The following is a 67,493-nucleotide window of genomic DNA, read 5'->3' as shown; positions in this document are numbered from 1 at the left end:
GTCGGGTGCGGACGTGTTTTCTCCTGCACGGCCCGGGGCGGTTCGCGATCTTTGCCGGCCGCACGTGGTCCATGAGTGTTGTTTTCGGGGGCGGGCGCTAAGCTGCGTAGGGTCGTCGAACGTAAGCTGCCGCTCGCCAGTACCCGCTAGTCTGCTTGAACTTTCATCCAGCAAGCTCTCCAGACTTTGGACCGCCGTGGACAGCTCTTCACAGCGCAGCCTCGCCTCTACGCTCCACCGTTCCCATCGAGATCCCCCTTCCGGACGCAGCATGACGCCAGGATACTGTGTTTGTGTTGTGGTTCGTGCGCCGTAATCCCGGTTGCAGTGACAATTTTTATTCTTCCTTCGCGGTTGCGGCACTTCTTCTTTTCTTTACCTCCGCATACTTTTCTCTCCCCTATCCTATTCTTCCCTTCTACGTTCTCATCCCCCCGGACTGGGTTAAATTAGAGTTCCTGTATATAGCTCTCGCAGGGAGCTATATACAGGAACTCTAGGTTGAATGCATGTGAGTACCCAGATGGGCTCAATAATATCCCCAGCCCACTTTTCTTTTTTCTCAAACGGAATCACTCCCCCCCCCCCCCCCCCCCCCCCGACCTCTCCCGCGCGCAAAAGCAACAAAGCGGTGGCGGTGGCGGCGGCGGAAGAGGAGGAAACCAGAAGTGAACCAGAGAACGGTAGGACGTTTGGTCTTAGGCGCGCATGGAAAAACAACTAACGAAGCAGTGCAGGGAGATATGGGCTGGGCGTCGTTTGAAGTTAGAGAAGCACAAATATGTTTTGAGATGAGGTTGAGAGCAATAGATCAACGAAGGTGGGCAGCTAATGTTTTTAGGTACCTATACTTGAAAAGCGTGGACACGCAGTGGTTAAGAAAGACTAGAAGGCTAACGATAAAATACGGAAAGAACAGTGGAGATTCCAAAACAGCCAAGGTAACCAAAAAAGAGGCAAGGCAGATTAATGAAACGAATAAATGGAGAGAAAAAATGGAAGCTAAAACGTCGTTAGAGATGTACTACCGGCGTCAAATGAAACGCGAACACAAAAATATGAACCAGAACGTGCAAAATTAAAAAATATTGTTCATTATAATGGCACGATATTGGTATGTTTGGAATTTCACTTTTCCCAACTTTGTTTTTGTAACTAGGCCACGCGTGATTTTGGCTGGCATGGAAAGAAATCGCGCTATGTGTGCGTTCCGGTTCATATTTTCGTGTTCGCGTTTCATCTGACGCCGATAGTACAGGGCTGAGAAATTGAACATCAGAAAGGAAAATTTCTATGATAATTCCCAGGGCAGTGCTTTGCTTTTTGAGGCTAGAGCAGGTTGCTTGCGAACTAAGAGCTTTGTGGGGAAGTATTCACAAAATGATAGGGTATGCGTTGTCTGCGGAAAAGAAACAGAAACTATGCGCCACATTGTGTTCGAATGTGAGGGTATCCATTCAAATCTACATGAAGGAAATATTCGGCTTCCAGAAGCCCTACGATTTAAGGGTAGCACAGAAGAAGTTAACTTCAAGGCTGTCGAGGGGACGAAAAGAAGATTAGAATGTTGGTGGACGAAAAGCAGAGAGGGGAATATCGCCTAGGACAGTTACCACCTGTAACAGGAAAAAAAAATATATTGTGTCTAATAAGCTTTTTGTGCCTGCCCTAAGCAGCGCTAGTATTAAACCAAGAGTACAAAACATAGGTATAGTAGTCCTTTTCGGTAAGATGGCATGTCATCACCCTGCTACAAGGGGAAACCAATAGCAATCAGCATCATCATCACCATTCCTCGCCTTCGACGCGACAGCACAGGAGGGTTCCCGCGTTTTTCCGTCGCTCTTCCTGCTCGCCTGCTGTGACCACAACTGTCTCTCGTACTGAACTGCTCGAAGGACTTCGCGTCTCACGGGAAAGCGACGCTGTGGTGGTTGTCGGTTTCTGTCTTCGGCCTCACCACACGGTCCCCAGATCACCGATTGGCTTGCAGTTCGAGAACCCGACTGTCCCTGCACGTTGACAATTAGTAAATAATATTAATTACCATCATCGTATAATGTGGAACCCTTCGTAACCAGAGTTGCTCAATATAACTCTGTTCGTAACTACCTCTGTTCGAGGTATTTTTTCTCCGAGATTGTGATGCTACTGCCGAGTTTAAAAATTACTGCTTGGCATTTTCTTCTTGCCAGTGAATACCTCAGAAAAACTTCATCCAGCCCGTCAACATCTCAAGCAGCAGGTAAGAAGCAATATTATTGTCAGCAATAAGCTGAAGCTAACCAAGATATACGACATTTTCTTGCAGGACACCAAGCGTTTTCTCCAGATTCTGCCATTTCAAGAAAGGTACCAAGCATTCCTTTTCCCATTTATTATAGCACGTATTCCGCTGCCGCTGCTACGAATTTTGCTGCCGCTCTTTCTGCTGAAGGAACAAGCTTTATGGATGAAACACAATATTTAAACTAGTGGCCCAACCTCTCAGAAACAACTTTACAGAGCACGTGATCCAAGCACGTGCCTTCCTTTGCGTAATATATTTTAGCATGCAGTACTGTTTTTAGAGACTAAATTTGTCTTTGCTTTTCCGGCCTGTTTCTTAGGTATTCTGCCAGCAACCTAGCGTTATTACAATGCTGAGGACTCAGCATGAACGTAACGTAAACATACAAACATTATAATAATATTAGGGCACAACATAGTGTAAAAAATATAAACGTTATTGTAATGTTAAGACATAACCCCAAAGCAACGTTATAGGTAACATCTTTATTGCAACATTATTACAATATTCAAGGCATAACGTTAAAGTAAGAAACAACTTTAATCGACCAGATTTAGCGTAAATCCCCAAGGTGGAGTAAGTTTCTGCGAAGGAAAAGTTTGACATCCACCTAAATGCAGCCGTACGGCTACAAAAGAAAGCTATATAGCTTTCTCAGAAACTTTTCAGTTGAAGAAAAATTCGTCACAAATTTTTCTTCGAATTTTTCTTCAACTGCAGAGTTTCTGAGAAAGCTGTATAGCTTTCCTTTGCTCAAAGTAAGTGTCTGCGCAACAAATGTGAACATAAGTATAACATATAAGTTACAACTGCAGAGTAACGTTACGCTTCAAACATTAACATACTGTTAAAACTTACGATACGACAACTGGGTTTTATCAGAGTCCTCCGTTGGAGGGTTCTGGTTTTACACAGTGGCGTGGCCAGGGAGGAGGGGGTTCAGGGGGCCAAACCACCCACCGAATATTATCAGGGAGGCGTGGGGCGCGTAGAGTCATCTAGGAATGGCAGATTCACTCGAACATAAGGCCGATGTTTTCAGGGAGCGTACGTGAATCTCACACGTACGGGAATCGCACGCGCCAGGTAACGCTTCTAGGCTCCAGCCCGTACCGGTCGGTAATTCTGGCTCCATCTTCACCATTTCGACACACTAAAAGAGAGGAGGATATTTAGCGTCGTTTCCTTATTTCAGGTATAGAAATTTGCATCTTATGCCGCCGGGGTGCCGTCATTGATTCTGCTATTTCCGGCGTGTCTTCCACGGCCAACTTGCAGCTCGTTTGAGCAACTCTGGCGGCTCGGGCCAACAGTTCTCAATAGTATAATACCAGCCTTAATCCAGTAGAAGCTACGTGCTCGTTCAACCACTCATCGTATATCTTTTTTTTTTTGTAACAAGGATACACGAAGCAGCCTTTAGTACTAAAGTTTGCTTCTCCGCAAGAAGACCCTGTGTGCAGGGGTGCACCCTTTACAGGCCGCTTGTTTCGTTGTACTGGCGTTGTACTTCCGTGACGGCTATGACGTCAGCGAAACCTTCGTGTATCCAGGAATAAAACACTTCGTGTTAAAAACCGTTTTTCTCAACTCAACCCTCCCTCGTCAGGTCAGTGTAAACGCGGGGCTTATGTGAGTGCCCAGGCGTCGGACAGACATTCACTTTCGGAGGATATTTGCCTTTATTTACACGCGTCGTGCACTGCGCATAACGGCCGGGGAGCACGGCACCGACCCGGAAAATGTCAAGGCCAGCCTCCCCCCTCTGGCTACGCCACTGGGCTGCCTACCTCCTTTCTCCCTGTGGAAGTATGGGCGCGGCTAGACACTTGTAAAGCAATGCCGCGGCTTCGCGAATACGTTTGATGTTTCCGGTTAGCGCAAAGCGGCGTTTTTCTTTTATTTTGTTATTAACTTGCCGGTGAGCTGGCGGGTGGGCTGCACCGGCGTCCTAATCATGAGTCATAGACGCGCGGAACCAGAAAGTTCCATAGGCCCCTCGGGTGAGGGGGGGGGGGGGGAAGGAAACAGCAAGCGACTGTACTACGATAATAAAGCATTAGACACTGTACGTGGGAGTTTGGGACACATTCGTCTCGCGAAGGTTGGGAAGCGTGAAGTTTGGGAAGTTTAGGAAGCACTACACATGGCCCGCCCAAGTCCACTTCTTTTTCTTTATTTGAACTATCATATGGTCAACCCTAGCTTGTTGTCGGATCCAGGTAGCTCGTTTCTTGTCGTTGGGTGTGATTCCTAACATAATTCGTTCAACGGCCTGTTGAGCCGACCTAAGTTTGCTATATATAGGTGTTTAGTAGGGCGCCCAGTTTCAGCTACGTATGACATCAGCGGCACTATGCACTGGTTGGAGATTTTTCTTTTGAGTGACCAAGGTAACTATGCTTTTCATTATTTGGGAGTGCTTGCGGAGTACACGTGCTCCCCAATAACCCATACCTGTTCTGCGCCAAATTTCTCTTTCGTGGTTGGGGTCAGCGCTAACCATCCGTCCGAGGTAGTTATATTATTTTACTTCTTTTAGCGTTTCGTGTCCTAAGCGGAAGAAGACTCCTCACTAATTACTTTATATTTATTCACATTTATTTTTAGCCTTACGGTTGTTAATTCTTTCTGATTGTAGTTCCTCAAGCATCGTTTGCATGTGTTCTGGAGAATCACTCAGCAGGACTATGTCCTCCGCAAACTTCAAATGGCTCAAGTATTCCCCGTTTATCCTTAATCCCATGTTTCCCCATCCAATCTTTCTAAATGTCCCCTCCAGACATGCTCTGAATAGTTTTGGAGAGATGGTATCGCCCTGTCTTACTCCCTTTCAGATCGGAAATTTATCGCTTGGGGGATATCGTGGGGTTCTTGGGGCGACCTATCCAGTACTCCTGCGTCGGCCACCACGCTAGCTCCCGCCGTGTCAACCACGCGGACTCGCGACCCTACGGTAGCCCAGCGAGGTTCGCCGATACGAGAACACAGTAGACAGTGGCGCAGAAGCACAACCGTTTATTTGGGGACTACCAAAGCATGCGAGCACAAGGCTCGACGGCGTTCACGAATCACGTCGGCCGGGGCGTGATCGCGAACGCGAGGCAGGCACGCAACAAACAACAGTTCCCACCTGAGATACATGTCCGCCTGGTATCACCACGCTGTTTCGCCGATCTTGCCCCGACCTGACCCGACCGGGCTCTGGCGAGGTGCACGTCTTCCGCACGCACACGTTCACGCCGCCCGCCCGCCTATGCCTCGCACGGACCGGTGGTGCCATCTCTCGGCGGCCCGACGAACCAGTGGATCGCCGGACCGGTTTCCGCGCAACGCGTCTCTCCCGAAGCGCGCGCCGGCTCGGGATCACGGGCCGCGGTTCTCTACGATTCCCACACGCTTTGCTTGCGGAAGGTTATCCTGCCCGTGTATTTCTTATATATTTCTTCTAGAAGTCTTACAGGCTTCCTCTTTTCCCTGGTCTTTTAGTGTTTCTAAAACGGCTGCGGTGAGTACGGAATCAAACGCTTCCTCCTAATCTATAAAAGCGATGTAAATGGGTTTAGTGTACTCTGCGAATTTTTCTATCACTTGATTGACAACATGAATATGTGATCCATGGTTGAGTACCCATTCCTAAACCAAGCCTGCTCTCTGGGTTGATAAGAATCCAGGCTGTCACCTATGCGGCTAACTATGGTTTTGGTAGACAGCTTGTTAACAACTGAGAGTAGGCTGATGGGTCTGTAATTCTTGAGGTCCTTGGGATCCCCCTTCTTATAAATCAGAATAATGTTGGCACTTTTAATTGGAGCCTTCAAGAATTCTGAAAAATATATTACAGCAAGCTTTTCCAGTACAATGTCTCCTCCATCCTTCAAAATATCTACGGTTATGCCATGGTTATGCCATCGTCACCTGCAGCTTTTCCTATTTTCATGCTTTTGAGAGCCTTTCCAACTTCCTCTTTAGTTACTAGTGGGACATCGAATCGCAAGTTGAGCTTGTACTTCCAGTAGTTACCCCTGGTCTGACGTCGCTGGCACACAGCCTGGTGTAGTAGCTATAGATTTCGTCGCCTCCCTAGGAGTAAACGAGATCTCCCTAGAACGTGGGAATGTATGAAGGCCTGATGAAAAATCTGAAGGACTGACGTCCTATTGAGGTTGCTTTTATGCTTGCATGTAGCGGATATGAGGCGCGCGCAGGGGGGCTAGCGTGGGAGGTGTCGCTTCTGTCGAAACCAGTGGAGGCGGGGGCTGCTGGAGCGTGTGCAGTGGGCGGTTGTACTTTTTTGTCGGAGGTGAGGATTGGTTGAGGAAGATTTTCTGAGCTCTCGGATGATCTAAAAGGTAATTAGCTCATGCAGATGAGGGCGCATATGGCGGCATTTAATTCGGATTCTAAAGGGGTACACTGTTCGGAAATTACAGATACTGTTGGAGATAGCTATAGGTACGGTAAGTATATTTAGTACAGTGCCAGGCTAGTCCAATAGTATTTATAGTTCGACAGAATTGTGGGACTCTTTCATGTACAGTCTCGGCCACACCGCGGATAGTACGCGGGTATTATAGTCCGACTGCTTCTCGGGTTCTCGACGAGACCGCGGTGAGTCCGAAACAAGAACCCCAGTGTCAATGCCTTCGGAGGTGTACGTCGCGGAATGAGTTTAACTTCGGTGCCAGTTATTATTCCCTGGAAATTGGTTCTAAACATTAAACAAATCGTATTTTTAGCGAGGTAGCTTTTAGTGTTAACTACTTTTGGGTTGTAATCTTTTTTTTTTTTACTTTCGAAAGTCGCATCACGATGGCATCAACAATGGCGGCGCCCAGCCGTTTATTTTGATTGTAAAATATGGTGTTAACGGTTTTTGTCAAATCGTACAGTTTCACACTAATATAGAGTGAAGATTGGCTCTCAATTTATTTTTTTGCGTTCGGAGTTTGCAGGTGAAGTACCCCGGGGAACAAAAATCGCGCGCACGCGCAGTTTAGCAGTGGAGAAGCGTGCACTTCGCGAGAATTGTGGTGTCACACCCGGCCGCAGATGGTATTTCATTGCATGCTTCGTTGGCTCACCTTGAACGAGAAAACAGCAAGGATAATGAAGGGCGATTTGATCGAGTTCCGGACACGTACGAGCTAGTTTTCTTTCCAGACGGTGTATGTGCTGACCGTTCGGGTAGTCTAGTTCGGGTCATGCTATAGCGCTCAGGTGGCAGGCATAGTGTACTGTTCAGGGCATTTTACATTTTACATATGTTGGCCAATGCGTCGGTGAAGTCGACAATTTATTAGCGCACGTTTCGTGTCCGTTATTTTTCACGTCGCTGGTGCTCACGCTGGTACAGTGATTCTGGCACCCGCCATTGTGATCCATTTATGTTGTTTTTGGCGCAATCGTTTTTACCTCGCGCCTAACAACGAGCCTTATTTAGGAAAGTTAGAACACATTTTTAACGCCTGGGTTGCGAAATACGCACTTGTAGCCCCGACTGCGCAAACGAAACTGTCGGCAACAAGCTCTCCAGCGTCATATCCGAGATAGAAGCAGGAACAAAGCGACTGTTCTCGCCGAAACAGTGTGGGGCCTCATCAGGTGTCGCGACGATTTGACAGTCAAGCTCCGAGCGATGAAAGCACACACAACGCGAAACCCGTATCGAGCTGATTGTTGCAATTTCAAATTGGAGGCGTCGTGAATGGACGCTTGGCTCGCAGAGCGGATTGTAGAATAAGGTTTGTGACTTCGTAAGACTGCAGCGGGTTGGTATATGTCATTCTTCAGACATGCAGGCATCAGTCTCGTATGCGAGTCCATGGGCAGCTGCGATGACAAGATCGTGCTGGAGAGACCACTGCCTACATTTTGACGTGGCCATGATCTTCAAGTTCATTTGCACGACCAAGCAGTCGAATCGTGTCCTCCCCAAGTTCTACCGAGTGCCTGGGCCTAGACGACCATTTGCGAAGAAGGAACGTGCCAGCTGCCCAACCCAGCAAGAAGGCCGTGCTTCAAACTTTGTTTTTGAGTTACAAGTGACGGTGCCAGCAACATTCGGTTACGAGCTTGCGGCGCCCCATGTGTCATTGTTGCTGTCCTTATTAGCTCCGCTCATTTGCTACAGACCGTTACAGACCGCTGTGTTTTTTTTTTTTTTTTGCGAGAGTTTGCCTTACGGCATAGCAGTTATATATACAACCTCACATTTGTTTCATGCAGAAACGTCAGCAGAGACAGGTACTGAGGGCCCCATATCCACCGCTGTAGATCAGGGGGTCTGCCAGGATGGAGCCCGGTGCCTCGGAGGTGTTACAGGCGAGAGGTTTGCGGGGTCTTGCTCCCCTCTAATCTCAGGAGCACCGTCCCCAGCACCGTTTGCGGACAAATGCGTTTAAAGCTGTGTTGTTTCCCAATGATAGTCGTCCTTGGCCAGTGGCCATTTGCCACCTGATGCTGCAGTGGTGGCCAACTTGTTCATGACTCATGGGCTCAGTTGTTGCTTAAATGAAGTGCCTGGGAGGTGTCTAAAGAATGGCATGTGTCAACGGGAAAGTTTTTTTCTCGATGTGATGCTTAATCGTCAAGTGTGGCGGCAGTCTTGGCTGTATTTGCCATTCCTATAATTCATCTGCTGGTCTGGCTAACATCTTACAGCATAAAGGGCACATAAGCGAGTTGTAAACATTGCCTGTTTTAAATTTGTCATGGTGCCAAAATAATGGATTGGCAGCGTGCTTAACATGCAGCAAACAATTGTAAAATTACACAGACACCTTATGATGTAGTAAACATCAGCACATTAAGTAGTGTTGCCACCTGCCCGGTTTTTGACAGCCCGACCAGTTTTTAAAAGCGGGCTGGTTGCCAGGCCGTACTTAAAACTGGCCGTCGTTGGCTGGTTTTTTGGCCAACGTGTAGCGATTGTTTACTGTTTTGCGTTTTATAAGCGTCAATTCAGCAACTATGACGATAAATATGTGTCGAACAAGCTGCGCAAAAACGCGTGCAGACAAAATATGCAGGCAGGCGCACTGTGGTACCAAGGAGAGAACAGAGTTTAACGGATGAACTATGTTCGGTTACCTTTCAGTGCAGCACATTCAGAGAAATAACCAAAATCTCAAGTCACTTTCAGTATGCATGTTGTGTTGAATTCTCTTAGGAAAACACTACAGTAATTAGAATTGCATGCCCAGAAAGGTGGCATCTTCTTGTAAATGAAAATTCAGCCTTCTATATAGTAGAGGAACAGACGGGCAGACCAAAATCTTCGCGTTTGAGTAGCCCGAAAAAGACTCGTCTGTAAGCCTTCGTTGCTGGCTTACTGCTGCCGTGTTTTCCAGTGGAAGGGCTCTCAGTTTTTCCCCCGTCTCCTTGTTGCAGGTTCCTCTGCCTCTTCACCCTGTCCGAACGACCACGGAATGCAGCATCAGCCCCCGCAGGGTGGTCGGCTGCTGCGGAAGGTCTTCAAGCGAAAGGGCGACCTGGCTGACCACCAGGGGATCCACCCGGGTGAGTGCTCCTTCCAGTGTCACCTGTGCCCCAGGGCATTCACGCATACATGTGCAGCCACACAGGACAGAGGCCCGTCCGCTGCCTCTCCTGCTCTGTGGTCTGCACACGCAGTCTCCAGCATAGGGCGCACTAAAAGAAGGAGCTCAGCCGCAGTCAGTAGTGCAAGGGGAGAGGAGGAAAAGGGCTTAGTTGTGCACGTGCAGATGATTGGAGGGGACATGCTAACTGAAAGCGCAGAAAAACGCCGGACAAAGAGAAGAACTACACGGGACAAGCGCTTACTAGCAGCTGAGTTTAGTGAAACCGAATGCGGAAAATCTCGACACAGCACACCCTTGTGGCGCATCATATACACAAAAACTCGCGCAATTCAACAACAATCGGGAAGGAATCAGCAATCACATGCGCCGCAACAATTGGCCGATGATGCGCGCAAATGTTGGCAGATCGATAACATCAGCACCAAACATTGCGAAGGGAAGAAAAAAATTTAGCACCTTTTCGCTGAAAGCTATCTTCAAGATAGGTGAATTCCTCATTAAACAAGTTCCATTCTTATTGCACAAAAAGATAAAGTAAACTTGCGCACTTGTCGGTGCTCCTAAGATTGGAGGAGAGCAAGACCCTTTGCGGGGATCACTAGGGAGGAGGGTTGTGGGCCATAGATGGTGGCTGAGAGAATGAGAGCGAGAGAGAGAGAGAGAGAGAGAGAGAGATTTCATCCTACAAGTATCCTACAAAGAGCGACCGCCACAGAGTGTCCATTTCAACACGTGCTGTAGCTTTGCAGATTGGCATGCGCAAGAAGACACGCCTGTTTTGGAAACGGGCTAGAATTTGTCAAGCTCCTGCTTTTTGCTTGCACTGCATAGACTGGCTCAAATGAACACACTTTTCATTGTACAGTCTAATCCTGCTACAACGAAGTCCGCTTCAAAGAAATTTCCGCTGCAACGAAATATTTCCAATTTCCCGTCAGCTAGCCATAGAAGTCAATCCAACAAAGTCCTCGCCACAACGAACAATGTGTTTGGCTTGCTTTCGCTTCAACGAAATTTTCACTTATTGAGGCTGGGTTTGAACATTTGTTTCACAATAAAATAAGCATAACGCTAGCTATCTGCAACTTTTTATACATTTAAGGCGCTTAGTTTCTCCGAAAACGTGCGCCGCGCGCCCACACCACCACCCAAAACAAAAACAAACTCATAGGCGGAAGCCATTGTTTGCTGGTGATAACGATGTGGCTGGCCGTCTTTACACGAGGCGCAGGCCCAGCGGGCCTGGTTCGCCAGGCTGGAGCCACAGCCAATCCGTATCCAGTCGAAATCGCGCGACTGTGCTCTGCTGCTGGCGTGGCGCCGTCATGTATGCGTTGTGAGCAGCTGTCATTGCAGTTTTCCTTCTACAATTCTTCAAAGTCAAATGCAAAAATAATGTTTTCTTGTTTAGTCTTGAACCCGCGTCAGCCTATCTTATACCCCTGTCACACGGGCACTTTCAATCGCGATTGAAGTGAATCGCGATCGAGTTTTCGAGCGCGCTCGAAGCACTGCCGCTGCTACACGGCCCGTTTCAATCGCGATCGAAAAGTTGCACGGGTTGCATTCGTGTACGCCAGATGGCGCTAACAATGTACTTGTGGCCGGCGTCTGGTAACTTCGCGCGGTCGTAGGTATACGTAACTATGTAGATATTACCTCACGCTTATTTGGGTCAAGTTATTTGACACAATTTGTGGCGTTAGTTGAAGTTGTCACATTCTGTGCAATTACTGAGCGGGGACGAGAGTATCGCCGCTTTCGTTCGATCGCGCTTGGAAGCCTCGATCGCGCTTGAGAAACCAGGATTGAGTTCGAGCGGGATCGAGCTCGATCGCGATTGAAACTGCCGTGTAGCAGAGGCCCGATCCGGATTGAGCTCGATCCGGATCGACTCAATCGCGATTGAAAGTGCCCGTGTGACAGGGGTATTAGACACGAGCGTGCGCTGGTGATAAAATGCAAGTGCAGGTGGCTTGCCTGCCAAGGTCAGTTGCCGCCGTGCTTAGTGGGAGGATAACTGCATGGAGGATGAGATAACGGCGCCTCTCCTGCCTGCCATAAGCGAGAGGGGGGGCTTCCGACGGCCGAGCAGTGCTAGTAATAAGCTCGGTAGATATGCCTTGTTGTGCAGTAATATGCTTTGAGACTGCATTTCTTCAACCCCCCCTCTCCTGTAACGCGCTCTTTACGTACAGGCAAAAACAGATAACCATTCGTACGTTTCTTATCCAAATAAGAACGGCGCAACTGCGCATCAATCCTTTTTCTAAACATTGCATTATGCTGTCAATCATGCGGATAATATACGGGGCTATTTTTCTGGCTTTTCCGTTGAGGCAGATTTCGCCTCAACGAATTTCCACTTCAACGAAATTTTTCGTGCGTCCCGTCAATTTCGTTGTAGCGGGATTCGACTGTATATCCGCATGATAAGGCTTCATTTTTTTGTTGTATAGCACTCGAGCAGTAAGCGTACCCTGCAAATTTCCGCAGTATCTCACGTCTAGCAATTGCATTACTTGAACGGAATAGTGTTCGCAGATGTGTGGTCGTGCTGCTGACCACTATGCTAGCTCACCCTGCGCAAATGGTGCTTCCTGCACCCTGGTTTTACGCTGTACGGTAAAAGTTTCGGTTGATTTTATTTCCTTAGTACCTACATTAACTCTGCTGACTCTTCTCCCGCCTTCAATTAGCTTTTAGCTTTACATTTTTCTACTAGTGTACTAGTCAACAAAGCAGGGCACGTGTGCTTGTGTGGAGCTACTTGGACTTAGAGCTTGATACAGTGTAGAAACTAGCAAACTAAGAGCACATTCCTCGTGGTGGAAATCGTGTTGTGGCTTAGTTTCAACTGAGCGAATGAATTGCGACGACCCGCTGGCGGCTGGCCGACTGAATGCTGGGCCGACTGATTCTGTCGGAAGGTCGGCGAGGCGGGCAGTAATGTAGTCCAGCCAAGCCGTCTTTTTCTGACGTCATGTGAAACGTAATAGAAATCGACGAGAAAAAGGCAGAGAGGAGGACAGCATTTTTTAATTTATTTTTCTAGTGACTAAAGCCGTGTAAATGCAGCAAGAGGGGTCGAAACATGGCCTAGAGACTCTGGACCACAATTTTCGCTAGGTATAGTACCGCAGTGTTTACTAGTTCCTTCAGTGTCCCTTTAAAGGGACACTGAAGTGATATGTAAACATTGCGGGATTACTTGCGCAAATTGTAGTCCGGGGTCCCCAGGCTATGTTACGACCACTCTGGGCGCGTTTACGCGCTTTTATTTAGTAGAAAACTTAATTCGAAAATGCTGTCCTCCTCTCTTTACGCTCGCCCATTTTCTGCGGCGTTTTCGTGTGACGTCGAGAGGGGCCGAGCTCGCAATTGGCTGAGCTATCTGCACGGCTCCCCGGCCTTCAGACAGAGTCAGTCGGCCCAGCGTTTCGTCCGCCGGACGCCGACGGGTCGTCGCAATTCGTTCGCTCAGTTGAAACGAAGCCAGGCCCAGGACACGTTTGTGAATGGAAGAATGGGCCTTTCTTTACTTGGTTAGTTTGTACACTGTATCTAGCTCCAAGTCAAGGTCGCTTCACACAAGCGCTGTGCAAACGCACATGCGACGCTTCGCTGACTGGTACGCCCGTAGGAAAATATAAGGCCTCTTGAAGGCGGGAGAAGAGTCAGCGAAGTCAATATAGGTACTAAGGAAATAAAATCAACTGATATTTTTACCGTACAGCGTAAAAATAGGGTGCGGGGAGCACTTTTTTGCGCTGGGCGAACAAGCACAGCGGTCAGCAGCACGACTACGCATCTGCGAACGCTTTTCCGTCTACGAAATGCAATTGCTAGACGTGAGCTATTGCGGAAACTCGGGGGACGCTTACTGCACGAGCACAATACAACAAATAGTCACCTAAGCTGCTTGAAATGCCAAAACTAAATAAAAATGTAAACTTGTTGTACAATATATACCTTATATTACCATAATCGGCGCAGCCTGTCTCGTAGCCGAGTTGTCTAAGGCTGCAGGTATGTCGCCGCCGAGTGTTTTGCAAGTCACGAGTTCGAGTCCCCGCGGGCACGTGCTTTTGTTTTTTTTTTTTGTAAGTTAACTTTTTTGTTTTCTGCCGATGTTTTCTACATTCAGTTCACCTTTGTTTGGGCCGCAACGTTCATGGCTCCACGAACTAGTTCCCAGAACGCGCGCAGGCTGGCACTGGCGCGCTAGCGAGTTCTCGTTGGCGTGCTGTCCATAAGCACCGACTGCTTGCGGGCAGTGGGCTCAGGCCAGAATGAACAGACCCTTGGCCTGGTGGCCTGGTGCGAACACGCATTTTACGGTACAGGCATGAGTGAGGCAAGCTCCAAATAGGGGGGGGGGGAGGGGGAAGCGCATGACATTTGTGCGTCTGCGGGCACGCGGAGGGCGTCCATGCACTGCGTAGGCCTCGGCTAGTGAATGCTACGATTCCAAGCCGTCCTGGGAGGCTTATCTTTATGCATTTTTACAGCTGACAACATGGCAGAAGCGCGGTACGATGATTACTGAGTTATTGAGAATGCCCATCCAACAACGCACAGGTTGTGTTTTACAGAACCGAAACCGAAACCGAAACTTGTTTGGTTGCTCACCTTGGGCATCGTCCAATCACGGTGCGGCTCCTCCTAACGTCACAGCTTTAGTTGGTGCGGCCGCCGCAAACCGCGCATGGTAGTTTTTCTTCTTTGGCGCTTTGTAAAATAATTACCGATTTGTCAACCGGATAAACGATGAAAAGTGGGCTAATTTGAGCCAGTCTACGCAGTGCAAGCAAAAACGGGAGCTTGACAAATTCACTTCAGTGTCCCTTTAATATACATGCATGCAATCACACACCTACCGTGTGTGTGTCATTCGTGTAATTTCCCGCCGTGATGCTGCGTGATCAGTCATTGATGTCCAGTACTTGTTCTGTGCCTGCTTGTACAGATAGCTTTAGGAAGCAGCTAGAAGCATTCAGAGTGAGCAGATGTGAGCGACATAAACTTACACCAGCTACCCAGTGAACTTTGTTTCCACGGTCTGACTAGTGGATTGAACAAACCAGCTCAAACCATAATGCGAAAAGGGAAAGAAGGGGTGGGCTTGTGATCTCTAAATAACTGGTACTCTACACTGGTTTTATATGCCACTAAAACAATACATGATGTGCTCCCCCCAATTTGTCGTTATGCTTTGTTTGCATTTCACCCGAAAAATTCCTCGGAGCACTTCCCCTATAAGTCAAAGTACAGATTGAGCCAGAATATAGGTCTACCCTCTTACCTTGCAGCCGAGAAATGGGAAAAAAAAAATTAGATACACAACATCGTTGTTTTGAGGCTATAAGCACTTGTTTTTTCTAAGGTTACTCATAAGAACCGCCTAAAATTTTGTCGGTCGACTGTTTCTGTCTGGCTGTCTTCTACACGGCAAGTCATTCTCAGTGCAGTCCGGGGGTGTGCTAATGGAGCACTACTTAAACACTCACAGAACCATGTCATCAGGAAGTGAGCACCGAACATGGGACACCCACGCGCAGACCATCGCGAGAGACGGTCTTGCAGGCGGCGAGCAGGCGTCGTGGGGTTGTCAGCGGCCATCCATTCGTAGCGGCACCGCACGACGCTCATGCACAAAAGTCAACGCCTTGTCCTTCAGTTCTAGGTGCAGCTGAGAAACGGGGTCCTCGAAGCATTCCATAATGAGAGCTGCCCTTTCAGCTGACACCAGTAGCGCGACACTGACCTAGTGCTAGTCAGACATCTTGCCGTCGGTTTGGGCATACAGTTAAAGCTGGATGTAACCAACCTCTATGCAAAAAATTCCCGGATTTAACGAAGTTCTTCTATTCCCCATTTCCACCCTCATTGAAGCCGGTGTATGTGTGACCTTTATGTAACGAAACTGTGTGGAGTCGCTAAGCTGATAAGTCATTGTTTTTATCACTTTTACTGAAAAATCGGCCAGAGAATTGGCGAACGCTAGCACTACTGTATGGAGCCAGCGACTACGAAAACGTCTAGAATCGGCTAAAAACATTTGTCGTCGTCATGATGATGATGATGATGATGATGTTGATGGCGATGGTTGCGTCACAATGTCCTCTTTCCCAAGACCGCTTTGTTGCCGTCTTTGCAGACAGCCCGCCATGTTAATTAAGCATCGTTCCAATTCGAACGAAGTAGTCAACGAAGACTGCTTCGAGGAGACAGCATCAAAGTCAGCAACGATGCAGGCTACCTTCCTGTCAAAACTGATAAGTGATGCCAGTGCCACCTTTGTGCGTATTAACGTTGAAACAAAAGCACTTGTTATTTTATTAAAATATTCAGTATAGTTTACTAGCGGTGAAGGTGATTTTGTTTAATTTTTAATCACGTAATGTTTGTAATAATGACGGTAATATTATTTACGAAACCTGCGGCTTGCGTTTCTCAACATATCTGCTACGAGGCTTTCGTCTGCGTTGGTGTTGCATTTGGGACCGTGGCGCCGTTCCAATTTTATTCCTTTAGACGTCTAGTTACACTGCTTCATAAGCTGTCTACCAAGCTGTCTGCGAATTGGAACGCAGCCGATGATGACGACGACGATAATGATGAATGGAGCGGCTAGTGCCACCCAGTGGTTAATGTAGCGGCCACTTCTGGTTTTCATTGTGCCCACCAGGTAGCAAGAATAACTCTCCACCTTTTTTCTTTCACCCGCACCACAAACTACAGTGAAACCTCGATATATCGAACAGCGCAGTGCCCGCGAAATAGTTCGATATAACCATAATTCGATATATAAAATCACGTAAAAAACGAGTCATAAACTGGTACAAATTAATAATTGAACAAATTGTGCAGTAAATACTCACTTGGTGCTTCAAAGTATTTATTCTTTTGGCTTAAAGTACTACAGCAGGGTAGCCTGGCGTGTTATACACGACTTCCTCAACGTAGTCCAAACGTTCCACTAGCGACAGGCCGGTGCCTTCTATAGCGCTGCAGTAGCGGTGCGGTAGGGCCAAAACCGCCGAAGCCTCGGTCGAAGTCGGGAGCGGGGCACTAGCAGCGCTTGCGGGTACAACCTCGGCTGCGTCTTCGTTTGTGCGCTCAGTAGTAACCTCCGCTAGGATCTCCACATCCGTGAACTCCGCCGTCGTTCTGGTGCTGTCGTGACCGCCAAGCGCCAACAAAGTCATCAATGCACATGCTTCGTGGCTCAGCCCCAACAAAGCGCTCCAGCTGGCCCCAGGTTTCTTCAAGCTCGCATTCTTCTTTTGCACCGTCCAATTCTGCTTTGGTGCAACTGATGCGCAGCAGTCGGGAACGCCCATCGCGCCACCGCTATCCTCGAGGGTACTGCGGGATAGCTCGCCGCCTGTCAACAGAGCGCGAGCGGTCTGGGCAGTCTGGGGTGGCGGAGTTCAATATACCCATTTCATGTCCGTCCCAGTTCGAAATAAAAAATTAAAAATGCATGTGATTTTCCGCGTGATATAGAAAGTGTTCGATACAGGCACTAGTTCGATATACCCGTGTTCGATATATCGAGGTTTGACTGTACCCTGCATTTCCATGTGCGAGTGCGGTGTAGTAAGTTCGAGACTTAAGTTCTAAGGTGTTAGGCCTGCCTGTCAGCGTCTAGTCGCGCGTCTCAGTGATAAACACTGCTGTCAGAAAACGAAAATTTTTGTCTTTTCAAGACAAGCTCACAGTTATAAATGCCGTCTCCGCTGGCGAGAAAGACGAACGTCGCCACAAAGCGCAAGTGCAAGCTGTTAAGTTTTGAGCCCGCCAAGCCTCCATGTTCGACATCCACGGACACGTGCTCTATGCCAGAAAAGTATGCGCATCGAAGTTTACTACTTGAACAGCTTGCTTTAAAAATGACACCAGGCACCTGCATTCTCTTCGGAGTATGACGAGGATTATATCGTGTGTTGTTCTCACGGCAACTTTACGATACGTTTACTTCTCCGGGAAAATTGTGCTCTGTCGAAAGTTATAATTTCTCAAGAAAATTACACCTGCACGCTGCCACATGGTCATGCATGAAAGACAGCAAATGCCATAGTTAACAGCCTGTCACTTGAACAATATATTCGTATGTTTATTCGAATACACATTGGCCCCAAATTGGCTCCTCCTCATTGCTAGAAGCCTCACGAGAGCAAGAAATGCTAACTGAACATGCCACGTTGTGCGTGGCGACAACTTCGTGCGAGAACGCTTGAATGTGGTGATGGGTTCAAAAAAAAAAGCAGCGAACATGTAAGTAAAATAATACAGTACCTTTTATCAGGTTCTGAAGTTCTTGGTCAAGAAGGAAACCGCAATAGTCATTATGGTCCAAAAGTGTTTCTTTGCCTGTTCGTACGTGTTGCTCATTCGTACCTGTTCTTTTTTCTTTTTGGTGTTGCTGCTGTAGCATTTGTTGCCCGTGGCAAGGAGGAAGCTTGAGTGGTAGTCGATGCAGAACCGTGACGGGTTTAATTTAATCCTACTGAATGCTTTGCGGTTCAGGAGTAGTCGACGAGGGGGCGACAGTTCCTTTTGAGTGCCGAGCACTTTAGGGGCCCGGCGTGTCGTTGTAGCTCATCCGCTTTCATGGTGTCATGCGGCGTCATGCACCCAAACAAAGGCTTCGAAAAGATGCCTGCTTGTTCCTTGATTCAGCGTTCTGGCCAATAGTTAAGAGGGTATTTGAGTAAGAGGTTGTAGGAAGCAGGCGTGAAGCGGAGGCGGCTTCCCACATTTATTTAGGTCGCGTAGGCCCGGCCAGAACGAGGGGCTGCCCAGCTGCTGAGTTGCGTTCCGACTGTGTCGCGTCGAACCGCTCACGTGGCCAGGTACCGCTGATGGTGATAGTGGCGCTCATGATGACGATGGCGATGGTGTTGCTACAGGGCTCCCCTCCCTAGCACGTAGCGCGTTATGCGAAATAAAGGACGGATGTTGGGCGGAACAAGAAAAACTATGTACAGGCCTGTACAACACTGGTGATCAGTAAGATTTGTCCGCGGTCAATGTCCTTATACTTTCCTAGTCGGTCCATGGAGGGCGTCCGGTGAGTGCATTTCCATCGAGGGGCCTTGCCTGGGAGTGGCGCAATGGTCGCAGGCGGAAACTAGCATCGTGCGGGGCGGAAGCTGCTAGCAGCGCCCGGAGGCAAGAGTGATGTCCCCTAAAGTTCGAGTGCACTGTCCGAGCCACAAAAGCTGCGAAGGAACCGGGATCACACGACGTACGAGAGTTGGGCGGTTCCGTTATGTTGACAGCTTTGTCGTTGCGCGGAGCTCGACCACTTGTGCGGCGTAAGTGGCGCCGTCACCGCCGCGTTCGTGTAGGGATGAGCGACTGATGGGCCATTGACCATCGTGGTGGCTTGAAGTGACGCTGCTTATGTTGTGTGCAGGCACGCAAGTCACGTAGAAGAGTGTTGAATGACCTCCGAACTCGACCGAATTGTTGTCGATGGGGACGGTCGAAAAGTCGCCTCCGCGGCGCTTGTGACGGCCGCACTGTCGTGGAACGGTTGGGTTGATGTGGAACGACGAAGCGGGCGCAAGGTGAACGGCGTTTGTGCGTTTGTTGTGTAGCTGTCCTGACTCGGACCACAAATTACGGCGAGCTTTGTTGAAGGCCCATACCACAAAACACGGCGAGCTTTGTCGAAGGCCCAGAAGAAAGTGCATGAGGTGTATGGGGAGGAGGAGGAGGATAACGAATGGCATCTTCCTGGTTCGTAATTACCGTTCCCGTCGAAATCGCTGGCGCAAGTAGTTCAGGAATGTCCATCTCAGCTCGTTCAGAGGCTGCCACCACGCATGTGTCCTGGTTGTCAAGCAGGTAGCTCCAAGGCACGGCAGTTGCGTCCACAATGTTGTTGCAGCTGAGGCCGTCTTGCTCGGAAGACTGCTGCTCGTTTGCTTTCACTGAGACGGTACACGCAGTATCATGACGACAGATGGGGGGTGGGTCGATGCATGGTGGACCACAGTGCCTGCCGGGCAGGCTGGCATTGAGGGGCCAGTGTTGCGGTGGACAGGTCGTGGGGTGGTGTAGGGGAATGGCTTGCCGTGAGTGTAGGTAGAGGTGGTGCAGTCGCCTCCATATTGTTTGGCTCACCAATGCCTATGCGTGGCGTGGCAGAAGCAGGCGAGGCGGGTGGTGGTCGGTAAGTGCGCGCAATGTCGTCGGGTTCAGGTCCTGTCGGCGAAGGTGTGGCTGCCACGCTGGAGATGGTGTCTAGAGGGCCGACACTGGTGGCCGCGGACAAAGGTGATGGTAGAAAGGGTACAGTGTGCGGCTGTGAAGCGTGCGCGGAGCGTGCGTGTACTTCTCCTGATGCAGGTCGAAACAGGTCGTCCATGAGGCCGTAGTGCGCGAGCACGGTAGCGCGAAGGTCGACGTAGGGGGTTTTGCTGGACGGTGATAGGGCGCTCATGATGGCGATGGCGATGGTGTCACCACAAGATTTATACAGGCAGAACCGTTCGAAACTCGTGGAGCTGCTGGCACTGGTCATACGTGGCCTCATTATTTAGCACCAAAGAGGAAAAGAAAAGAGTAAAAAAATTGCAGGTACATTTAAGGCAAAATGTATGTACTTAACCCGCAGTCCCCGCGTTCATTCAGTTAAAAATGCTCGTTCGGTTCGATTTTATTAAGTGAAAAAAGTGGCCGCAGAAGAGGAAATTGGCGCTTTTAAAATGTATACATTTTGTATACACGTGCAAGACGAAAACAAGCGCAAAAAGAACAGAACTCCCACTCATGCTGTTCCAGGCAGAACAAGAAACCAAAGATAAAGAAAATGATCCTAGCTGTCCCAGGAGGAGGCACATGAGCACTGCAAAGGCGGGAAAATTGAATTACATTGAACAAACCTCTGTTCAATTCATCAAGGGAGGAGTGATACAGAGAGGGGGGGGTGAGAGCGTCAGGGGTGGTGGCAGTGAGTGGAAAATGGCGCTACAGCCCCTCTGGCGAATCGCTGCTCCGCACTTTGGACAGCTTTCACGTTGAGTGGGACTGCTTGAACTTTTTCTTCCCTGCTTCATATCAGGCTGTTCGGCTAGCCTGATAGCTGTGCACGTTGTCTGCACCGAACTTGGCGAACACTGCCGAGATCCTCTGTCTAGTGCAACTAGTAGAGAAGGCATGGTTGTCTCACGTGTCAGTTACACCACATACTGTATCGATGATCATCTCATGAGACGCACACGAGCCAGTCTCAAGCTGGGAAAGAACGAGTTGTTTTACTCAGATGCAGCGTTTAAACATGGGAAGGGAAAGGGCAAACGGGCAGAATGTTCACAGAGCATGCACGATGATAAGTTCAAACATTGGATGTGTCATGATCTGTTTAATCAGTCGGCCAATACGTCTTCCTTTTGTTAGAGGAAGTGAAAAAACAAAACAAAACAATTTAGCATTGTAACACGACACCCTGAACAAAGTTGTCGCTGTAGGTGAGCCGCTCCGGGATTCTTCCGTTACAGGTCGACCTCCTCACCCTCAGGTTGGAGGGGGTCATGCTACGTGTCGGTAGTTGACATTGGACTTCTGCCTCATTGTGAGGTTCTTTCTCTTCAGAGCGGTTGAAGGATTCTGTGGTGGCAAGCAGATGTGGGCAGTTATGCTGTACAACGTTGTCCTTTTCTTTGGTAACCACATAAGATGTGGGTCACACCTTGTTGACTACCTTTGCCTTCGTTGTCCATATATCCCCTTGAACACGGATGATTTGTCCTTCATGCAAGGGTGGAAGGCGTTATGGAAGGGCAGAAGCCGGCAAGGTCGCGTGGTGCTTGTTGGCAAACTGGCGTGTCGTTTCGTTGAAGTCTACTATGGGCGTTCGCAGTCCTCAACCTTGGAGCAGCTCTCCTGGTCACTGGCCATCTTCCACGGGACTAGCCCTGTAATGAAGCAAACCGAGCCAAAAACCATGCTTCCCTTCTGCCATTTCTTTGAGAATGCTTTCGACGACTTGTACACCTTTTTCTGCCGATTCGTGTGAGTGGGGAAGTCTAGGGCTGGAAATCGTGTGCTTGAACTCGTGATTTTTTGTGAAGTTCGCGAATTCTCACTTGCTGAATTGGGGCCTCTTTATGTGTCCTCACTGAGAATACCATACCTCGTGAACGTCGTGCTTCAAGGGGCCCTGAAAGAGGTTTTGGCGATACATGGGTGTTCGCATTTTCAGGTAAACCAGCGTACTAGTAATCACCTCCATCAAAAATTTTGTAAAACGATGAGTATTACTGGAGTTATTGCAAATCAAACCGTCACGTTTTCGCCCGCACCACAATTCCCCCTCGTTTCGTCCACCTCTTCTCACTGCACGAGCGTGATTGCCCATGATGCCTCACTTCTCAGTGATGCCTGCAAGAACATCAGGTTGCGGGCATCGTCTACTGCTGCGATATTCTGTGCCGCAGGATTGCCCTCGGACAAGGCCGTCGGACATTCTGCGTTCCATTTGCTCCATTTTTTTTTGTGATTTTGCTTATGAATCCTGCACTCCGCTCACGGCTGGAAGAGCTGATGGAAGGAATGGGGCGGGGCTTTAACGTTTCCACACCATGCCGAGAGATCACGCGCAAAGAGAACGACCCTGACACTGCGCATTTGCGGCGACGACGTGTCTTCGTACATATGGGAGTCTAAAATATGTGAGCGAATAACCAAAGGATCGCCTCAAAATTTAGTTGAGTGTTCATGTACATGTGCTCTAATCTGACGTAGCTTTATATATTGCTTCTAATTGGCTGCCTGTTCACGCCAATGTCGAGCTTGGTTGGGTTGTTGTGATGCCATGCCTGCGCCGCGTACACAGGTGACTGCAGTATTCCATTCCGTTATTCCAATCGCTTCGACACGTTTATAACCGTAGCAGAAGCAGCAGGAGGGTTGCACGGTACGACACAGGGACTTTTAGAGTGCGTCGTCCCCACCCCCTTACTTTCCGGGAAACTTCTACACGACCCTGTGTTTATCAACTACTAGGCAAGTACACCGTAACAGATATTACGAGCGGTCTTGGGAAAGTAGTGTGAGTTGCGGGGTGTGATGCAGATTGTTTTTCTGGATGAGGAGGATAAAGTTTACCAGGCGGAAGGGAAGCGAGGCAGGTTCAGCAACGGACAAAACACACAGTATATTAACGGGACAATTAAAGATAAACTGCACACATGAAAGTTAGGCTAATATAATAAGAAGCGTCTAACAGAACAATAAGTCCCATGAGAAAAGCCCCACTCCCAATAGTTCTCGCTCATGTGTGGGTTCCTGTCGATGAGCTGGCTCGGTGCGGAGGGTTCGGTGCGATGGTCGTTGGTGCTGTTGTAGCCGAGAAATGCCGTGTCGTGAGAAGTGCCGTGCGATGACGCGACGCTGCTGCCTCCACGCTCGCTGGTCACGGAAGTAGGCTGCTGTGAGGACATGGCAGAGACGGCGCTGCCAGTCCACAAGGCCAGGAGGGAAATGTGGCTTGGCTCTGAGTCTCCTGGGCATTCGCGTCCAGCAGAGAACTCGCTGAGAGCTGCTTTCCTCCTGCCTTCAGCTTGTCACCTCCGTTCCGCCTCTTCTTCCTCTTCCTTGTTCCGCACGTGATCCTTGTCGGCCACGCCCGAGCGCTTCTTCTTCATCACTTCCAAGCGCTGCGACAAGCACCTCCTCACATGGGTCCATGCGTGCCTGCCTCTTTGTTCGACTGTGCATATGATTGCAAAAAACAATCATTCCACCCTCGTTTTTTTCTCCTGATGGCCAGGAGCCCCTTTCCTCTCTATAAAGGCTGTTCGTCCCTTGTTTTACCTGCTCAGTGCTGTCAGTTGCGATAAGTAGAGGGCTTGGTTGCCGTCCGTGGCCCAATATCCCTACCATCCGGCCCCCGAGCCTACCTTGTGTCTTGTTTAAGTGGATTTCTACGATTGTAGGGTTTCAACGTGCTGACGCAACGCAGGCGATGAGGCGAACTGTAGTGGAGGGCTCCGGATTAATTTTGACCACCTGTGGATTTTTAATGTGCGCTGAAATCTGGTACACACGGGCGTTTTTTCTTTTCACCTCCATCAGAAAAGTGGCCGCCGCGGCCAGGAATCGAACCCGCAACCTCGTGCTCAGCAGCGCAACACCTTAGCCACTTGTTTAAAAGTGGATGGTAGGAAACTGTCTACTCTATATACAGACATACCAATTTTGCAAAATGCACACATCAGTATTTTGTCCTCTGAAAGATACAAAGCACGAGTTTAAAACTGAACAAGTCGTGCCTATGACCTAAACGATGCATTGACATTGGGTGTGGTAGTTCCAAAGTCGAACCAAAAAGTTTTGTTTTGGATTTGCAAATACAATTCGAAAACCATGCCACTTAAAAGCCAGGAAAAAAAAGAACAAGCAACAGCCTGCCGGGATTTGAACCTGCGACCTTGACTGATTGGGCGCGAGGCTTCGGTCCACTGCATCATAAAAGAACTGGAGATTGTGCAGAAATGAGCTGTATACTACATTGAGGCCTACCCTTTGTGCCGCATCAATAGACAGTTTTAGCACTCCATATGCTCCGTCTGTTTCATAATTACTGTGTTGACTGGTACCAAACTGTGCCTGTGCTTGCAGACACGGCGAGGAGGGCGCACCCCATTGTAACGATTGTGCGGGCACGGCGAGGGCCGGCTGCAAAACTAAGCCCCCCTACCGAAACAAATGGGCAAGTGCATGCCCACATGGGTCCCGGTTAACACAATAACCATGCAACAGACAGAGCATACGAAGTGCTAGAACGCTCTGATGTCTTCTATCTGGTTTCAAGGATTCCTGACTGGTTAACTGAACATTTCTTGGACAACACTTGCGCAGTAAGGTTCCATAGAGCCCCCACCACAGCTGATCTCCAGCAACAGGACTGTTTCGGCTGAGACTGGGCTTTTGTTCTGCGGGAATAGTGCTAGTGGTGCTTTTGTTTTACACTTTACGCTAATAACTTCGGTCGATATTGATTCCTTATTACCTAATAAGCATTCCGCAACTCCTCTTCTGGTCTTAATTGAGCTTATATTTTCTACAAGCGTTGCTGGTTTCACACAAATATGCAGTTTGCAACTCCGGGAAATGAGTTGTCGCCAAAGCGAACGGCCGAAGCGTCGTAAGCTGAAATTGGCCGCGAGGCCCACCACTGGAGAGGCCGGCGCTGCGATCGTTTTGACGTCACTTGTAGGATCACCGTTCCTATCTTGCTGCGTAGTTGGCTTGCAGCGCGTGACACTTCGCTTAGAAAGCGCGTTCTAAAAGTATTTTCGTGTTAATTTCCTTCGTTTGAAATTAATTCTCAGTGCGTCAAGCGCAGTTCGACCTAATGGTGTCTGTATAACCGTATCAACTGTGGTAGATTATCCGCAAACACCACGAGCGTGGTGGTGTATTACGCATGCGACCGAAGCGTAAGCAGCGGCTTGTTACCCCGATCAAGAATGTGGAGTACGACGATCGCCGAGTGAAGTTTCTAGATTTCCCTTGTTTGCAAGAAATGTATAAAGCACGAAATCGTGAAGTGTTAACTGCTCGCAGAAGCACACGCACCCGCCCTGACTGCCCGCACAGCCGACGGTGCAGCTCAAACCGACGCAGGTCACGGCAGCAACAACTTGTCGCCGCTTTTTAAAATCACACAAGTCGTGGAAAAGAAGTTCCAGATTGGTGAAAGTGGATGTTAGTTTGATGAAAAATTCCGATATCGTAGTGTCATCAGCTGTGGTTTTCAAAGCGATGCTCAAATATCTGCCGCGATTTACGCCGATCGGCCGCGTAGGTCGGTCCCGGCAGCGCCGGCCCGTTCACGCACGGTGCGGCGAGCAGCCGAAGGATGGCCATGCTTGATCGTCGATCGCTTCAACGGAAATCACCGCGCTTGCAGAGTTCCCAGCGCGGTGAAACGTTCTGTTAGGGTCTGTCACTCACAACTCTAACGGCGATGAAATATATGCTGCGACGCCAAGCCTAAAGTTCCCTACATCCGATTACGTGCATCCGAAGCCGGCTGCGAGCTGTTGGCGAAGGCCCTCCCGTCGCGCACGCGCGTGTTGCGTTTGGGTTCCTCTAACTTCTTGGGGGCCCCCAACGCTCGGTTCTCCTATTCTAAATATCCCCATTACCTGAAATCATGAACGACGTGCACCATGTTTCGCCTCGTACGCAGCCTCGCCTTCTGTGAGCAGTCGTGAGTTTCGAAATTGATGCTTGAGAAATGCCGGCTTACTGTAAACATACAAAACACGCGGCAATTATAAATTACCGCGCCGAGCACATAATGAAAACTAAATATAGCCTTGTCCAAACCCGCTCGAGGGCGTTAAAAACTCGCGTTCATACCGTTCATGCATTGCGGACAAGTCGCGAAAAGTAAACATCAGCCGTGCAGAGTACAGGCTACGGCAGTGATTGTTAATCAAATCCGGGCATGACTATAAAAACATCGTAGGGGAAATAGGCACTGATTAAGCCAAACTGCAGACCATAACAATACTTTTAAGCATGTGCGGCGAAGCAATCTGATCACCGTTCTCGCGTCATTCATTTACCAGGCAATACGAGCTGTTCGCGCGGTGAGATCATAAGTGAGCGACGCGTTTTAATCGCTGTTACAAGGTGTTTGCTTGCACACACATGTCCCGTCAAAAGTATTTCATACTGAATTTACAGCGTACTTTTCTCGGCGTCAGTTGCATCGTTCTTGGCGTTAGCTGGCTGCGTACGTACGAGCTGTGGGTCGCGATGGTAGCAACTACCTAAACGCGGCGGTGTCGCCGGGAACAAGCGAGTCGCTGATTGCTTGCCCGAATTATTTGGTTTACAAACAACTTTTTTGGTAATTTGCATCAAATCCACAAGGAGCGGACGATACGGTGGCTACAACAAAAAAACACGCTTCCGCATACGCACGGGAAATGTGTTGTAGCAGACGACAACACGATTCGGCGTCCTACGAGTGACGTCACTCGTAGGTGGCGCCACGGTATGTCCTCGAGGCCAATACGGATTGCATGAGTTGAGCTATATGAACTTCATGAACCTTACTATGTATATTGCACTCTAGGAACAAACAGAACAGAACCGCATTCATTACAGCGTGAATGTTGTCAGGGAATAGTTTTTATTTCTCGATCGATTCCCGAGTCCTGACGATCGTTCGGCCGATCGTCGGGAATTGCCTGAACGACCGTGGTGTGACTGGCTCGCTGACCAAAGACACCATTGGTCAGTGAGCCAGCATTCTGCTGGCTGGGACTGGCACGAGCACTGGCTCGCTGACCGAAAACACCGTTGGTCAGCGAGCCAGTCACACCACACGGACTTTTGGTCGGCCAAAGTGTTGGTGTCGCCGTCGGCGTCGTGTGACAAACGGTGGTCTGCCAACTCGAAAGTCGTCATCGTGTCGGCCTAGCCAACACGCTTTGAAGAGAAGCGTGTTAATAGAGTAAGAAATATAAATATGGACGAACACGATAGCATTAAGCATGCTACAGGAAGCGATAATTAACCAAAGGTGCTGTCGTGACCCGTTGATGCTCAGCATATGACGCTTCTCTTCACTGGAAGTGAGAGAAAAGGCCGTCCAATTGCAAGATTTCTGCTGCGTGGCGTGCGTGGGATAATCGATGACGTACATGCCGGAAGATGGTGGAGCCCAAAAACACGCAGGAAAGGGTGGAAAAGCAGCAACAAACTTTGCCATAGAATTGTGAGCTGTTTGCTGCACATAAAATGTTATACTTGGCACGGATGACGCTGACCACCCAACCTAACAATTGCGATAGTTTATATAGTGTACTCAAAATGCTTTTCAGGACCCCTATAACTTTGCAACGATTGTGGCAGAGGATGTGTTTGGCAACAGTTATACTTCCGGGACATTGGGAAACGTGTCGTATGCGCAAAGTTACGAGCTTCCGTCATACAGTCTAATCCCGCTACAACGAAGTCCGCTTCAACGAAATTTCCGCTTCAACGAAATATTTCAAAGTCCCCGTCAGCTAGCCATAGAAGTCAATGCAACGAAGTCCTCGCCACTACGAACGATTTGTCTGGCTTGCTTTCGCTTCAACGAAATTTTTGATGATTTGGGCTGGGTGTGAACAATTATTTTACAATAAAATAAGCATAGCGCCAGCTATCTGTAACTTTTTATCCATTCAGGACACTTAGTTTCACCGAAAACATGTGCGGTGCGCCCACACTGCCACCCAAAACAAAAAAATCTCATAGGTGGACGCCATTGTGTGATGGTGATAACGATGCGGCGGGCCATCTTCACACGAGGCGCAAGCCAGGTTCGCCAAGCTGGAGCTATGGCCAATCCGTATCCAGTTGAAATCGCGCGAATGTGCTCTGCTGCTGGCATGGCTGCTTGCGCAGCGTCGTCATGTATGTGTTGTAAGCAGCTGCCCTTGCACTTTTCCTGCTACAATTCTTCAAAGTCAAGAGCAAAAATAATGTTTGTGTTTAGTCTTAAACCCGCGTCATCCTATCTTAGTTGCGAGCTGGCGATCGCAATAAATGCAAGCGCGCGCGGCTTGCCTGCCAAGGTCAGTTGCTGCCGTGCCCAGTCGGAGGATAATTAAGATAACGGCGCCGTTCCTGCCACAAGCGAGAGGGGGGCTTCCAACCGCGTAGCAGCTATTTGCAAGTAATCAGCTCGGTGGAAGCGCCTTGTTGCACAGCAATACGCTTTGCGCCTGCATTTCTTCACCTCTCCCCTTCTCCTCAGTATCGCGCTCTTCGGGTGCTGGTAAAAAAACATATAACCATCGGTATGTTTGTTATCTGACTAAACACGACGTTACTGCGCGTCACTCTTTTTTCTAAACATTGTATTATGCCGCCAATGATGCGGAAATATACCGTGCTATTTTTCTTGCCCTTCCGAGCTGAGTTGGGGCAGATTTCGCTTCAACGAATTTTCGCTTCAACGAAATTTTTTGCACGTCCCGTCAGTTTCGTTGTAGCGGGATTCGACTGTACTCAAATATGTCTACACCGACTCTGTACCACGTGTGCGCTTGAGAACAGGTTGCATCATGACGCTTCGTTGTTTATAGGCATACTTTCTGCAAACTGTGCACTTGTTCATGGGAGCATTATTCGTCTGCATTAATACCTGGCCAAAAGATGACCAGTCGGGCTCGTGATTTGCACTTGTTGAACCCCATGTGCCTGTCATGTATCTCCCGCCGCATATATGTGGGAATGACGACCTTGCAACCTTTGAACAACGCACCATTTATCTCGGTCAGTTCATCAGAGAAGGACTTAAGCTGTCTGTCCGTCGGCTTGTTAGTTCCTAAGGATACAATGACGCACGCGAGATAACCAGTGTTGTTTGTTTCCTGCGTCGACTGTGCTAGATTTGCCTTGCTGACAAACGATGCAGCGTTTAGACACGGACTTCCACGTACTCGTAGTCTTTGTCGTTGTGAGGTCTGCTGACTGGAGCCCGTCACAGCATATTTCAACCAGTACCAGCTGGCTTCCTGGAATAAAGTGTCATATTTCAACAGGTAAAGGGAAAAAACGCTGCAGTTGTGGCGGCATTTTGCCAATGGCTTTTGGTGATATTGCCGTCGGTGTGCGGTGATTGGTTTTGAGGATAACCTTCCATCCGTATGCGAAATGATGGAACTTTTCGCTTCCAAACACTACTGCCATGGTTTATTTTTCAATTTGGGAGTATCTTTTTGGGAATCCGCCTGAACTCGCAGAGCATAAGCTACCGTTTTTTATGTTTCCCCGTACCGCTGCACAAGAGCTGACCCTATGTCGCTTTGCGAAGCATGCTGGTCTCTCTTCTTGAATCGAGAATGGCTAATGCAGGCTGCCTGCTTGGGCACTGGTGCAGCGCATTTTATTCCCTGGCATGATTTTCACCCCCCTGCAACAATGTGTCCTTTTTGATCAGCGGCCAGATCGGTTGCATTTTCTCAGCCAGTGCAGGCAAATACTTTCCAAAGCAATGAGCAACGCCTAACATTCGATGTTTCCCTAGTTTGTTGGCGGGTGCTAGCATACCAAGCGTGGAGCTCGCAACAGCGGGACGTAGCTGTTCGCCCTCGTCCGAGATCATGTGACCTAAAAGGCAGTCTTCGTCGCCCCTATTTCACCATGTTCAATGTGTGGCCTGCATTGCATGCTGCTTTCAGTACAGCCCTCAGCCTGTCATCGTGTTCTGCTCGTGTGGGCGCCCATATAAAAGTATCTAGTGTACATAAGCACGTACTCCCAATCGTGTGAAAGACTTCCAAGGCAGATGCGATCCAAAACAGTTGTCTGCAAAACCAATACTGCCTGAAAGGAGTTTTGAATGTGCATATTCTGGTGCATGTGTCTTCAAGTGGTATTTGGTGAAAGCCTGATTTAGCATCAAGGCACGAAAAAAAATTCACTCTCGCGATTTCTGCCTCGATGTCTACTTGTCATGGCCCCTTGTAGTGTTCACGCTTTGATCACTCATTGCAAGTCCACGCATATTTTTAGCTTGCCGTTGTTTTTCCTGACTCACCCACTCTGTTGGCTCTTCTGTGCACTGCCTTCGTCATTAAGTGGAGTTCCCATTGAGAGGCACATGCCAGGCCGTCTGAACAACAGGTATGGCGCCATCTTTGAGTACCGCCCTATGTGGGCGTTGAAGGCACCCCGTGCCAGCAAAAGCTTGAGGGAACTGTCTCACTGGCATGAGGTCCTGGAATGGCTTGGCGTCCCTTCTTTGCCGCAAAAAAAGGCGATCTCAGCTGACTTGTCACCTATGGTGGCCATTGTTGTTACAAGCCAGAGATGCTTGATGATCCTTCCGTCGCGCGAATGTAGCATACAGCTACTAGCTCTCAGTGGCATGCTTTGTTGCAGGCACTCATACATGCAGTTTGGCAGAAGAGTTGCTCGAGCGTCTGTGTCCATTTTGAGTTTGAACACTTTGTTTGCAACGCGAGCTTTGACCACTCAGTCACATTCGTGCATGACCCACTCGACACAGATGTTGAGGATGCTGAAGTCTTCCTCGCTGTCTTTGGTTTCTACAACTTGCTTGTTGTGCTTGCAGCTAATTGCGAAATGATTTCTGCCTCCACATCGCCAATAGGTGCCACCAAATGCTGGGCAACTCCATACCGCATGTCTCCGCACACACCTCGGCACTTAAACCTTGCACTTGTCTCGGAGTTACTTGGTATATTCGCGGAGTCGACGGGACTTTTTTGCGTTTCGTCGTCGTTGTGTGCCACATGAGGCTCGGGAACGAGCATTGTCTTCACTGTCCCCCGTGAAAATGGAAAGAGCATTCCAGCAAGAAATCATAATTTCCAGCTTCATTTCTGACTAGATTATTACATTCTAGCCGGAATCAACAGCTTCTAGCTAGAAAAATTCTTAGTCTAGCTAGAGACGATTAGTTCCAGCTTGCGGGTTTTTTTTCTTCTAGCTGGAATGACAAATGCTAGGTGGAAGTAAATCTCAATTCAGCTAGAAATGAACTACAGTAAAGCCCGCTTATATCGAACATGGATATATCGAATTATTGCCTATATCGAACCCTTGTATAATTCTGGTAAAAATTACATGTATGTAAAACTTTTTATATCGAACGCGATTTTGCTTCCAATGGATATATCGAACTCTCCCGCGCGGGATTTTTCGCTCTCCTTAGGCATACGGCAGGCTTCCCCGCTAACATCGGCGCGCAGCGGTGGCGCGGGTGTCGCTTGTGACTCCAGCGTGAGCTCGGGCGCATCCAAACCGGCCGTGGCAGAGTGGACCAGCTCCACGCATGCATGCTGTTGGAGCCGAAAGCGCCACATTGGGCGCTGCGGGCTGCGGTGTCACCGAACTTCAAGTTCGCGCCACTCGCTGCCCGCACTTGCTCGGTTCGCTGGGTTCACCGTTATTCGCTTGTATCGATGGTTGTCTCCGCTCTGTCGAAGATGGCGAGGACTCCATACCGCTTCTGAGCACAAGGGAAGCCGTCGCTGCCGTGGCCCTGCTACGGCGATACTCCAGTGCCATTGAGGGCATCGGTCTAGTGCTTGTCGACTGTTTTGGTACCGTGGAGCAAGCATTCACCAGCAACGCGTTGTGCTCCAAGAAGCAGGCTACACTCACGCAGTTCTTCCGCCCGAATAAATTAATGTTTTCTTTCCGAGAAAGTGTCGTATCAATAGTGAACTGCGGGGTGGTAAGAGCTCAGCGTTAGCTCGTGACTCCATCGGCAAGATTGCTCTCATATAAGTTTTTTTTGCTTCACTTTCTATATCGAATTATTGATATATCGAACTATTTTACAATCCTCGCGCTGTTCGATATAAGCGGGCTTTACTGTAGAAACTGAATTTTTAGCTAGAAATTCTGCTATTTCTAGCTAGAATATTTCTAGCTAGAGGAAATTTCTGGTTCAATAATCCAGCTGGAAAAAAACATACATTTTCACCTGGGGTGCTGACTTGAAGTTCTCATTCCCAGAGCTCGTTTTGACTGGCTGTCAGCTCCACTGCCTTGCACACATGTTCCGTTTTCACCAGCGTGTGGTTATCACGTAGTCTTTTCCCGCAATTTTCATCTGTTCGTTCTGGAAACAGTTTTGTCGCGTATCATCGAATACACCAATGTGCCAAAGTTACATGAATTTGTGAACACCTGGCTCACCTGGCGCATGCACTCATTGGCGAAAGAGTCAGTGCTTGTGCACCTCGTTCAGTGGCAATGCGTGTGCAGTACTCGTTGAAGTTTTTGATGACGATGTCATAATCCTGCTGGACAGTTGGCCTGCATTGAAGACAAAATTAGTGTACACTTCTAACCTGGTGTCATTGGCCATGCTGTGGAATATGTGGGGTTCTTGGGGCGACCTATCCAGTACTCCTGCGTCGGCCACCACGCTAACTCCTGGCGTGTCAACCACGCGGGCTCCCGAGCCTACGGTAGCCCAACGAGGTTCGCTGCTACGAGAACACAGTAGACAGTAGTGCCGAAGCACAGCCGTTTATTTGGGAATCCCAAAGCATGCGAGCACAAGGCTCGATGGCGTTCACGAATGACGCCTTCCTGGTCGTGATCGCAAACGGGAGGCAGGCACTCCCGGCGCGCGACAACAACAGTCCCCACCTGAGATGCATGTTACGGCACAGCCGCACTGTTTCGTGGACCTCTCACAGACTGGCTCTCCAATCTGACCCTCTCTGTCTTCCGCGTGCACACGTTCACACAGCCAGTGCACCTGGAACCACAAACCGGTGGTGCCGTCTCTCAGGGCGCCAACGAACAAGCAGAGCGCCGGACCGGTTTCAGTGCAACGCGTCTCTTCCTGAGACACGCACTGGCTTGGGATTGTGTGTGGCAGTTCTCCACGATTCCCACACTCCTCCCCCCTAAAGACTGGACACCCCTTCAACTCGAGTGACGCCACGTCACACAGCACTTGTCGCAACGGTGAAAGCCAACAAAAACCACTGCCAAACATCACTCCTATTCCAGTCCACACCTGACACCAAGTTTTAATGATGATCTTGTGAGACACAAGCGAGCCAGTTCAAGGAGGAAAAGAACTAGTTGGTTTATTCAGACACAGTGTTTAAAGATGTGAAGGAAAAAAGGCAAACAGGTGGAATGTTCATAGAGCATGCGCGAAGTTCAAACGTCGTGTGTGGTGTGGTCTGTTTAGATCAGTCTGCCAATACAGACAATGCTGTTTTTAAGTCTCAACCTGTTTTTTTATCGTTCTTTGATCGGGTGTGTGTGGACGAGGAAGTTGGGCATATAGGCTGATGCAGGAACAGTCACAACGAGGTGACGTGAACTTGCTTAGGAAGGGCTGGTTGAATTGGTTGGCCATTTCTGGGTGATGCCTTTTTGGGACACCAGCAGTGTGGCTAGAAAAAACCCAGATTTTTGAAACTTTCGGGTTGGCATGAACTTAGCAGCTTTCAACACAATGCACGCTATGATTGGGGATTTTCTCAGCCTGAGAGCACTGCATAGGTTATTCCTCAACAAGCTGTGGTTCCAGTAAGGCCTCCTGAGGGACCAGCTGCCTAGCCAGCAAGAAAGAGGAGGGCTCATCAGCATTTGTAGGCAGTGGCCGAGTATGTTGGGCTTGTGCAGTGCGGCTCGCCCGGCACCTACGGAGACGCTAGCTCCTCTTTTGTGTTTGTTATTTCGTTTTCTTCCTCGCTGCAGACGCATTGATGTACTGCCACTGTGTTGATCGGGGGAAGGAATCTCCGTTTTTTTTCCTTTCTCCCAGTTGCAGGCTGTTTCCCCTCCGTGGGTGGCCACAGCCAGCAGCCCGGTCCCCTGCCGGGTGGTCGGCTGCTGGGCTGCCTGCTGTGCAGCTTCACGGCACTGTGAGCGCCCGCACCAGTGCAGCCGCTGCGGCAAGGCCTTCAGGTGGAAGGCCCACCTGCGCATCCACACGGGCGAGCGTCCATACCAGTGCCACCTGTGCCCGATGGCATTTGCCCAGAAAGGTGGCCTGGTCAAGCGTGTGCACGCCCACACGGCCAGGCGTGCACACGCTCGATGACTTTTGTGGCGCTGGGTATTTGCGGGCCGTCTCCAGCAGAGGACGCACAAAGAAGTGCACGGCTACAGCCAGTAGTGCAGCAGGAGGAGAGGAGGAGGACGGTGGGCGCGCACTCACTCTCGTCATGGCAGAGGGGAGAACAAGGCCCCTCTTGTGGATAGTTGTGAAGCCGTGTTGTGCAGCACGCCGCTTGACTTGACTCCAAGCGAAAATTTCCACGTTGGTCTTTGCATTGCCGCTTCACCAGCCGGGTGGCAGGTGCTCTACGCTGGTGCGGGAAGGTTGATTGTAAGTGGGAAATCTGGCAGACAGTGGCATCTTGTGCTAATCACTGGCATCTCGTGACAAGTGCCCACTTAACACAGGCAACAGCTTTGCAGACCGACTGAACGAAAAGACGTGCCCCTTTCGAAATGGAGGAGTTGTAATGTGTTACCATTGTTATGCGTGCAAATGTCTACACTGTGTTTATGTCTGTCATGTAACCTCCCACTTTGATGGTGCCTTCTGTTGGTCAGCAGCAGTTGATGTCCGCTGCATGTCTCACGTTCTTCTTGTGGAGGTAATTTTAAGGTGTACGCATGAACATTCAGAGATTGAAGAAACATGACAGGCATGAACCGATGCCAACTACCATCCAAATTTGTTTTCACCGTTTAGCAAATGTATTGAAGGAACGAGCACAGGCCATAATGTGAAAAAAGAGAAAAGAAGAAAAGGGTCAATATTGTTTATTGTTTTTAACCGGTGATGCATAACACTAGTATTATATATAGAGATAGTTATGTCCCCGACCCCTTTCTTGGCACTGTTTGGTTACATTTCGCTGATGTACCCATGAGATGGTAAGTGTAAACTTCAATAGGCAGCTGGCATCAGTGTACATAGGCTGGTGACAAGCCACGTATGCGCCATACAAACAAGTTGCATGAGTTCGTCCCCAACCTTGGTATGGAAAGTCTTACGTTCGCCGTGTGAGCATTTTAGTTTGTCTTCCCGCCATGTTTGGCGTCCGCGTCTAACTTCATTGCTGCGCCGAGTGAAAACGGTGCACACAACCATATTCTTTTTATTTTAGTTTTGTGCCCAGCGCACAAAAGATGATGGAATGGCGATGGTCTTTCATACCAAGGTTGGTCCCGAACACTCATTTCTACTGTGCATACGCGGCTCATTGCGAGGATGCACGGCATGTACTAAAAGCCACACACTCCGTTGTTCGTACATCAGTGTACATATCATGATGTGTTTCTTCACTCCCTGAATGCTGAATGTTTTTATCCGAACCTTAAAAATTCTTCGCAAAATTAATTATCCAACAACCTGAGTGCCTGCATGTTTTACTCTTCAGCGATGAAAGACCTGGGGGATCCCTTCAGTGGAGGTGGGAGGAACAGCGCTGTACAGCAACAATGCCTCCCAAGCACATTGTCTTGGAGGCAGCTACTAGGCTTTCATGGTTGAAAAAATCTACCGACAAAGTGCCTCTTTGTAGCTGCCTGCCAGACTCAGTGTCATCGTGACAGAAAACCTTTATTCCCCCTCCAACTTGAAAGATCCCTTGAGTCTGCTGTTTCCACCTTCATATCTGCATGTTATGTGACCCGGGCATCACCAACACAATGATTTAAATGCATTGAACTCTAGCCAGCACTCTTCTCCAAAAGTAGTCCGAGCTGCAACATTGCATCAGGTACAGCGTGCAACACACTGGTCCATAACAGCGAGTCAACTTCAACTAGTTATCTCTCAAACTGTAGACGCAAACGTTTCCTGCATATTCAAGGACAGAAGTGGTTGGCTCAGACGTCGGGATGCCGCAGTAGTTTCGTTCAAATTTATTTCTAGAAGGGAGTGTAAGGCTGGAAGTAGGCAAGCTTTGTTATAGACAAGTGTGTACAGCGCTTGCAGTGAGCTCTTTGCTAGAACTAAATTTTTCGGTTCATACAGCTTCTTCTAGTATTGAAACAGTTTTTCGCATTTTTTTAGTGAACTTCAGGTCACATGCTGAGCTGGGTTATGGAAGTACAAGCTTATCATGCTGGGAGCCAGCCAACTCTCCATGTCTGACATGCATGGACATGCACTCAACAGCAGGAAAATATGCACATTGAAGTTGACTGTTGAAAAGGCTGGTTTAAACATCAAAGCCCCTTTCTTAAGTGAAAGATGATTAAAATGCAAAGCTTCCTCCCATGCATCCTGAGTCAAAGTCCAAAATGCAAACCGGTTCGATCATATCAAAATGGCGCAGTCGGATAGATGTTGGCTTCATGAAGCAAGGGACCCACGGGCGATATTCTCGTGTTTGTCCGTTTTGAAAACGTCCGTTTTGTACCTGTTTTATTGTGACGTAATTCCAGCGGTAGGTGAACTTTGGGTTGACTTTTGCGCAACTGTTCTTGTAAACATATTTTAAACAACTAAACCTATGTTAAACTATCTTTTATGCGTTTATTGTTCCACCAGCGAACCAACAACAAGGCTACGGAAAATTGTCTGCTCCGAATCGTCTTGTCCAAGAAGCTGCCACTCATAGCTCCACCGTGCTTTCATGGCGTCACATCCGGGTGTTCGCTTTTAGCCAATCAGGGCTTGCTCAAAACGGACACTTTTGAAACGGACACAATACGGACAAGACATGAGAGTACCGTCCCCGGTTCGATTCTGACCACAGAAGCATTTTTTTTTTCTTGGGGTTCTTGAAGTGCCTTCACTTATCATCACTATTGTTCTGTGAAACCCATTGTGTAAAGTTTACCTTTGTGTGGTGCGTTTTATGCCATAGGTGCGGCATAGAAAGCTTCGCTTTAAAATGATGCTGGGCACCTGCATTCCCCTTTGAGATTCCCGTGAGACTTATTGTGTGTTGTTCCCGTGTCCACTGTATAGACTTACTTTGCCGGGAAATTTTGCGAATTATTTCTTGCCCACCCGAAGGCAAGAAGTGCGATCTGGATATGCCAGGCTGCATGTGGTGACGATTTCATGTGGACGTTCTCTAGTTCTTACACTGGGTTGGCTATCTTTGGTAATGACAGCAGGCTGACTTCCCGGATACTGCCTGTGGTATTTTCGAAAAAGCGGTCGACCTGTAACCAAATGAATACGGCATCTTTTTTAGCTTGTAAACTGTTCGGTCATCAATCAGGCCACAATTGTGCTCATAATGCAAAGATGTTTCTGTGCTTGCTTTAACTGTTTTTTTTTTTTTTTCACGCATGTTGCTTTTGAAACATTTATTACCTCTTGTAAGAGGCTACTCTGAGTGGCAGCGGACAGAATTGTTAGTTTTAACTAACACGCTTTGCTGTTCGGAACCTGTGCAGAATAAGGCAGTATTTTTTTTCTCTTCTACTGCGTATCAGGCTGTCGGATAGCCCAATTTCTGTGCATATTACCTACAGTGCTGAACTCTGTGACCACTGCCAAGATTTTCAACATAGTGGAACTAGTAGTAGAAAAGGCATGCTTCTCTCAACTGTGCAACACACTGTTCTTTTTAACTCTTGCGACCTGTGTTTTTGTTGTTTGATCGTGTACGTGTGTATGAAAGTCGGGTATGCAGGCTGAGGCAGACGCAGCCGCATTGAGGTGACGCGAACGTACTTAGAAAGTCTCCGACGAATTGAGTGTCCACTTGGTGGGGGGGGATACATTTTGGGATACTAGTGTTGTGACCAGCTTATATCATTTTCAAGTACAGTCGAACCTGGTTATAGCGAACACTGATATAGCGAATTATCGGATATAGCGAACTAAGTACAAAGTTTATTTGGTCATGCTTCATTTCAGTGACACCTATTCTTTTTATATCGAAACCGAATCCTTGAGAGCCGCGCAATATCGGCTATAATGAAAAAATGTTTGGCTCCCGCGAGGCTACAAACTCGACAGCTAGCATACTCAAAGCAAAATTAAAAAAAAAAAGAGTGAGACAAAACAACCGTTTTTTAGTAGCTTAAGGCTCATTATTGCGTGGACACCGTGAAAACTTCATTCTGCTCAGACTGCGAAAAGCCACCAGGCGAAGGCCAAATCCTCCTCCAAGTAAATAAGAACACAGGCCTGTTTTACCGAAGGAACTTTGTTCTGTTGTAATTTAACGTTCCCACATTCCAGTCTGTTTAGTTTGAAATGCCACAAGGAGACAGATAAGGACTACCTCGTTTATAGTGGGTTTGAAACCTAGAACAATGCGTTTTTTATGTAGGATTGTTGCATGAGCCAGATTGCCGATTTATTTTTAGAGCCAATTTTTATTTCTACAGTTACTATAATGAATACAGTTAAACCTTGATGTAACAAACTTCAATATAACGAAACCCTTGATGTAACGAACCACGAATTTTTTTGTTACTTCAAGTGTATGCACACCATGTATTTCCACCCTCTGTGTAACGAAGTCCCATTTGCCGAAATTTCAATGTAACGAAATTTTATGGAGAACTAGGCACAAAATTTTAATTTTAGAAGTGATTTTGGGAGACGCAAGCACCGGAACGGGGTCTAATAAAACGCGAACAGCGACATGGGCCGCCCAATGCCGCGAGCCACAGAATCCGCTAGCGAGCTCCTTGCCTACAAACTGCGTGGCGTGCATACACGGCTGGTGCACTGTTTCTGTCGGAGCTTAATCGTCTACACGGGCATCAGCGTGAACCGCATAGAGCATTTTCTTCACGCAAGAACACGCCCCGCAAGCCACAGGCACGCTGACGGAGCCGCGCAGACAACCTTCGCGATGCGGGTAGCTCAAGCAACCGCTTCTATTCACTCGCCGAAACGAAACTTGAGGGCAAACGAGAGGGGCATGCGAGGAAAAAATGTATATATATATATATATATAACGGATAACGTGGGCGAAATTTTCGATGTAAAACGTCATACGCACCGCTACGAAAGCGTCCATCAAATACCCTCCACGGTGGTAAGCCTAATCATCTCTGGCAGGGCCGCCGCCGCCGCCGCCGTATGCCGTCGCTTTGCCCTTTGTTCAAGTTCGCTCATGCTTGTTGGGTTCCATCGTTCCAGCAAGCATTGAAATGTGAATCTTTATGAGCCTTGAGCGTGCCTTTTTTTCACAACAGCGTCCGCGATTGCGCGCCGGCGGCGGCTGCTGCCATTACCAGAAATCGACTCGCACTGCGCGCGGCAGTAGGAGGAGCCTGACCAGTTTCGCCAATGAGGAGGCGCGCACCCTAAGGCGGGATCTTCGAAGCGCTCGGGGATGCTGGCTGGCCCCACCAGAGACGATTAGGCTTATCACGGCAGAAGATATTTGATAAGCGCTTTCGTAAGCGGCACGTATGACGTTTTACAGTGAAAATTTCGCCCACGTTATCCGCTTTTTTTCTCGCAGGGCCCTTTCGTTTGCCCCTCGGGTTGCACTTCAGCGAGCGATTAGAAGCGGTCGCTGGAGCTACCCGCATCGTGCGAGTGGTCTCCGCGGCTGCGTCAGCGCGCCTTTGGCTTGCGGGGGGCGTTTTTTTGGAATGAAAACGCTCCATGCGGTTCACACTGATGCCCGCGTAGATGATTAAGCTCCGGCAGAAACAGAAACAGAGCGCCAGCCATGTATGCACGCCACGTTTTCGTCTGCAGGAAACGCTTCACGCGATGAACACTTCATTATAACCGCGAATTTCAATATAGCGAAATTTCAATGTAATGAAGTAAAATACGAATTTTACGACCGTCGTTACATCGAGGTTTAACTGTATCAGATATAATGAACTAATTTACTGCCCCGATAGTACTTCGTTAAAACGAGGTTCGACTGTGCACATGAACTTAGCAGCCTTCAATGCAAGTGGTGTTGTCACAAGCGAAAATTTTGTGTGAGACCACTAGAACGCGCCATGCTTGAACAAACTGCGATTCAGAAATTTTCCAAGCCTCCCGAGCAAAAGGCCGCTCAGCTGGCAAGAATGCGAGGGCGCGTGCATTGCTGAGCAACGCGAGACCTGCAGAGAGTGGCTTGCCTTGTACCAATAGAAGCTGTCCCGTCCTCTTTCATGCTTGCTGGTTCTTTCCCCTTGTGCCTCCGTGCTGACACACTGCCTGGGCATGTTTTGGTGGAAGGGCTCTCAATTTTTTCTTCTCTGTCTTTGTCGCAGTCCCTTCCCCCGCTCCGGATGGCCATAGCGTGCAGCATGCGCGCCCTCGGAGTCGTCGGCTGCTTTACTGCCAGCAGTGCAGCTACGTGACGCTGCGCAAGAGCCACCTGGTGAGGCACCAGCGGCAGCACACGGGCGAGCGCCCCCACCCCTGCAGCCACTGCGGCAAGGCCTTCACGCAGAAGACCCACCTCAACGCCCACCTGCGCATCCACACGGGCGAGTGCCCCTTCCGCTGCCATCTGTGCCCCAGGGCCTTCACCCAGGGTTCCAGCCTTGCTTCCCACCTGCGAAGCCACGCGGCCGGCACTTCCGCCCGCTGACTCTTCGGGCCCAGCGGTCTTCGCACACCATCTCCGGCACAAGGAGGAGGCCCACGGCCACCGCAAGTCGTGCACCAGGTGGAGAGGAGGGCAGTGTGCGCTCCAACGAGATCGGAGGGGAGCAACCCCGTTGTCGGATCGCTACAACGCAGTGGTATGCAGTGCGCCAGGAACTGGGCGGACGCCTCCGAGCGGAAATTGCGTCCTTTGTCGTCAAGTTGGCACTTCCTCAGCTGGGTGACGATTGTTCCGCGCTACTGCTGGATGTCTGGTTGTGGGTGCGACCTGTGGCAGACAGTGGCATTGTGTGTCAGTCACTTCATCTCGGGAGAAGTGCCCACTTGAACATGTGCAACTGCTTTACAGACTGACGCATGCAAGAAGACACGCAACTTTTGGGGGAAGTGGGAATCAGGATGTGTCACCGTGCATACGCATGCAAGCGTTCACAAGTTTTGCGTATGTCACTCATGTAGTGTCCCGCTGTAGTGGTGCCTTCTGTTGGTAAACAGCAGTTGATGTCCAGTGCTTGTCACGTGTTCTTTTTCCGGAGATAGTCGTAAGGGTCAACTGGAAATATTTAGAGAGTAAGGGAGCACAACTGACATAAACTTACACCAGCTACCCAATGAAGTTTGTTTCCACTGTTTAGAAAAGGCACTGAACAAACTAGTGCAAACCGTAATGAAAAATACAGTGGAGGGGAGGTTTCATTACTTTTTAATAATGAATACCAAACATTGGTTTTGTATGTGAGGGAAAGTCGTCTCGCACTCCACCACTTTTGCGGCATGGTTTGTTTACGTTTTTTGATATACACTAGATTCTTGTTAAGAAGAATTCAAAAGGGCCGTGAAAGTTTGTTTGTATTATCAGAAATTTGTCTTTATCAGAGGTTTTTTGCGTTGTGAACGTTGCAAGAGAGCAAAAGTGTTATTTGTCTTTACCGTTAAGTTTGTCTTAACAGAGTTCGTCTTAACTGGAGTCTGCCGTATTTGCTAAGCAGCAGTAGTAAATTTCCGTAGTAAGTTGGCTTCAGTGAATGTTCAGTTTTTCAATTCCTGAGGGTTCTAGTTGAACCTCAAAATTGAATGTGTCATGAATTATTCAGCAACCTCAGTGGCCATAAATTGTACTCTTTTCAAGCATGAGAGGGGGAGGAGGTGTGAACTTTCCCCCCCTACTTACTCCTGCACTCTTTTCAGGCAGGAAATGCCTTAAAAAAGTAAAGTAGACAACGAACACAAAGCGGTTCTTGGTAGCTGCCTAACCGCCACAGTGCTGTCATTGCTATAAACAGTCATTCCCTCATTTAAATGATCCCTCCAATCTTCCATTTCCATAGTATCTGCTATTATGTGACCTCTGTGTTCCAAGTGTGATAACCTAAATGTATTCGACTCCAGCTGGCTTGTTACCTGAGCTGAACATAGCATCACATGGTGCTGAAATGTATACTTCCCATGAAATTGCGGGTTGATACAGCTTCTTCTAGTATTGAAACAATGTGTTAGATTCTTTTTCAGTATTAAACCTCAGGTGACACACTTTTTTGGTTCACGGAAGTGCGAGCTGTTATGCTTGGAGCCCACCAAGTCTCTGCGTCTAAAGTGCCCTGACGTGTACACAACAATGGAAAAATGCAGACATGGACATTTAGTCCCCCCTCCCCCAAATTAAATTTTTAACGCATAGGCGATGTTATAAGTTTTTTGGGTGAATTTACGTGCGTATTTTTAAATCAGAAAATCACGTTCAAAGGCACTGTTTTCCTCGTACCACCCTCCCCATCGAATTGCTGACTTTGTCCGTGACGACAGAGTGGCAAGTTGTGAGGGCTAAATTTAGCGGGTTGCCTGCGTGTTTAGCACGTGTTCATCATGTACTGCCTTTTGTGTGAAGAAACACGAAAGTTTGAAGGACATGTTACGATGTTTTGAATGTGAAAGCATTATTGTGCGATGGCTGTTGGGTATTGGGCAAAGCAGACATTACAGTTTAAACGTGGATATAACAAAGTTGACAAGAATTCGCAATTTTTCGTTACAAGCAGGTTTCTGGTTAGGGCTTGCGGGAATGAAGCAGAAACGAAGCCAGAATGCTTGACATCAATGAGGGTGAACTCACCCTTTAAACGAATTACTTCACGGTGAAAAACTGTGTGATATGCTCCTGCTGCTTTCCCATGAACTTACCCACCGCGGTGGCTCAGTGGCTAAGGCGTTGCGCTGCTGAGCACGAGGTCGCGGGTTCGATTCCCGGCCGCAGCGGCCGCTTTTCTGATGGAGGCGAAAAGCAAAAACGCCCGTGTGTTCGAGATTTCGGCGCACGTTAAAGATCCCCTGCAGGTGGTCAAAATTAATCCGGAGCCCTCCGCTACGGCGCGCCTCATCGCCTTCGTTGCGTCAGCGCGTTAAACCCTACAATCAATCAATCATTTTCCATGAACTTAGTCACTACAGGGAAGTCCAAAGCGGCGAGGTCACTTACCACCGTATTCACAAACGTAACATGAGTATCGCTTTGTTTTGACATTTTCGGTGCCTTAAACCCGTTCCAAGGACCGAGCTTATGCTTAAAGGGTGCCTTTTTCGCTAACTCGATGCTCTTTGCATTCAAAATCATTGCGAGGGTGCTGGCTGGGATACCGTACCGGGCGGCAACATTCTTCTTTCTTCCCAGCTGAGACGGCATTTGAAATTGCGAGCTTGTCTTGAAAAGACAAAACTTTTCCTTTTTCTGGCACCAGAACTCATAACACCGACGAACCGACACCACACATGGCACTGGAGACGCGCGACTACATGCCGACAAACAGACCTAACTGACACCGCGCTCTTACAGGAAACGCATGGTAGTTTGCATTGCGGGTGGAGTTCGCTAAATTGGCGCATTTTTCCAGCCGATTTTTTAGAAAAAGTGCAAAAAACGATTGCTCATCAGAGCAGCGAATTCGTTACATCAAAGTTAACCGTCGCAACGACTTCGTTACATGGAGCTCGTAAACACACGGGCTCCTATGGGGGTGGCAACGGGGAAATGAAAAAAATCGTTAAATCCAGGAATTCATTGCACAGAGGTTCGTTACATCCAGGTTTAACTGTATACAGAAATGCACTTTTTTTTTGCTCGATCGCTACTTGTATAATTAGCATGTGCAGTTTACTCACGTAGGCCTCGGTACATGTCTCTGACACATTTTTAAGTTGACGTCCACAGTGCATTCGCTGGATTTACCTTCTGTTAGCTGCAGCCATCGAGCCGACGTCGTGGTGAGGACATGTACGTGCTTGTCTCGTGTTCCGAAGGCCTCGGGGTGCATTGCCACCCAGGCTCAAATTATCCGAATTTTCTTTTCAACTCCATTCGTCTACTTCGTTTACAAAAGGTTTTTGAGAGCTTTGGCGCCATTCTTTCTCCGGTTGTTTGTTCCTTGATAGGTCAGCTGTTTGTGGCAGGGGGTGGGGCATCCGTCACTGATGTTCTGTGCCCTTTGTTTGCCTCCATGACGGCGGATTTGTGATGCACTGTGTTAAGTGATGATTTCGCACCAAAATGTCAATGCTTACAAACAAGAAAAATGTCAAAATTTTGAAGGTGGGAATAGCAGGAAAACACGCTGCAAGCTAGTATGATGTCATTGCCGTGTTTGATGGGGTTGCCGTGATCATGCGTGTTGTTTTATCACCTGTTGCCTGTGACATACAAACACTGTAGGTGTTAGGCAAGCAGTTGAACAATTACATGGGCAGAACTTAAGAACACAGCCACAAGAAAGCACTTCTAACAGTGTTCCTGAAAAGTTTATTGGGCAGACAGCAGGTCTTTTGCTATACCCTCGCATGGCATTATCTGGTTCATTTGTGAAAAGTGAATCGAGTACGTGATTTTCTCTGGTAGGCTCCGAAAAAGTGTGTTTAAGTGCAAATAAGTTAATAGCATCCACCGTGGCAGCGTGTAGCCTTCCAGTTATTCCCTGGAAGGAAGGTTTCTGGTCCCAGTAACGACCAACAGGGGCGTAATTGCTCCTCATTGATTCCCGAGGTACAAAATGTGCGTCGGGAACGATGTGGCTGTGTGGTGGGGACGGTGAAAATTGCATCAGTAATGTTTTGCCATTCTTAAAGTTCACTTGACACCGTACAAGTAAGACTGTAATGTTTTGCCATTCCAAAATTTCACTTGACACCATGCCCATTTGTATTGTGTCCAGTAAGACTTTGACACAAGTTGGCTGAGATGCTTGGAGGCAGTTTGTGTCGTAGAAACCTTCACAACCGAGTTGAGGGTGTGACTGATGTATGAAATTCATTTTGGATGTTGCTCGCACGTATTCACGAGCGCCTGAGAAAAATGCGCAGCTTCTTTATTGTTTAAATCTTCAATTTTGGTTAGTTTCACGTCGCTGCACATTATCTAGTTTAGGTGAACTTGCAAGTTTCGGGGCAAGTACGTGAGCCCTGCATATCTCAGTTTCCAGTGAAGTAATTGTTCAGTATATTTGATGGTAACTCTGGTTACCAGAGAGTACTCGTTTTATCAGCTGTTTTACCAAACCCTGATCGATTCCCCTGCATTGCTATTTGCCACCGTACGCTTGCACGTATGTATTACGCGCGCAGCTCAGGGCACATCCAACGGGATCAACTTAATGCACCTTTGCACTGTAAACAGGTGCTAGTGCAGCCACCCTGGCACTGCCGAGCCGGTGAATGTGAATGTTCTGTGGATAGCACAGTACCTCCAGGGATTAACACTTCCTTGGCTCCCTTGTGAGTCACGAGCTTAGTAGCTTCTAGCAAAAGCATAGTGTCAGGGAAGGCGCTCTTTAGTGTGGGAGCACCGGACGCGCCGTTCCTGGACAAACCATGATTCAGAAGTTTTCAAAACCTTTTGAGCGAAAGACTGCTGAGGTGGCAAGAAAGAATAGGGCTCGGTGGCAGAGCTGGCAAGTTCCCAGTTGGGTTTGGCTTGTGCAGAGCAGCTTACCCGGCACCAACGAAGATGCTATAGCTTGTCGCTCTGTTTGTTGTTTTAAGCGCTCTCAGTTTTTCTCTTTCCTTCTTTTGCAGGCCGTTCCCCCTCACTGGGTGGCAACTGCCAGCAGCCCGCTTCCATGCCGGATCCTCAACTGCTGCGGTGCCAGCAGTGCAGCTATATGACGCGGCACCCATGTGACCTGAGGAGGCACCGGCGCATCCACACGGGCGAGCGCCCCCACCAGTGCGGCCACTGCGGCAAGGCCTTCACGCAAAAGGCCCACCTGGACGTCCACCGGCGCACCCACACGGGCGAGCGTCCGTACCAGTGCCACCTGTGCCCTGGGACCTTTGCCCTGAAGACCACGCTCGACAGGCACCTACGCACCCACACAGGCGAGAGGCCCTACCGCTGCCACCTCTGCGTCAGTGCCTTCACCCAGAAGAGCACGCTCAACTGCCACCTGCGCAGGCACTTGGGCGAGAGGCCCTTCCACTGCCGCTTCTGCCCCATGGCCTTCACTCATCGCCTGCAGCAGAAGGCACACGAGGCGACAGCGCACGGCCACCACCAGTAGGCAGCATCAGGGGAGGAGGGCACAGCCGCGCATGTGTGCAGACACTCACTCCTCTGACATCAGGAGGAAGCGACGCCCGTTTTTGCAGGTCGTTACGAAGCAGCGTTGTGCAGCACGCCATGATGTCGGGGCTCAGAGAGAGTCCATTTGATCCTACAAGAAGACCTGGCTCTGTACGAAAATTTGCACGTTCTTCGCACATCATAACCTTGTAAGCCTGGGCCCAGCATCTGTGATTATGGATGAGACCGGTGGCAGATGGTGGCATCCACTTTTTGGTCATGTGGCATGTGCCGAAAGCTGGCCCACTATCTTGGAGGGCTAATTTTGAACACATGCTGTAGCTATTCAGACGGACACAAGCAAAGCGATGCACATCATCTCTTTGAAGAGGAGGAATCCCAGTGCATTACCATGGTTACACTTGCAAACATGTCTACTGTGTGGACACCTCTCATGTAATTCTGCGCTGTCATGAATCTTTGTGTCGGTGAAGAGCAGCTGATGCACAGTGCTTGTCCCATGTTCCTTGTACAGGTAGTTTTAAAGTTCAGCTATGAATTCAGAAAAAGAGAAAGTAATCACTTTATTTACAAAGCAAGTTGGCTTAGGGTCACGTGGTGACCGGCAGCTGCGGCAATGGAGACAGCTCAGTCAAGCAGAGATAGTTGAGACTCCCGATTGCAAATTGCCCAGTGCGCCATAAGTCCGAGGGCTCAATGCTGGAGGGATATGGGTTGGGAGGACAGGCCCACATGGCGTAAGTGTGTAAAGGCAGTCCCAGTGGAGACAATTGGGTAAGGGAACTGAGGGATGGATCTTGTGGTGGAGGGGACAACTCGTGAGGGAATCGGTCTGGAGGAGTTGCCACAAGCGCCCCTGAGCATTGGTGAAGGATGTGTAGGCAGAGGGATGGCAGCGCCACGAGAGGCGGTAATGCTCTTTGCTCCATGACGTGGTAGTACAGCTGCAGTTGATCATGGGCCAATCGAGCAGCACGGCGGGTAATGGGAGCGAGACCAGAACGGCTGGAAAGTTCTCGTGCTGGTTTATAAGCCACCTCGGTGCCTCCCAGCCCAGAGTGGGCCGGAATGCAGACGATGTTAACTGATTGGGTAGGGGGATTTCCTCCGAATTGCACTGTAAGAGATGCATAAGGAGAGGGAAGAGACTGGGGGAGAGTTGGGGGAGTTACCATTGCCAGTGCGAAGCCATCTGCATGTCGGTCTCGCAGGCATGTGCAGATTGGTCTGTAGATATACACTCCCGGGTGTATACCTACATTCTGGTAGGGGGGATGGAGGGGTATTTACCTCTGAGGGCATGTGCACGCTGGCACCTAGGTGCTGAACAGTGTACTGGGTGCATGTTGCGTAGGGGGAGGTATGTGGAGGGGAGCCAGTCACAGATGTCCTGAGCAAAGGAAGCTTCGCTCTCTACCACTGACAGCATGCCGTTTCACAAGTGGTGACGATTGTACCGTCCTGTGTAAGTGGTGGAGAGGCGAGATTGCTGAACATGCAGATGGGTGGAAACATGGGAAATATACAACTGATGACACCTGCCCATCAACTTTGTTTCCGCCATTTGGTAAATGTATTGAATGTACTAGCACTAACCATAGTATGGGGAAAGGAGGGAAGTGTCGGTATTTTTAACCTGTTTTAGCAGCTGTCACCTTACGCTGGTATTATATATTGAGATATTCATGTTCCCTCCCACTTTATTGGTATGATGTGCTTTCATTTCTTTCATATATCTACTAAATGGCAAGAATTAAACTTCGGTAGACAGTTAGTGTGCGTCTCTGCTACTTCAATCTCTGAATACTTCTATTCGAATCTGAAAATACAATAAATTAGCCAACAACCTCAGTTCCCGCCCATTTTACTCTTCAGCGATGAAAGACCCAAGAGATCTCTCAAATTGGTGCTAGGGAGGAACATCTGTATACATCAACGATGACAATGTGTCCAGGAGGAAACTGCTGTTATTTCATGCCTGAAAAATATTTACATTGGTGGAATTTCAAAATACAGCCAAAAGAAACCTGTCCTAGCACTGTTCCTTAAAGGGACAAACCACCGATTTTTGTCGCGTGTATGTTCTATAGCTTTATGAAAGCCAGCGTTTTATATAGCCCGGTAACCACAAGCAATATATAAACAAATTGACGGAAATAATTTTAATTTGGCACCAAACTTTGTGAAATCGGAAGGGTGGCGGTTCGTAGTGTAGAAACTTGACACTACAATGTGTTCTGGTCACGTGACCTGCAAACCTAGCAGCTGCTGTAGCTGCTGAAATGTTGGTTCACTTATTGAAAACCTTTTAACACAACCATCTGTATAAGTTTAAATTGTATATATGTATTTTTAAACATTATTTTGAAAATTTTTAAGACACGCCGCCCGCCGCCGCTGGGTTTCTCTCAGTGTGGCTAACTGAGCCTCCATGCCCAGAATCGCCTGCAGCGTTCAGTAAACAGACCCAATGAAGGAGCTTTGACGATTATGCCTGAGTCAGGGGTGTTTCTTCTGCCGAAATATTCGATTTCAGGTTCCGAATACGCCAACAGCAGCTTAAAAAAAAAGAAGTTCGCGCCGGGTGAGAATCAAAATGCTGACCTCCACAATGTGAAGCCAGATAAGAAACCCTGTGACTCACACTTTTTTTTAGCTGGGGATAACTGTTTAAATATCGCTTTTCATCTAGCATACAGACAAAAGTATGTTGCCGTTCTACTGTATGTCATGGTTGCCAGCATTATTTTTGGGAGGACACATACAGCTCCTAGATCTAAAAATTTCGATTTTTAAAAATCGAAATTCTAGGGCTTTATTAGAGAAACCGTTTCTCGTTAAGGTGCTTTAAGAGATGCCCTTTCATTTGGGATAGAGAACATATACTCGACAAAAATCTATTGTCTGTCCCCTTAAAATATATTTGGCAGGCAGCAGATATTGTGCTATTTCCTGGTGTGACATTATCTGGTTCATTTGTGAAAAGTGAATCGAGTATGTGGTTTTCTCTGATTTGCTCCAGAAAAGTGTCCTTCAGTGCAAATAAGTTAGCAACGTCCACCGTGGCAGCGTGTAGCCTTCCAGTTGCCAGTAAACATCAATAGGGGTGGAGTTTGCAGCCGTAGCAATATAGTTTATTTCAATTACTCCTCATTCATTCCGAAGCTACAGAGTGGCCTTCACAGTGGCAGTGTGTGGGACGGTAATAAGTGTCTTGATAATGTCTTGCCATTCTGAAATTCTTGGAGGCAGTTTTTGTCATAGAAACCTTCGCAACTGAGTTTAGGAAGTGACAGATATTTGAAAATCATTTTGCATGTCACTTTAACATATTGATGAGCGCCTGAGAAAAATGTGCAGCTTCTTTATTAAGTCCCCAATTTTCTGACGTAACAACTTTGGTTTGCTTCGCCTCGCTGCACATTATCTAGTTCAGGTGAAGTAGCACGTTTTCGGGCAAGTATACGAGCCCTGCAAATCTCAGTTTCAGGTGAAGTTATTGTTGATTATATTTGATGGTAACTCTGGTTACCAGAGAGTATTCATTTTATCAGCCGTTTTACCAACCCCTGGTTAATTCCCCTGCATTGCTCAGTGCCACTGTACGCTTGCATGTATGTATTACGTGTCCAGCTCGGGGCGCACCCAACGGCATCACCTTAATGTGCCTGTGCAAGCTGTACTTGTGTGCTGGTGCAACCACCCTGGCAATGCTGACACAGTGGATGCGAATGTTCTGCGGATAGCAAAGCGCTGTCAGTGATTAACACTTCCTTGGCTCCCATGTGAGCCACAAGCTTAGCAGCTTCTAGCAAAAGAATGGTATCAGGGAAGGCATTCTTTAGAGTGGGGGCACTAGATGCACCGTTCCTGGACAAATCATGATGCAGAAATTTCTGAAGCCTTCTGAGCAAAAGACTGCTGAGCTGGCAAGAAAGAATAGGGCTCGTTGGCAGTGGCCCAGGCATGTTCGCTTGCACAGAGTGGTTTGCTGGGCACCAGTGGAGACGATAAGTCATCTTTTGTGTTTGTTGGTGGAAGGGCTGCAAATTTTTCTCTTTCTTTCCATTGCAGGTCGTTCCCCCTCCCTGGGCGGCCACAGCCAGCAGCAGCACAGTCCCCCGGTAGGTGGTTGGCTGCTGCGCTGTCACCAGTGCAGCTTCATGACACGGCACCCGAGTGATCTCAAGATGCACCGGTGCACCCACACTGGCGAGCGCCCCCACCAGTGCAGCAAGTGCGGCAAGTTCTTCACGCAGAAGGTCCACCTGGACGTCCACCAGCGCACCCACACGGGCGAACGCCCGCACCAGTGCAGCTACTGCGGCAAGGCCTTCGCCATGAAGAACACGCTGGACAGGCACGTGCGCATCCACACGGGTGAGCGCCCCTACCGGTGCCAGCTGTGCCCCGCAGCCTTCAGCCAGAAGAGCACGCTGGACAGCCACATGCGCAGGCACACGGGCGAGAGGCCCTTCCACTGCCACTTCTGCCCCATGGCCTTCACGTATCGCCTCCAGCAGAAGGCACACGAGGAGAAGGAGCACGGCCACCTACAGTAGTGCGGGGAAAGGGGGAGGGTTTGTGCACAGACACTTCAATGAGTTCGGAAGGAAGCAACGCCTGTTTTTGCAGATTGTTACGAGGCAGTGTAGTGCAGCATGTCATGAGCTGTGGGCTTAGAGAGAGAGTCCATTTTACCCCACAACAAGACCCGGCTCCAAACAAAAGTTTCCACGTTCGTCGCCATATGATAACCTCGTAAGCCCGGGGACACTCGCTCGACGCTTGCCCAGGAGGCGTGATTGTGGACGGGACCTGTGGCAGACAGTGGCATGTGCTGGGAGCTGGCCCACTACCTTGAAGGGCCAATTTTGACCACAAGATGTAGCTTTTTAGGTGGACACAAGCAGAAAGACGCACACGGCTTTAAAGAGGGCAAATCACCACGCATCACCTTGGATATGCATGCAAACACACCTACTGTGTGTACACCTGTCATGTAATGTCACACTGTAATTGGGGTTTGTGTCGGTGAACAGTAGCTGATGTACAGGGGGGTTAAAAGAAATGCGAACAACGGAGCACACAGCCTCCGACGCATGCCGCACCGTCTGGCTGCCAAGTCAGTAAACTGCGCTCATGCACACTTCTTTGAGAGCGTTTAAGAGTGTGGCCTACATTTATGGTAAATTCTTGATCAAGAAGCGACGCCAGTTGTTTATTTTGAGGCGCCTTTTCACGCTGTGTCGCCACTGAGCAGGGTGATCGTTGAAGGGCATCATGCTAGCTGCAATCAGCCTGCTGCGCTTGGCTCCCGAATGTAGTAGCTAACAGGATGCTCAGTGGCGACAGAGCATAAGAACATGCCTCAAAATAAATGACCGGCGTCGCTTCTCTATCAAGCATTTCCCCTAACAGTAGGCCACACTCTCAAACGCTCTGAAATAACTACGCATGCGTGCAGTTTACTGACAGTGCAGCCAGACGGTGCGGTATGCGTCGGAGGCTGTGTGCTCCGTTTTTCGTATTTCTTTTAATCCCCCCTGTACAGTGTTCATCCCGTGTTCCTTGTGCAGGTAGTTTTAAGGTTCTGCTATGAACATGCAGAGAGAAACAGAGAAAGTAATCACTTTATTTACAAAGCAAGTTGGCTTAGGGTCACGTGGTGACTGGCAGCTGCGGCGATAGTGGCAGCTCGGTCAACCCAAAATGGTTGAACCTCCCCGGTTGCGAGCTTCCCAGTTCCTCCTCCCACAGCTTGATGCTGGAGAAGGGGCAGTGGGTTGAGAGGACAGGCCCACGTGGCATGAAGAAGCCTGTTAAGGGACTCACAGAGGAGACAATTGGGGGAAGAGAATTGAGGGATGGATCTTTCGGAGGTGGGAAGAACTTGCGAGGGAATTGGTCTGGGGGAGTTACCGTAAGCGCTCATAAGCATTGGTGAGGGATGTGTGGGCAGAAGGATGGCGGCAGCGGGAGATATGGTAATGCTCATTGCTTCGTGACTTTCATAGTACTGCTGCAGTTGATCATGGGCCGATAGGACACCACGGTGGGCAGTGGGAGTTAGACCAGCACGGCAGGTAAGTTCTCGTGCTGGTCTGTGGGTCACCTGAATGCCTCCTACCGCGGAGTAGGCTAGAATCCAGACAATGTTAACTGATTGGGTAGGGGGGATTTTGAAGAATTGCACTCCAAGAGATGCATAAAGAGAGGGAAGCGACTGGGGGAGAGTTCGGGCAGGAGTAATTGCGGCCAGAGCAAAAGCGTCTGCGAGTTGATACTCCCAGGCGCATTCCTACGTGCTGGTGCGGGAAGTGGATCGGTATTTACCTTTAAGGGCACACTCGCACTGGCACTGGAGTAGTGTGCTGGGTACATGTTGCGTTGTGGAGGAGCTACCACTGCCAGCATGCAATTACACAAATGGTGAAGAATGTACCATCCTGTGTAAGTGGTGGGGAGGCAACATTGCTGAACTCGCAGATGGTGAGGAAACATGGGAGGCAGAAACTGGTGAGAGCTACCCACACAATTCTGTTTCCGCCATTTGGCGGAAACAGAATTGAGTGCGCGCGTTACTAATCCCTTTACTATAATTAGTGCTAGAATATTGAATATGCTAGCACTAATTATAGTAAAGGTATAAAAGGAAAGTGTCATTATTTCTAATCTGTTTTAGCAGCTGTCACCAACATTGGTATCATATATCGGGATATTCATGTTTCCCTCACACTTTGTTGGTATGGCGAGGCTCCATTTCTTTCATATATCTGCTAAATGGCAAGAATTAAACTTCAGTAGACAGTGTGTGTACGTGCTGCTTCAACCCCTGAATGCTTCTATTTGAACCTGAAAATTCTTTGTGCAATAAATTAGCCAACAACCTCAGTGCCCGCCCATTTCACTCTTCAGCGATGAAAGACCCGAGGGATCTCTTAAATGGAGTGTGGGGAGGAACATCTGTATACATGTCAACAATCATGGCAATAGTGAGTTTTAGCGTTGCGTATGCTCCATGCAGGGGTGAGACAGCTGCGCATATTGTGCAGTTTTGATGTTAATCGGTTTTCCGGCGCCAGGCTGCTCCAAAAGCTTGAAAATTGCAAAAATTGTGCCAAACTGTTCCAAAACAGCCCGAGAGCCAAGGATTTTAACGCTCCCGTCAGTTTCAGTGGGGAAAATGCTGACTGATGGCATAATTTTCCATCACCCCCAAGGTTAGGCTGTTTGTAAAGGTTTAATTGATTGATCATTCAATAAATAACCAGCGTTAAGTTGTCCCCGAGGCAGTTTTTTTTTCTTAAAAAATGACAATGTCGGGTTGCACATGTTTTAATATTCTGTGAGTTTTTAATGTTTTCCCATCAAAAACCGGTGCAAATTCCTGCAGAAAAAATACTTCTGTGTACGGAGGCGACAAACTGCTTCTGCAAGTTGATGAAAAAACGGATTTTCTGAGCGCTGTATCTCCGGAGCGACATAACTGGACGCCGCCATCTTGGTATGGTGAAGATTGGAAAACGTGGCCGCCGGGCGAAGAAGTTGCTCGGGGTTCAGGCAGAGTGCTCTTCGCCGATTTCTGCCGTGGTTTTAACTATGGGGGTGGCTGGGTTTGCATTTAGTCGTTTGAGTTGCGGGAAGTTGCGCGACTCGAGAGACGGGAGTTCATCAAAAACAACGTGATGGCCGCGAATTCGCCATGTTTTGGCCTTGAGTGTGAGGAGCAGTGCGTGCTTGAAACAAAATTTCGGACTCATTGCAGTGTTATAAAACGCTGAGTTATTGCTGCCTTTGACAGCGAGCTCGCGAGCCGCGGGAATGGGGCGATTGACACTGCCGAAGTGGCGGCGCAGGCTACATCGCCGCAAAATGTTTAAGCAGTGTCCGATAGCGGGACGGGCTATTATTGCACGCTAGTAGTAATGGTTCATCTATTGAAAGTGAAATTTAATGCCAAGAGAAAGGTGGCTAAACATACCACCGTTACTCAAATTACGATCGTAGTGAACATGCACCTTGGGGATTGAAATGGGAGGGCTGGTGGGGTGCGACTACTGTAAGGGACCCTTGCTTTGTTCAACTTTTGCCGGGGCTCTGTACTCTTGTGCGTAAGGCCGAGTATGGGATTTCAAAAATATTAATTTCGGCATCCACATGATAATAAAAATGCCTGATGATTGCTTAGTTTTTCAATTCAATATCTTCGACGGAACTCCATGCTATCTATGCACAGAGCCCAAGAAGTAAAAAAAAATGTTTTGTAAAATGGTAGTGCAGCTCGTACCTTGCGATGCTCCGGTAGAAAAAACTTTATTAAAGGCTGTTTCAGTGTTATGCAAGTCCAAACCCGATTAAAAAGGGCAGTTTTCTCTTCCAAGTTGCCAAAAATGCGAGTTTTTAGACTCCTAAGGTGACATAATAAAAGTCGTTCTTCTGATCCAAATCAAGATTCTTCTGCTCCAAAATCTAAATTTCGCTGCTCCAAAAACTGCTCCCAAAAGAGATTTAGCTGTCTCACCTCTGTCCTTGTCTTCCGTACAGCAGGGACCAAGACCTGACTGGGCACTTGTGCCTTTGTTCCGGCCAGTAGGGTGGACCAGTTCCGCGGGCCGACCCTCGCCATGCCCGAGAGAGAGAGAGAGAGAGATGAAACTTTATTAGGCAGCTCAAGTCCGAGCCGCGGAGTTATCAGTCCACGGAGGAAGGGGGTGTTCCACGGTCCTCCGACGGTGGTGGACTTGGCGGAGGTGCACAAAGAGTTTTAATGTGGGCAGCCAAGAGGGACCACAGGGCTGCCCGTAGGTTTTCAGGGGGAGCGGCCCAGCTAGACCACGAGTAGGGAATATCAGGGGGGAAGGGGTTGGTCGAAAGAAATGTGGAAGACGAGGTCGCCCGTACACAGCGCCAATATGTATGTTCATTGTCCGGATAGCCACCGCATACCTGACAGTGCGGACGGCCTGGTGACTTTTGTATGTAGTGGAGGAACAGATCACAGGGGAGGGACAATGTCTGCGCCTGTCTAATATATGTAGCGTGTCTCCGTGACATAAATTTAGATGGGGAGGGAAGTACCATTCTTGCTTTGCGGAGGTTGCCGAGATGTTCGCGGCGCCTTTTATGGTGCATTGCTCTATCCTCTTTTGGATTGTATTCCTCGGGCCACGGCTGAGGGCTGCACGGGAAATGAGCGTCGCGGGCCAGAGCGTGAGCTCGTTCACGTGCATGCGCAGTCAGGTCTCGATAAACACGATTAGAACGGAACGGACGGAATGTTAAAACCAATGCCTACTTTGGCCACTCTCCCCCAATGCTTTAGTCATGTGACCGTTAATATTGGGGCGACGCGTGGTGGAAAGTGGCACCGTAGGAAAAAACGTGCTCGGCCACGGCGCTGAGGTTTCTATTGCTGGCCAGAGCGCCGCTACTTCAACGGTCTCAAACATCGGTTGCCTTAGCAACCAGGCACATGCCACTGGGATTCAGTTAGGCTCAGGGACACGACCGAGAATCCTGGTTAATCTTGGTACCCCACCTTACGACATGCGGCAAATTAGGCATCCCACTCACTCCCATTGGGAAGCGGGCAATGCGTCTGGCATTAAAGGGACCCAGAAAAGCTTTGTGAAGGTGGGAATCAAATGCATTCAGGTGGTAGAACACATAACGGGGGATTTTTGAGCCAAGTGTGAGCCCCATACGTTGTACGGATAATGTGTAAACAATTTTTGAAGATAACCTTTCTCAGCCGATGAGCGCGACGCCGCAGCGAGCCGATCGCTGCTGACGCAACGGCGATCGCGGCTGACGCAACGGCGAGCCGCCCCCTGATTCGCCCAATCGCCGGCGAGGTAGGCCGCCGGCAACGCCACTGCCATTGGCTTCCGGCTGCTCTTCCTCCTTCCTGCGCGATTTCGAGGCAAAGGCGGGTCCGCAGCGATTGAAGCGTGCCTAGGCGCAGGACTGTAGCTAGCGCAGAACGGAAGTCGAGCGTCGCGATGTCACATGGCTATTCCCAGTGTTTCCAGCTGCTTTGAAATAAGCAGAGAGGGAGGAGGAATCGATTGGCAAGGGGGGAGAGGTGCATTTAATTGCTTCTGGCGCAGCTAATACTGAATGTAGATCAATAATTCCGACGGCATTGCATTGCTATATTGGTGCTACGCGACAGTACAGGCCTTTTGTAGCTTTTACAAAAGGCTTTTCTGGGTCCCTTTAAGAGAATACTGGAAATGATGCTAAAACTCTAAATGTGTCTGGGATGCACCTGCCATTATTTCATGCCTAAAAAAAAAAAGGTGATGTGGCTCCTTGTAGCTGGTAGTAAGACACTGTCATCATTACAGTAAACAATTAGGGTTAAGCTTATAATAAAGCGCAGTTTTGCGCATTAAAACAACAAGACACTGAAATGTTGAGGCTCACCTCTTCAACAACGTTCCATGCATGGCAAACTGCACTGCGCGGCGATGTCGTGAATCCGTCAGTGGTAACATGAACAGCCCTGAAATATATTTAGGCATACAAATTAATTCTTAATAATACCACTCACCCTACGAGGAGTGAAAGTGGCAAGGAAAAATGAACCAGCCAGGTTAGGTTCCTGAAGAAAGCTCTATGCGTTTTCTTGACCTAATACTGTCGTGCAAAAATTGGTAGCATTTCGGCTGGAGGTACGCCCCTAGAAGCAAAAAAAGGGGTGCCGCCATATTCCTCGGCCCATTCCAAGCTTACGAAGCGTGGAATCGCCCACTCCGCACTGTTGAACGCTTTGGTTCGGTCGTGTCCTCACGGAATGGAGTGTAGCCTGGACACGCAAGTGGAGCGGTTGCGGTCGGCAGGCTACCCACAGGCCTTGGTCCTTGGAATTGCTGAAGCGCTCCTCAAGAAAGTCCGCTCGACCCACGAGACCCAAGAAGACAAGCGGAAAAAGCCCCTAAGAGTCATACCGTACATCCACAAGGTATCCCACCGGATCAAAAAGGTATCTGAAAAAGCAGGTGTGCGGACAGTGTTCTCGGCCCCGAGAAAACTCGGAAGTTTGTGTGCTAAGGTGAACTCGCCAGGGCGCACAAATGTGCGATGCATGACAAAGCACGCGAAGCGCTTCGTGACTTGCCGCGACAGCGTCGTGTACGAGGTGCCCCTAGCATGTGGTCGTGTGTATGTGGGGCAGACCGGGCGTTGCCTGAACGAGCGCCTAAGGGAGCATGCGTACTCGCTTAAAACCGGCACAGGAAGCAACTTGGCAACGCACTGCAAGGCCTGCAAGTGCTCCCCGCGTTTGGAAGACACGAATATACTCAAGAGGTTCCGCGACACACGCGCACGCGAAATCTACGAGGCCTGGCAGATCGCCCAGCGCGGCGAAGAATGCGTGAGCACCCCTTCCGTAGCTCTGTATCAGAAACAACTTGTGTACTTGAACATGTAATTTCGAGTTACCTTGGCATAGCAGATGCGCCTGTAGTTTGTTTGTGCTTATCTTTTTCACGCATGTGACGTCATTGTATTCTTCCTTTATATTTCCGCAAGCAAATAAAAAATTGCTCAGTTGATAGTCAGCGCTAGTGTCTATGTCTTCTTCTTCGCTGTCCTCGTTTAAAGCGCTGTTTCCCAGTTTAAATATGAACCAACTAGCCCAAACCCAAACTTTAGTTACATATAAAGGGACTCTCTTCTTTCGGTGCGAGGCTTAGTGGCGTTCGATGTAAAGATGCATCTTGAAGCACACTGCTATGGGTGTACGACATCATCGGCGGGACTTCTCACGCTCTTGCAGACCACTACGTTTGCAATGCAAGGTGCAGTCAGAGAAAACTGCGTTTGCAAGTGACCAACACGCATACACCGCCAACGCCACATTGAATACCACTTATCCACTGTGCGTCTATAGATTGGATTCTATTGGATTGGATCGTGGTTGTATTTCAAAGCAATTTTGCTACTCGCGTCGGAAAGTTTTATTTAGTGTTTGCTTGTTATCATGTTTTTTGAGAACTTTATTTTGAATCGCTGATTGTAATATTCAAAATTAATTGCCTCATAAATATAAATATGGAAAGGTTGAAGTTTCGAACATTTCTGAAGGTTTCAAATGAAGGCTTAGAGAGAACGAACTTTTAGCAAATGGTTCTCGTAATTGAATACTATCCAAATACTATCCAAAATGGCTCCCCAATTTGGTCATCATGTTGGAGCAGTCAGTAGTATTCACTCTATGGTTGGAGATAATGGGTCCAATTGGGCCAACTGGCCTTCCTATTCGAGCCAATGGGCCCAATTCGGATCACTCCAATAGGTTCAATCGGTCCCATTGCGCTTCCAATTTGGCCCATTGGGTTGCAAATTGGTCCAATTGGTCAGCCAATGGTATTTTTTTGGCTGGGGTGGTATTTGAAGGAGAAAGTAAAGAAATCACCTAATTTAACCTGCGGGCGATGTAAAGAGGTTAATATGAATCAACAAACTACATTGCATGTAAAAAGAAAAGCTGCCTTCGGTCAGGCCAGGGAACTTTGGGAATGCATTTGCTGTCAGTTATTGGTGCCTGGAGCTCAACAACGGGGCTTCCGCCTCTGACTGTGCAACATCCGAAATATGGCGGTGAGATCTTTAAGTGGCGCCCCCTGGCTCTGACGTCGGCTTAGGGATTCGCGCCGCTGTCGTCTGCTACACTCCGCTTGTGAGGGGCAACAGTGCCTGGGCTAGAAATCGCCTGCTTCGTTGCTGTGGTGCGTTAAAAAGCGTATTTCTAGCGACTCAGTTATTTTGCCAGCTTCTGACGCAAATAATTTGAAGCTGTTTCCCCCACAAGTTTGCAACACACGAAGAGATAAAGAACAACTTTCTTCAGAGTATCGGTCAGAAGATCATGTGTAACTCGTTCTTTCTTGCTTATTCGCGAGGATCAGTAATCAGAGCTTCTCGATAAGTATTCAAAATGCGTAGGCTTCCCTGCAGTATTTTTGAGATGCTCCTATAAAGAGTCAACAGTCTAACACTACATACCAAGCAGCGGCCTCTACACGCTCATCGCACAGCAGGAAATAAAGCGGCTTTCTTCTGTTTCTTTCGTTGTTGTCTTGTATCGGATTAATGTTTCTCGCTTTTTTTTTCTGCCCAACGCATTAATTTTTCTGCGCCGTCACCAACTTCTTATTACGAGGTTTCGGGATGTTTGGGAGCCTCACAAAGGTCGTGTGGATATTTCCTTCATTTTGTATGGCATACATTCCCTTCTTCACAAATTGGCTTTCATTACGGCTACGTGCAAGAAGGTGCATATCCGCAGCGTGTTTTGTTTATTCACATGCAAATACAATGAGAAGGTTTGTGCTACGCCACCGCGATCGCGCCCTAAACAACGTGGTCCACAGTACTCGAAGACGGCTTTTGTGCTCCGAATTTCTATCGTAATTATATCGTTATCATAACCGACTGACTCTCAACTCGAACAATGATGACATGATTACGGTGTTGAAGGCATGATATACTCGCTAACTAACGTAATAAATAGTATACCTGCATATATTACAAGACTCGAAACCGAAGAAGAATTCCAAGTAGCTCTTTATTGCTTTTCAACCCTTCCAGGCGCGAAGAACAAATCCCATTCTACGCGGGATGGCGTGAAGAAAATTACTTTTACTCTCTTGTCCTGGACTGAGGACCCGGCCCACTAACCAGATCGATTTAATTGTTAAACAAAGTTTTCCCCTCCTCCCCTTACTCCTCCTCCTCCTCTTGAGTGCAGTTTTCCTATAACGCATATCCGAATATCGGGAAGATATGGCTGTGCAAAATGTTCTGAAATATCCCTCCAGGTCTTAACAAACATATATGTGTTACTATAAATTTAACTAAGACGTGACTCGTTTTGCTGAATAAACCTCCATACTGGTTAGATGCCTGGTATACGCCTCGAGATTCGCGATCGCTGCGCCGCCTGCCGCCGCTTCTCCGCGGCGTTTGCGGGATTAGCGCTGCGTGGCTGATAGGTGGTCATGCAGTGTTTTGGTTCTCTTTTGCTTCTCTTTGCCTTTCCGCGCACTAAACAACTTGTTATGGTGACGTCTGTAAGCTAACTGCACGTTTAGGGTGCTTAAAAAAAACAGCTGCGTCTTGGTAGAGCGCTCGAACGCCAACAAGAGCTACCCGGGGAGGCGGTTCTGCGCGCTTCTTGGCCGCTCTTGCGGTCGTCGGCGACGGCAGCAGCAGCATATCACCGCTGTCGCCTTCGAACACGTCAGCACAAGTGAATTCTATTTATTGTCACCTCGTTTAGACCTGACATTGGCACTGTAAGAGGTTAGTTCGTTTTGCAGCGCAAACAACAAATGCGGCTTTGCTTCGAGTATGTACGTCGTAGAAAAATATGTTTCAGGGATGTGATAACCCAATAGCTGACAAAAACTTGTGCCTTTCATGGGAATATAAGCCACGCGAAAATGTTAAGTAAACTCAAAGGCTGTGCATTGTCAGATATGTGCTCACTCATGCCTTATAGTAAGAACCAAGGTATATGTTAATGAAACCACGGGAAAATGAATGGTCTGCAAGTCAGGAATAATTAGAATAGTCGTACGGGAATGAAAAAAAACAACCGAGTGCAGCTTCTGAAATGCTAAAGACGTTTATTGTTTGAGCAAGGTAGTATTCACCAGACCAACTAGATGCGAAATGCACTGATATTTCGCTAGACATTGGGGGGGGGGGGAGGGGGGGCGGTGAGGAGGAGGACGCTTAACTATCGTTGTTTACAAATGCGGAGCGAAATCAACGAATGAACGTTTTAGTAATCACACACACAAGCTGCGTGTTCACTTTTCGTTTGTTTTTCGCCTTCAACGAACGGCTGATCACTCGGCGGACGCATTTTTTGAAGAATACAGGGTAGGCAGTTCACAAGAAATACGAGGTGTCGTTGAAAGAGTTGACTGATTGATTGCAGGGTTTAACGCGCCGACGCAACGGAGACGATGAGGCACGCCGTAGTGGAGGGCTCCGGATTAATTTTTACCACCTGGAGATCCTTAACGTGCGCCGAAATCTCGTACACACGGGCTCGTTGGAAGAGTGTCGTATCTGATAAGGGTCTCTGATTTCGGTTTATGCTAGATTCTGCAGTCTCACTGTGTCATACGACGATGTTTCGAAGAAGAGTTTGGTCGCGGACGCGGATTACTCTATAAGCCCATCTTCGCGCTTCTCGTAGAGGATAAATGTAACAGATGAATCTTTGCGAGCGCTCACCTCGGGACAAGACGACCCAGCATTAAATTTGTCGTCGTGTGCTGACTCCGGAGTGTAATTTTGCATTATCCATCGTACTTCTTTGGTACAATGTTTGCGAAATTTATGCCGCATTGGCTTGTTCAGGGTACTGATCAATATCTGATATGTGATATTGGCAGGCGTAACTTTCGTGCTGTCAGGTATGAGTGCTCCGCTGGATTTTGTAGTGCACAAAGTCGATTTACATCATAGTGTGTATGGCCGCAACATGACCATCGGAGGAAACACTGCTTATGGAGACACTGCCACTAAATTTCAGGGCAGTGGAATTGCAATCAGCCGCATGCAAATGCTGGCTTCGGGACGCCGGCCTGTCACACACGCCCGGCGCTCGTATAGATCTTTCTAAGATCGCGTCGGAAACGTTATACTCTCGTGAACACACCAGGCTTGCAAACAGAGTGCCTGCTCCACGTTATTCGGTATTTCGAACGTGGACAAACGGTAAATCGCTGTCTTCAACGAGCCCCAAAAGCAACGGCGACAGGGGGGAGCGGGCCGGGGACTCCCGCCCCTGCTTTCGAAACAGGCCGCTAGGGGGATTTCAGTGGCGCCCCTACAGGCCGCGCTCGAGGCGAGTCCCCGGCCCGCTCCCCCCTGTCGCCGTTGCTTTTTGGGCCCGTTCAAGACAGCGATTTACAGTTTGTCCCCGTTCGAAATACCGAATAACGTGGAGCAGGCACTCTGTTTGCAAGCCTGGTGGGTTCACGAGAGTATAAACGTTTATGACGCGATCTTAGAAAGATCTATATGAGCGCCGGACGTGTGTCACAGGCCAGCGTCCCGAAGCGAGCATTTGCATGGAGCTGATTGCAATTCCGCTGCCCTTAAATTTAGTGGCAGTGTCTCTGTAAGCAGTGTTTCCTCCGATGGTCATGTTGCGGCCATACACACTATGATGTAAATCGACTTTGTGCACTACAAAATCTAGCGGAGCACTCATACCTGACAGCACGCAAGTTACGCCTGCCAATATCACATATCAGATATTGCTCAGAACCCTGAACAAGCCAATGCGGCATAAATTTCGCAAACATTGTACCAAAGAAGTACGATGGATAATGCAAAATTACACTCTGGAGTCAGCACACGACGACAAATTTAATGATGGGTCGTCTTTTCCCGAGGTGAGCGCTCGCAAAGATTCATCTGTTACATTTATCCTCCACGAGAAGCGCGAAGATGGGCTTATAGAGTAATCCGCGACCGCGACCAAACGCTTAATTCTTCGAAACATCGTCGTATGACACAGGGAGACTGCAGAATCTAGCATAAACCGAAATCAGAGACCCTTATCATATACGACACTCTTCAAACGAGCCCGTGTGTACGAGATTTCGGCGCACGTTAAGGATCTTCAGGTGGTCAAAATTAATCCGGAGCCCTCCACTACGGCGTGCCTCGTCGTCTCCGTTGCGTCGGCGTGTTAAACCCTGCAATCAATCAATCAACTCTTTCAACGACACCTCGTATTTCTTGTGAACTGCCTACCCTGTATTCTTCGAAAAATGCGTCCGCCGACCCAGCCGAAAAAAATCTCGCTGTCCAATTGGACAATTTTCAAAGGGAACCAATTGGAAATCCCAATGGTGTTTTGGACATCCAATTGGAGCCACCAATTGGGCCAGTAGGGACTACCAATGGGACATAAATGGTCCTACCCACTGGATCCACTTGATCATTCCAATAACCCCAATAGGTGTATCCCTTTGGTACTAACCCACTACACCAATTGGGTTTGGCATACACTCCCATTGGCTTTCGGCGATTACATCCATTCCAGCTGCTTAGACAGGTTTCAATAAACCTACACCTTTTCTGTGCTATTCAAATACATCTGCATGCCAAGAAACGACAAATTACAATGAAAAGGCCTTTATTGGCTCAAGGGAGCTCAGGATGCAGCAGCCTCCTTGTCTTGGCTAGTCTGTCGAAGTTGGGAACTCAGCAGGCAGGAGCCTCCTTGTCTTGGCTGGTCTGCGGAGGTTGGGTGCGGACGGCAGCATCATCTTTGTCTTGGCTGGTCTGTGCCCTGCAAAATTAGGTAGAAAGAAATTGTTCCACACAGTTAACATAAACATGGCGACATTACAAGTACAGCCTACTGATTCGAAATGTGACAAATCACAAGTACAGCCTGTAATGAGTAGTTGAACTATAGGCGTCGAAAAAGGTATCTAAGTGTTCCCTACGTTGAATTGGCACAAGCTGCAATCTTTATGGAACCATGCAGGTAAAATACCAGAGAAAAATTGTAATGGCTAATAATATCTATACTCACTTTTTTGAGAGCTTTTCGATGTCTGCGAGCTTCTCCACAACGTAGTGGTTCATGTGCTTCAAGGAAGCTTGCAGCATGCTCGGTGGGCACCCATTCGTCACCAGACGTTGCCTGTAGCACTCTAGTTTGGAAGAGAAGAAAAAAGAACATTATGATTAGGTACCATGAATAAATGAACGAAGCAACACTTGACAATTGTGAGGTAAGCTGGGCTAGTTAGCATGATTGCACACCATTTGCCTGGTTTGTGTCCCCATATTTTAGAGGCTCTTGTGCAATGCTTGATAATTGATAAATAATTAGTGAAACAATTCGTGAAATGGTCAAAACTGTATATACGTGATGACTAAAAGGTTAACAAGACAGTACGTCCATGATAAATTGTCATGCAACACAAGAGGTACAAAAAAAGGTTATCATAAAGAGTGCTTGCTGACATAGTGAAGATGCTCCTCATTATGTCACTAAGCATTTCGTGCATGCAAATACATTTTCAACACTCACCTCGCATTGCTGCCACTTTAGAAGGCGTCAGGGCAAGCTTCCGTGGGCGATCGGGAAATCTCGGGCTGTGCTTGCCTACAAGGGTGCAGTCAAACAACAAAAGCAGTCAATTGCAGAAAAAATATCTTCACTGCAATTCTCCTGAAGCGTACGTACCATTGAGGGAACGGCCCAAAAGTTTCGAAACGTCCCAAATTGCTGTCATGAGTTCTTTCACGAACAGGCTGTCCTTCTGGATGTGTTCGATGCGGTTCCACGCTTTGCGCGAGATTTGTACACCTCCTCCAATGTCCACCTGTTGGCAAAAAAATATGGCAGTTGTTTTCTAGTGCAGCCACATGCCCAAATTAATTTTCACAATAGCCCCCACCCAATGTGAATTTACTAAAGGTTAGAGTATCTCAACCAATTTTTGCTACACTGCCTGCTGTATACAGCCAGGATTTGTTAAATTAAATATATAGATATATATCATACTGGTGCCCTTGTCCTTCGAGTTGTTTTTTTAGGACATGAATGAACCCGAACAAAGTATTTTAATATGTAAAATGAAATTTTGGCTCACTTGGCTACCTGCACACGACAGTAGTTAACCAATCACTAAAAGCAAGCTGCCATTTTCCTATTCAGTTGAAAGGACTGAAGCATGACAAAATAGCAAACCTTAACTTCCACACAGCAAATTGAGTTAAATCTTACCTTCTCATCCACAGTAGGCACTTGTGTGTTGCTGCATGAGGGCTGGTCAAGAGGGTGGCGAGGTGGTACAGGCAGGCTGCCGGAGGAAGCAACACTTGGGGGCCCCCCCTCAGCTCCCCTTTCGAGGCAAGAGGTGCTCTTCTCAGCTGCAAAAGCGTTTGCGCCCAGCACAAAAATGTCAGTCATAGATGGCAGTATACATAAATTAACAGGTACTGAATGGGAAATAATATTCTTACCAAGTTCACTTATTTTGGCGATCACGACCTCTTGCAGGTCCTTGTTGAGCCTTTCAAGCTCTTTTATTTTCTTTTCTTTAGCTCTTAAGAGCTCTCTCAAGCGCCGAATTTCATCGGCACTGCTTTGGTCGGGCAATGCCAATGCTTCTTGAGAGCTGGGGGGGTTAGCCGGGGAAGATTTGCCACCCTTGTCATGCCCGGCCTTTTCCCTGCCACGCTCCAGTTCAATGGCTTGCGACTTTGAGCCACCCTTGGATTGCTTTCGGGCTTCATGAATGCGCTTCTTCTTTTGATCAAGGATGCGGCAGAGTTCATCTTTTGGCGTTTCTTTTTTCTTCTTTGGTGGCTGCATACATTTGCAGGTGTTTAAACAAAAATACTACTCTGGACAACGCTAACAATGGAGACTTGCATACCTCTGGTTCTTCCTCTTCTTCAACATAATTTTTCTCCGTGGTTCGTTGAACACGAACCCTCTTGCCACTGATTTTGTGTTCTACATCTGCTTCTGAGTCTGAAAAATTACACAAAAATTACGTCAAGGCAGGCGAGGACAACCTGCATGAATCAGAATAATGCTGAAACCTTCAAAATAGCAGCTTATGAAACACTGGGCAGGGATGCTAGCAGTGTGATGTGACAATTGTACTTCGCTAGTGAAACTAAACAAGTTAATTCAAAAGTTGGCAAGTGAAATCGAAAAATGTGTGCACCCATGGCCATGCCTAGACACCTTTCTTCATGGCCATACAACAGACACCTTTCGTGTCTATGTACGTCCGCAATTACTGCAAATTAAATTCACTTGCACGTCCGAATCGCGGAAGAAATCATTGTTGTGACATTTACGACGCGTTTATTTGCCTTGCCGGCAAGAAAGAAAAACAAATGGCGCGCTAACATGAAATGAAAATCTCTTGTTCAGGCCCGGGTATGCATATCTGACAAGTGGTTTTAGAACAACCATTCATAAAAAGGCACATTTAAGAGAAAAAAAAGAAGTTTTTGTGCCCTCAGTAATGCGGAATACAACGTTTTTTAACCACACACAGTGCGGGAACATCACGAACGTTAAATCCGCGCAAAGAAGCACCACTGGGCCACGTGCACTAGCGGCGCCGCTAGTACGTACACCGCGTGGCCCAGTATATGACCTAAAAGTAGTAATATATAAGCCGAACCGCACAGTATACGTATGCACTTGAAGATGGCAAAGAAAGCGCGCCTTGCTTACCTCCGACAATGAGAATGCGCGCACGATAAAAGTCTTCCTCTCCGTCCTCGTCGCCCGTCCACTTCACCCAGTACACATTTGATGCGAAGTTGGTTTCTTCGGGATTGAAGCTCAGTATATCACTAACGCTAACAATCGCGAACCTCTTGTCATCTTCATACCGGACGTACGCGTGAGATGCCATCGTGCCAGTCGGGACTGCCAGAGGTAACGTGCGTCCGTCAAGCCGGTCCGGCCGCATCCGACTAAAACCCGCCCGCGACCGCCGCCAAATCAGCCTAAACGCACCAAACTATGCTGGCAACGCTGTCGTTTTTGCCTCAAAACGTCTCCAACTTTGGTCTGAAAAATCGAGGGCCTTTGGCCGTGCTGACAACATTGTTTTGCGCATTTCTTGTTGTACGTCCGTGCGGGCCGTGCTTCTCCCTGCTTCTTCGGCACCGTTTCGACTTAGCGGCCGGACGGCCTGTGCGCCTTCGTGGTTTGGAATCGCAGCTTTTACTCCAACTGAAGTTCCTAGGGTCCTACTGAGCCTCACGTCAGTCTGCGCCTCAGCTTCGCCGGCGCAAAGTCGGAGACTTCGCTAGCTCGGTTTCGTGGCCGTCAACGTCGGTGGTAGCAACAAGGTCGTGAGGAGGTAAGTGTTTAGACTTGTCACATCGCCCTTTTCATACGGAGAAGAAAACACACACGGTGATGTTGCCTCTAGTGTTCGTGGTAGAAGTGCAGGCTAATTTCAAAGGGGATAAGCTACGTGCCATTTCTTGCGAAAGCAC

At 48.4% G+C, this 67,493-nt stretch overlaps 1 protein-coding gene and 1 long non-coding RNA gene across 2 annotated transcripts in view; both read left to right on the top strand.

Annotated features, from left to right (window-relative positions):
- The first annotated feature begins 32,934 nt into the window (after positions 1–32,934).
- Positions 32,935–51,732, top strand: LOC144148236 (uncharacterized). Its single transcript, XM_077679808.1, has 6 exons — positions 32,935–32,981; positions 34,191–34,256; positions 34,376–34,536; positions 40,507–40,872; positions 45,950–46,431; positions 50,348–51,732. Exons 1-6 carry the CDS (start codon positions 32,935–32,937, stop codon positions 51,017–51,019), a joined length of 1,794 nt encoding a protein of 597 aa, XP_077535934.1. The 3' UTR covers positions 51,020–51,732.
- A 15,301-nt stretch (positions 51,733–67,033) lies between these two features.
- LOC144149145 (uncharacterized) overlaps positions 67,034–67,493 on the top strand; it is a 9,588-nt gene continuing 9,128 nt past the window's right edge. Inside the window, exon 1 of the long non-coding RNA XR_013318199.1 lies at positions 67,034–67,354. This is a non-coding gene — a long non-coding RNA (uncharacterized LOC144149145). The remainder of the gene's footprint in view (positions 67,355–67,493) is intronic.

This window comes from Haemaphysalis longicornis, unplaced genomic scaffold, assembly GCF_048455015.1.
Source record: "Haemaphysalis longicornis isolate Haplotype H1 unplaced genomic scaffold, Haemaphysalis longicornis Haplotype H1 scaffold_8, whole genome shotgun sequence".
Lineage (NCBI taxonomy): Eukaryota > Metazoa > Arthropoda > Arachnida > Ixodida > Ixodidae > Haemaphysalis > Haemaphysalis longicornis.
Note: the sequence above shows the minus strand (reverse complement) of the source record. Positions and strands in the feature narration are given on the sequence as shown.

Bases quoted from the DNA above. Each gene is read 5' to 3' on its own strand.
- LOC144148236 (XM_077679808.1), top strand. From the start codon at position 32,935: ATGGCGTTCACGAATGACGCCTTCCTGGTCGTGATCGCAAACGGGAG. The intron at 32,982-34,190 runs GCAGGCACTCCC...GGGTGGCCACAG, and splicing joins GTCGTGATCGCAAACGGGAG to CCAGCAGCCCGGTCCCCTGC. The intron at 34,257-34,375 runs GTGAGCGCCCGC...GCATTTGCCCAG, and splicing joins CTGTGCAGCTTCACGGCACT to AAAGGTGGCCTGGTCAAGCG.